At 36.5% G+C, this 72089-nt stretch overlaps 2 protein-coding genes across 2 annotated transcripts in view; both read right to left on the bottom strand.

The window, feature by feature from the left end:
* Positions 1-11215: 11215 nt before the first annotated feature.
* LOC150094897 (uncharacterized) lies at positions 11216-32531 on the bottom strand. Its single transcript, XM_090411480.1, has 3 exons — positions 32504-32531; positions 21551-21814; positions 11216-11770 (listed from the first exon to the last, which is right to left on the bottom strand). Exons 2-3 carry the CDS (start codon positions 21803-21805, stop codon positions 11513-11515), a joined length of 513 nt encoding a protein of 170 aa, XP_090267606.1. The 5' UTR covers positions 21806-21814; positions 32504-32531; the 3' UTR covers positions 11216-11512.
* A 27790-nt stretch (positions 32532-60321) lies between these two features.
* The window catches only part of LOC150094898 (diacylglycerol kinase delta), a 566581-nt gene continuing 554813 nt past the window's right edge, over positions 60322-72089 (bottom strand). The window contains exon 29 of the mRNA XM_090411584.1: positions 60322-65804. Within this exon, the coding sequence (XP_090267710.1) occupies positions 65706-65804 (99 nt within the window). The 3' untranslated portion in view covers positions 60322-65705. The remainder of the gene's footprint in view (positions 65805-72089) is intronic.

A 72089-nucleotide genomic window follows, 5' to 3' on the forward strand; every position in this document is an offset into this window, starting at 1 on the left:
TCTCGCACGCAATTAAAGGAAGCAGAATTTCCTCAGACTCAAACAATATTCAAAAATCAAGAAGATACATATCACATGAACAGAAGGTATGCCACTTTGGCATACCTTCTGTTCATGTTCCAAGAAAGGAGCATGTCAAGATCAAGCACATCCTAACCTGACACATCCTAAAATCTTGAAGCAATCATGCTTCAAGATTTTATTAAATTAAGCCCATCACTGACCTCTACAAAAATATTCCTTCAACAAACACACCATCCTAACTGCACTTAGGAATGATTAGAAATAAATTTCTTCCAAACTCGCTTTTAACTGCCGCTTGGAATGCCAAGGATCTACGGACAATCCGAAATTGAGAGGTATATCTGCTCTACAGAAATGATAGACTTGATTACAGAGGCGGTGGCACTGCCATTTTTGATACAAACTACATTAAAACGCAATTCAGTAAGTAACGAACCCACCAACCACAAATTTAGAGATTACAGGCATTGAAGTCTACACCAACAGAACTGATAATCTTAAAATCTATGCTGCTTACAACTCATCAACCAATACTTTACTATTGGCTGATTTAGACGCCATTCTAGGCATCTGGGAATCCATCATCAATGCTGGAGATCTGAATTCTAAACACCCATCTTGGAATAGCAAAACAACCAATAAAAACGGTCGCATACTATATAACTATACAGAGTCAAACTGCATTGTAGTGGTTGGTCCCACTGAGCCTACTAATCACGGTCCTCTTTTCAGTTCAGATGGTTTAGATATTGCTGTCCTAAGGAACGTCAAATACCAATACCAGTGACAAACACTGAATGAGCTCTCCTCAGATCACAACCCCATCTTACTCAAATTAGGCAATCAAGAACAATTATCTTCCACTCACTTCTTCATAGCTTGGAAAAGATTATCGAAAGTATTCCCCGAATACATTGGCCCAGTACCCAACGTAAAATCAAAGGAAGAGATTGACAAATTGACAATTGACAAATTAACAGCAGCAATCACCAACATTACAACTATTTAAGCCCAACCGTCTTCCGGAAGATATTATCAATATAATTAAAGAAAAGGACATAGCTAGGAAAAGACATAACACACGTTCTCCGCAAGATAAAAAAAACTCCTCAACAAATTGAACAGTTCGATCAGAGAAGCTCTCAAAAATCACAGAAACCAGCAATGGGAAAATAAAGTATCATCTCCTACTCCTGAATATCATTCTATCTGAAATTTTTTGAAAAAATCTCAGAACCAAACATAAATCTCTCTCTCTCTTCCTATGCAGTCAGATAAACACACACTGACGCTGAAAAAGTAGAGACTATAGTAAGTAATCTTGAAAAACAGTGCAGTCCAGCGTGCGAAAATTTAAACATCAGTCATGTTTACAAGGTGTGCCTCGTCATGTTAGACGCACACTAAAACAACCTGACAATAATTTAGATTACCCCTACTTCACCAGCAGAAATAATCAATATCATCAAGTATCTCAACAACAAAAAAGCTCCAGGCCTGGATGGCATCACAAACAAAGTCATCAAATTGCTACCGCGCAAAGCTATAGTGTATCTTGTCAACATCATGAATGAAATCCTTAGAATACAATCTTCCTCCCCCCCCCCTTTCCTGGACAATTGCTGACATTATACAAATTCATAAGCCCAACAAAGATCCTCGTTTGCCTCAAAATTATCGCCCCATCCGCTTGCTATCCAATCTAGGAAAATTTTCCTAAAAAAAATATCCTCTCCGGACTTCAAGAATTAGCAGACAGACTAAATATCATATAATATGAACAATCCCGCTTTCGTTGGAATCAACAGTACCACCCAACAAATTCATTGTTTAGTAGAGTGTAACTAAGGGATACAATTGGAAGCAAAACACCGGTGCTGTATTCCTTGACATTGCGAAGGCTTTTGACATAATTTAGAACTATGGTATCTTATACAAACGTATTAGTGCAAACATATTAATGAATATGACACGTTTAATCAAGTCATACCTTACCGATTGAAAAATGCAGGTCAAAATTAATGGAGCAAGCTCTACCCAATGTAGAATTTCGGCTGGAGTTCCACGAAGATCCTTACTGGCCCCCGCTTTTGTTTGCAATCTACATGGCAGATATCTCACAGAACCCCTTAGCGTCCATCATGGCTTTATTCCCAGATGACACGGCAGTATTAGCTATCATTCCGTCCTCAACTTGTAATCAAAAAACTTCAATTCAGCATCTCACTGTTCGAAAAATGGTTCTCAGACTGGAGACTGCAGTAAACCCTCAAAAAAGTGTAGCCATACTTTTCAGCAGAAGGCTAGCATCTCCCAAAAGTGGACGTTCTTCTGTTTGGTATCAAAATTATTTTTTGGTAAAAATATTCTTTACAGACGATTTCTGTATTTTTCATAAAATGTATGACATATGATCATTCTCATTATTATACAGTTTACTCAAATTAAAAATTATAACATGACTTGGTATCGTCCTGCCATCTATGGAGCTTCAGATAAACTGAGTAAAATATGATATTCATTTTTTATATTATAAACAAGAACTGTCTTTTACGCTCAATAGCAAGAACGTTTTGTTTTTATTTTATTTAACAGTGTTTTGGAAGAAGGAAACAAACATACTTTCTATTACACCTACAATATAAGAATGCAATACAGTAACGCTTTGATACTTGAGTACGTTGTCACAATAATGAAGGGGGGGGGCATGTAGTGATTTAGGGTTATTCTAGTGCGGATTTAATCCATCTAGTGAATGGAATTATGGTTACTTGGTTCTGCATTAATGGTCTGTACAAATGTAAATATTCTACTTTTTTTTTTGCAATGCTATGATAATGACTTTTATACTTTCCAACATGATATTTTTCATATCACAGATCAATGATTGGAAGACGTGGTTTGAAGAATATAACATGCAATGGCTAGAAAACAGAGCTCTGACGCAGAATTAGGGTATTTTAAATCTCTTGACTTCCAACCCACATATATTATGGTCTCTGTTTTTGCTTCAAGCACTCGTTTTGCTTAATTTAGCTTTTAATGCTCTTCCTTTAATTTTATATGCTTATAACATATGCAGTTGTTTCCAACCTACGTCCTTCGGGCTATATGCTGTCCATCATAATTAATTGTTCAAAAATATATCGAGAAACATCGCCATAAAGTCAGACCATCCGAAAATCGGAACATATACAAATAATAATACATAAATAAACGTCTCTTGTTTGAAATAATAAGAATATCAGATGATCATCTTAGCTGTCAATGCGTGTCAATATTGGTCATGATAATATTAGTCCGTGATGCTATTTGTGAACTTGATAAACTCATTACAAAAAAAAAAAAAAAGAGTTTATAATATATGTATATGAAATCATTAATGACGTATTGCGTACAATGAAATTTAATTGCTGTTTTGATACAAAAAACAATACTTTTTTTAGTTACCACATGAATTCTACTAACTCGACAGTTTTATTTATAAATACTTGAAAAGTAGCGCACTTATTAATTAACTCATATTAAGTAAAAGTAAGAATCAAATTCCTAGTTAATTTTAATATTTTATTCAATTTTCTAAGAATCTTTAATTATTACCTTAAATTTTTCAACTTATTTGAAATTCAATAATACACCATTTCTTATTTAATAAGTGAAATTATAAAAATGAACTTTAAACTCTGCATAAGCAAATTACTTTACAGGTGTTTAAAATAAAATGTGGCGAGGGCCACCAGACCGTAATGTATAATGTACACAAAACCAAGATCCACCCCAGCTAAATGCGCCAATTGTGGAGATTGTTCAATTGTGCAAACTACAAGGGATGCATTACACACCCAAAATTAACCGAGGGTTAGGAAAAACTACCCTTCCAACACATTTCAGCGATACTCAAGACAGCCGTGCAAGTCACACCCCAGTCCAAACTATCTCCAGCTCGACAACACAAGAAAGGAAACAAATGCCTAAAACTTATGCAGAGGCAGCACGAACAAAGGCTACTCCATCTCATGACCATACAGGCTCAAATCTAACATCAGTACTAACTGTCTCACTAGCTACCGTGTTACAAATTCAGTATGACGAATCCTTCGCCTTCCTCCACGAAAAGATTCCTACAAGGTACCCACTCAATTCTGACAGCCCTCAACAATGAATTAAAAAAAAATTCCATCCCAACTCTCTCATGATCACTGCATGGAATGCCAACAGACTCAATAACAAAATTCTAGAACTACAAGAGTTCTCTCACAGGCATAATACTGGTAAATAAAACACATCTCAGACCAGCTAATAATCCCTGATTACGGAACTATACTATGTACAAAACAAATAGACTCACCATCAGCGGAGGAGGAACAGTTATATACATTAAAAACTACCTAAACCACAATGTTCTGACCAATCCCCAAACCAAGAACCTAGAGATAACAGGCATCGAAGTTCATACAACCAATGCTGGTAATATCAAAATCTATGCCGTATATAATTCACCCAGCATTCCATTGCTGGTATCTGACTTGGACTCCATTCTCGGCTTCACAGACTCCATCATCATGGCTGGTGATTTTAATGCCAAACATACAGCCTGACATAGCTCCACAATCAACAACAAAGGTCGAACTTTAAACCATTACTCAACGCAACATTCTGTTGTTGTAACTGGACCCACAGAGCCCACCCATCACAGCTCAACTGTAAGTTCAGATGTACTTGACATAGTCGTCCTAAAAAACATCAGGTACCAATATCAACTGGAAACAATAAATGAACTTTCGTCTGATCAGAACCCTATTCTGCTTCAACTTGGTACACAAGAACAATTCTTCCCTTCCCACTCTTTTATATCTTGGGACAAACTTTCCAGAATCCTACCTGATTACATTGGCCCAGTCCCTACTATTCACACTAAAGAGGAGATAGAAATGGCTGCAAACAACTTTACCAGTCAAATCAAAAATGCAATAAAGTCAATTACCCAAACTACAGTCTTTCACCCTAGTGGTCGGATCCCCGAGGAAATCATGGATTTAATTAGACTGAAAAACAAAACCAGAAAGAGGTATCATAACACAAGAGCCCCTCAAGATAAAGCAAATTTGAATAAATTAAACAGACAAGTCCGTGAAACCCTATAAAAACATCGAAACCAAGAATGGGAATCTAAGCTAACGAAATTAAACCCAGAAGACAACTCCATATGGAAGTTTCTGAGAACCTTCCGCACTAAAAGACAACTTTTACCCCCAATTCAAACCACGAAAGGAATAGCTCATACTGACAAGGAAAAGGCTGAGGCCCTGGCCGACAATTTGGAAACTCAATGCAACCCCTCATATGAAAATTTGAACATCAATCTCATCTACAAGATTCACTGCCGAGTGAGACAGGCCATAACATAACAAAAAGAACCTCTCACACCCACTTCTCCAACAGAAGTTATGAACATTATAACCCACCTGAACAACAATAAAGCTCCAGGTTCAGATGGAATTACAAACAAAATAATTAAACTACTCCCCAGAAAAGTCATTGTACATCTAGTCAACGTAATTAGTGCCATCCTCAGACTCCAGTATTTCCCTTTAACATGGAAAATAGCAGATGTCACACCAATCAAAATAATGGGAATTTTGATTGGTGTGACGCCCAACTCCCTGAAAGCTACAGATCTATCAGTTTTCTGTCTAACCTTGGAAAGATCCCAGAAAAAGTAGTCCTTACTAGGCTTCAATCACAAACGGACCAACTACTCCCAAATGAGCAATTTGGATTCAGAAAAAAACACTCCACCGTTCAGCAGATCCACAGTCTGATCGAATACATCTCCGAAGGCTTCAACCGGAACCTTCATACAGCTGCAGTCTTTTTAAATGCTGCAAAGGCTTTTGATAAGGTGTGGCATCAGGGTCTTCTCTACAAGCTCATCACATTCAATATGCCTACTAATCTAGTTAAAATAATTCACTCTTACCTCAGAGACAGATACATGCAGGTCAAAATAAATGAAACTGTATCAACCAGATGCAAGGTTCTGGCGGGAGTGGCGCAGGGCTCACTCTTGTCCCCCTTGGTGTTTTCTATCTATATTGCTGATATCCCTCAAAACTCAAGCTCAACAATCACTGCATTATATGCTGATGACACTGCATTATTAGCAAGATCTCTCAGCCCCAAATTAGCTATCAAGAGACTCAAAAACAGTATTCAACATTAGAAAAATCGTTGATGGACTGGAGAATCCAATCCAATCCACAGAAGAGCTCAGCCATACTGTTCACTAGAAAAAAGCCTCAAATCAAGGAAGATATACATTTAATGGGTGTTAAAATCCCATGGCAGAATACAGTAAAATATCTCGGAGTAATTCTGGATAAAAACTACAATTCACCAATCATATAGAACACATAAGTTCAAAGACATTCAAAGTAATAGCGCAGCTCTACCCCATGATCAACAGAGAAAGTAAATTCGATACTCAGAACAAACTGCTCATATACAAGATGGTAATACGCCAGTCATAACTTACGCATCTCCTGCGTGGAGTTATACTTCGAAAACAAATATTCAAAAGCTGCAGAGAATACAAAACAAATGTCTGAGAATGAGTTTGGATGCTCTGTGGTTTATCAGAAGCTCCCAAATTCACAGAGACGTCAACATTCCCTCCCCCCCCCCCCCCACCCCCCCCCCCCCCCACCCCCCCCCCCCCCCACCCCCCCCCCCCCCCACCCCCCCCCCCCCCCACCCCCCCCCCCCCCCACCCCCCCCCCCCCCCACCCCCCCCCCCCCCCACCCCCCCCCCCCCCCACCCCCCCCCCCCCCCACCCCCCCCCCCCCCCACCCCCCCCCCCCCCCACCCCCCCCCCCCCCCACCCCCCCCCCCCCCCACCCCCCCCCCCCCCCACCCCCCCCCCCCCCCACCCCCCCCCCCCCCCACCCCCCCCCCCCCCCACCCCCCCCCCCCCCCACCCCCCCCCCCCCCCACCCCCCCCCCCCCCCACCCCCCCCCCCCCCCACCCCCCCCCCCCCCCACCCCCCCCCCCCCCCACCCCCCCCCCCCCCCACCCCCCCCCCCCCCCACCCCCCCCCCCCCCCACCCCCCCCCCCCCCCACCCCCCCCCCCCCCCACCCCCCCCCCCCCCCACCCCCCCCCCCCCCCACCCCATGGAATCATATCCACAGAGAGGACAGTCACAGCTGGAGTCCCTCAAGGCTCTCTGCTCCCCGCCCCCCCCCCCTAATCTTCCCCATATACATAGCAGATCTTCCCAAGTTGTCCCCATCCATCATCGCTCTCTGTGCTGATGACACAATTATCATAGCCAGATCCCTCCGTCCACGTCTAGCCTCGAACAAGCTACAGAGAGCAGGCCATGAATTAGAGAATTGGTACAAAAATGGCGTATCGCAATCAACCCAGGAAAAAGATCTGCAGTACTTTTCACCAGATGTAAAGCAGAACCGAACACAAGCAAACAAATGTTTGGAAAAGTCATCCCTTGGCACAACTCTACCAAGTATCTAGGAGTTCATCTGGATAAGCGCTTAAATTTCAAGACACATTAATAGTGTCTCCACCAAAGCAAGTCAGACTATTGCACAGCTATATCCACTTTTGAATAGGAACAGCTTTCTAAACATAAACAAAATTCTTGTCTACAAATCAGTAATAAGACCTCAGATAACTTACGCCTCACCAATTTGGGGACACACGTCTAAACAGAACATCCACAGATTGCAAACGATCCAGAACAAATGCCTAAGAATGGCATTTAATTGGCCTTGGTTCATCAGAAACCTGCAGTTACACCAAGAAGCCAACCTTCCAGATATCAAGACTTACATGATAGGCATTGCAGAAAAGTCTTCACAATCACAGATAATCACCCAAATCAACTAATTCGACAGGCAGCGGACTATAAACCCTCAGATCGTTTCAAATATAAAAATCCAAAATCCGCCATCGCAAGAGAAAGCTAATACAGCTTACAATGCTCGCAATGAGCGGGTAAATTATCCACAATAATCCCCTCATACACAAGCTAAAAACAGATGAAGAGTCAAGGACTCGGTCCATCTCCCAAAGAAGTTGCAAGTTGCAAGTGAAGCGCTATATGATTTTACTTTTCTGACTATAAATGTTCAATAATTTGTTTTTGAATAAAAACCGACAAATCAGGAACTTAATTCAACGGCTTTACATGCAGGTCGCTCATGTAGCTCAATTTATTTATTTCTAGAGATATTCGCCTCGTGATTAACATAGAACTACCAGTTGCTCTTCTGTCGGTGGACCAGAAAAGGCGTTCCACAGTGTAAAAGCAACAGTATCCAAAACAATTACAATACCCATTGCTACACACCTTTATCATTACAAACATCCCTGCCGTGTAGGATCCAATTATTTATATGAATCCGAATGATTTCTTGTGAAGTTATAGCAAACACGAGGCACATAGCATTTTCCTCCATTTCCCGCCCACGCTAGAAGGATTTGCCCTTCTTACATTGAAATACTCAATCCTAACTAACACGGCTCAAACCATACGGAAAGTATTGGCATCAAAGCACACTTCATGCATGCTAATTAAATATTTTTCTTGAATAATTCCTCTCCTATTTTTTTGGACATCACTTCCCATGCTAGTCTGCAAGGAGGTGGTGTCAGAATGGTACAATTTTACATGTAACATACTAAAAAAGACTTTTGGCGCAATGAGTTTAGGCTTACTGTGAAACAATTGTACTAAAATCTGTTTGTTTCTTTTTTTCGTTTTGAGAGGCCAGACCGGGACATGAACGAAGAGGTGCTCTTCACGAAAATCAAAATCCGACACCCGACTCCTGATAAAATTGCTGAAATTGCAATATCACTCCACGCTGTACGACCTCTTTTCGACCTGTGCCACTTCGTGTACAAAAAGTCAAACGACCGTTTTAGATGATGAGAGACTTGAACTCATACATCATATGTTATTTTTTTTTATCGTTTTGATATCACAAATCTGGATTTAACATCACGGTGATTTCCTATTCGTACTCTGATTTTGATTTTTTTTTCTTTTTAACAATTCGATTTTAGTTACTCAAATACGATAAATCAAGATTTGACAATAGCGATATGTTTTATCTATGGTGTCTTCGAATTGGTGAAACAGAGAAAAAAAAGCGAAAGGTATAAAAATAGTACTAAAGAACTTGATGTTTGAACAATCAAAATAATTTGGGTATAATATAAAGACCATTGAAAACTAAATTTTCAATGGATTCTACTCACAAAGAATAATTTACAAGAAATGATCCTACACATCATCATTAGAAAAATACCGTTATGGTGGGTCAGCAATATAATCATTACAGAAATCTTCAATGGAAGTCCATCTGAGAGTGGAATCAATAGAGGAAAGTATACATTGCATTCAAGCAGAAATTACATATGCTGGAATTGTTGTTTGAAATTATTAAATTTAATTCCGATTGATGTCCTAAAAATCAAAGCATTCCTCCATAAAAGACAAGAACTTAGGCTTAAATTAATTTGCATTCGCTAGAATGGTTGAAGCAACTCTTAAAAATTCCGTTTCCAGGAGAAAACGTCCTGTCATCTCCGCGTGAGATCAACTAATTCATCTTTACTTGTAGTCTGGTATGATGGTTCGTGCATTTTTCAAAAATGAACATTTCCTGGACTAATGGATACACCGAAGAGCAGAGTCGAGTATTCAACATTCGCCTGATTTTACTTGTGGAAATGAACTCATAAGCCAAACATTATGACTACCTATCTAGCAACACTTTGGCTCCTTTGGGTGAAGTAACCGCTAGTACCCATTTTAGCATTGAGTCCACTAGACCAGGGAAGAGGTCCTGAGATATTATGGATCAATTGAACAGCATAATATCCCGGAGGTCAGCGACCAAACGAGGCAGTGGCGGATGTTGCTTTCCATGTGATTGTCCATATGCTCTATGAGATTCCAATCAGAAGAATTCTGGAATATGCTTTTCTAACCATGCTTGAATAATACAAGTCTTTTGATAGAGGGCGTTGTTTATGTGGAAGACTCCAGATCTACAGTTCTCCGGTGAGAAGTTATGGTGGTCTTATTGTTTCGGCTTCTGAGTGTAACTGAATCATATGTATTGCGTCATTTTCACAGAATGCTTTTTTGTGGTTGCGCTGTTGGTCATCCATCGCATACAGCTTAGTAACTCGGGAAGAGAAAGAACAAGAACAGATTTAAAACAGATATATCGACCACAACACGTTCTTAAATACAAATATTTCTTAACTTGTATCTTAACGTTAACACTTACACTTATGAGTCTTATTCCTTTTAGTATTACATGCAACTAAACATGACCAATTAATCAATGATCACTTTTAACATGGATATACTAATATAACTGAAGTTGTGACTATTGCGATTTATTGATAATAATTAAAATGGTCACTGGGTACGTTTTAAAATCAATGGTAGTTTTGTGGCCAAGAGTATCAATTGCAATTGCAACTTATGTTGCTTGCTTACACTGTTAAAATGTAACAGGGTAAAATGAGTTTGCTCTTGGCCCATCATGGGGAAAAGATTTTTAATTCAAAAATGACCTGTTTCAGTCATTTTTGAACTATTTTGTTTGTTTGTTGATACTAATAATTTTTTGTTTTTTATTGATTATATTAATTAAGAAACTTACATTAATGTGAACTCGGATGGTAGTGCTTGCGAAATGATTCAGAATCAGTGACAAACGAAGCCATCCGATTAGGTTTATTTTGCGGTAGAGTAGTAATTTCTAAACCTCTATTTACTGATAAGAATGCTGATATGCGTCACGACCTTCAACCCTGGACATTAGAAAACTGGAAACGTGTGGGTCAGATGAGTCCACCCTCACGCCGTTTTCTACAGCAGGGAGAGTTTATGTTTGGAGAGCACCCAAGGAAACCTACAATCCAGACGGCGTGGTTCCAACAGTAAAGAACGGAGGCTGTTCTGTGATGGTTTGGGCAACACTATCATGGTATTATGTTGGTCCCCTTAATTACTCTTCACGGCTGAATTACTGCAAGTGATTATTAGGACATTTTGGGTAATCACTGGCATCTCTTATCTTCCAAATAACAATGGTATTGCATGAAAATGCCACCATTCACACAGCTTAGACGATACAATCGTGGTTTGAAGAGTTTGAGTTTTCATTATTTTTATTAAACATAATATTTCAACAAATACATTAATTTTTTTTGTTTTTTTAAAGTAAAAAGTTTTCTCTTAGAATGAAACAAAGTACTTTCTTCAGAAAATGGAAGTTTAGGTATCTTTGAATTTGAAATATAGATGTGATGTCTCTTTATTTCTTCTCATACTTGAAAAAAGTCTGATGAAAAGTCGACAATTTTTACCATCCACCAAAATTATAAAAAGTAATGTTTATTATTTGGAAGGCTTGTTGCTTAATTCGAAACTGTCTCGATCTACAACGGCTTTAATCTTTTAGAAACCCAATCGGGAATGTTATTTGGAGAGCACCACGCCAGACGGGGATTGAAGAATACACCGACAGTCATGCATCCAATAATTATCAAATCAATAAGCAGTTCGGATAGGCCGAGATAAAATGATAGCAATACAGCATGAGTTACGTGAACCATAAGGTCAAAGGTCGTGCCAAGAGATATATCTAATGGAAAACAGCGACCACTCTTCCATTCAAGTGAACTCCAGTCGATTACCTGTAAAGAAACAAAAAAATAAATAAATCAGTTTGTATAGCAAATACCCACAAGAAACTAGGATTTTACATTCGACAAAACAGACAAATTAGCCAGAACACAAGCAATTTACAGACCTAATCCAATGGCCTCATATTCTCAACTGTTTCGTTGAGAATATGAGAATATTTCGTTGTTGAGCCGCATTCAACAAATGTGGCTTGATAAAGATCGAAAGCGAAAACCTTGCATCATGGCCTAAATGGCAACTGTTCTTACTAGCGCCTTCCTATAACGATTTGGCCATAAGTTCTGCCTCTTCCTATATGCAGTCTTATTGCCACCTCAGTGAAAGACAAAGATGGCCGTGTGCCCCAATATTTCACTCTCAAAACCTTTTTTCATGATCTTTACTTGTATATCGAAAAGAACTGAAAATGGCTGAGAACCTATCCGTTTCCTGAAAACAAAGCAGTTCTAATCTGTTGTTATTCATTCCATTACACTCATTTTAACACTATTCAAAATAATTTAAAAATTTTCAAAGACGTTTTTGTTTGTTCATGTCTAGCAACTTTGGACAAGTAGTGTGAAAACAACAGCAAAAAACTCCTTAAGTTGTTTGCTTTGGTAATTTCAAGCTCCTAAAGAGAAAGAGATAACCCCAAAGAGAAATAAATTGGACACGTAAAGTTCAATGTAGGTGGCAGCACCAGTATAGTGAAAATATACACTGAGAATCCACTCTTCTATAGCATACTGTTTCCACGTTTATGGAGGTAACCGAAAACCACATAAAAATTCTGCACTTTTCAGTATAAGCCTAAATGTTTAAGATCAGTTTAAGATTTTAATGAGCTATTATCAGGTTTGAACCGAAGACGAAACACTAGACGGTTATGGGCGAATAAGGCCCCTTAAGAATCATGAAATAAGTTTTTAAAGGCAGTGCCCAGAGAGAGAGAGAGAGAGAGAGAGAGAGAGATGAATACGCATAAATAAAATACTCGTTTTCTTTCTTTATTTTAATCTAAAGACAAATAAGATTTTTTTTTTAATTATAAATATGAAACAATGGCGACGCGGTTCCCGAGTTAGTCGATCTCTGGCACGGGCAAGCGGGTTTTTTCTCCCGGAAACTCGGGTTTTTCGTCCTGTAAACTCAAGAAAATCGACCATAGAACCTACATTATTTTTCAGACATTAAATATATTGTGTTAGGGTTAGGGACCACGAGATGGCGGCACATTTGAGCCGTCTCTCTTCACTGCGTACCGCTTAATTAGTGATAGCCTTGGGCCATCTGTCTCTGATTGGGTACCAGTGGAGATTGAACTGCCCACTCAGTCTCCAAAAGTTAGATAGGGCTAAATGGCCTCGCCTACTCCCCGTATACGGGAATAAAAAGGCGTTAGCTGATTTTTTTTTTTTTTTTAGAACAATGGCGACCAACAAGTCAATCGCGATCTATGAGTAAATTCCGGCTTTAATGGCGGTCGATTCGCCACGGAATTCGTTAAGAAATCAACTATTCAATATTACAAATTAGTCATCTCGGTATTGGAAAAATGGACCAACTATTACTTGAAAAGGTAATTATTACAAAGCGATCTCTTCCCAAAATAAGAGTTTTGGAAATTAATTATGTCAATAAATTGATTTCTTCTTATTATTATTGTGCTATCTTCTATCGAAGGTCAGCGACCATCTTGGCGAACAAACTGCGCTCTTGTGCTAATCTGAGCAGTTGTGCACTGCTCTTTCCTATCCACGTCTTGATGTTGTCAAACTATGATATTCTTTTTCTTCCTCTAGTTCCTTTGCCATCAATTCTTCCTACCAAAATAGTTTGCAGAAGTTGGTATTTGCTGTTTCTCATGATGTGTCCAAGATATGATGTTTTTCGTTTCTTGATTATTTGTACAAGATGTTTAGCTTTGCCAATGGATTTTAAGACATCTTCATTGGTAATTTTTTCTGTCCATGATATCTTTAGCATTCTTCTGTATAGCCACATCTCAAAGGCTTCGATTTTCTTGATGGTTGTCGCCTTCAATGTCCATGTTTCAACTCCATAGAGCAGAATAGACCACACGTAACATTTCAGCATTCGGCATCTGACTTCCATGTTTAGGTCTTTATTGCAGAATAGTGTTCTCATTTTCATGAAGGACTGCCGTGCAACTTCAATCCTTGTCTTTATATCTATTTCTGGATCCCACCGTTCATTAAGCCAGCAACCAAGATATTTATATCTTGACACTTGATCAATATTTTTCCCATTGAGTGTCAGTTTCATTGATGAGGCTGGATGATCATGTATTTTTGTACTCTGTCTATGTACTCTGTCAACGAGTTTTTGGAGATCCATAATGTTATCTGCAATTAGCACGGTGTCATCTGCATATCGTAGGTTGTTAACAATCTTTCCATTTATTGTAATTCCCTCTGGACATTCTTCCAATGCTTTTTTAAAGATTACCTCTGCATATATGTTGAACAGGAGTGGTGAGAGCACACATCCTTGTCTCACTCCTCTTTTGATGTTAATATCACCGGTGGTAATGTTGTCTAATTGAACGGTAGCTGACTGATTCCAATACAGATTTGTTATTAGTCTTATGTCTTGTTCATCTAGCCTTATTTGGTGAAGGATTTCTATTAAGTTGGTGTGTCTGACTTTGTCGAATGCTTTTTCAAAATCTATGAAACACATAAAGACAGATTTCTGTTTTTCTATGCATTTTTGTATCAATATTTGGGTACAGAAAAGGGCCTCTCTAGTACCAAAACCATTCCGAAAGCCGAATTGTGTTTCACTTAGAGTTTCTTCACTTTTTCTATAAATGCGATTCTGAATTACTTTCAAAAATATTTTTAATGTTTGGCTCATTAGACTAATAAGTCTGAAGTCACCACAGGAATTCGCTTTGGGTTTCTTTGGGATAGCGATAAATGTAGATTTGAGCCAATCTGATGGAAATTCATCACTTTCATATATTTTATTAAGTAGTTTTTCAAGAAGTTTGATGTTATCTGGTTCGATTAATTTTAAAAATTCTGTTTGCACACCATCTTGTCCACTGGCTTTTCCTGTTTTACTTGTTTGTATAGCATTCTCTATTTCGCATTTCATGATTGCTGGTCCTTGAATGTTATCTTTTATATTTATAGGCTTCTGTCTAGTATCATTGAAAAGTTCTGTTACATATTTTATCCAAATCTGTGCTTTATTCTCTTCTTCTAGAACTATTTTTCCATTTTCGTCTCTTAGAGACACTATTTGCTTTTTCCTCAGTTTTCCGGAAATTTCGTTGATTTTCTTATACAGATTGAAATTATCATGTTGTTTCTGAAGCAGTTCAATTTCAGTACATAAATTTTTCATCCAATTTTCCTTGACTTCTTTTATTTTTTTCTTGATGATGTTATGTGTTTCTGTATACCTGGCTAGGTCTTTGTTTTTATACATTCTTCTTGTATCAATAAGAGAAAGAATCTCATCTGTCATCCATTCCTGTTGTTTTATATTATTCACATAACCTACTTCTTCAATACTTCTTGTTACGATGGCATTCTTTAAGCTATTCCAAAGAGATTCCACACTTTTATTTTCTTCTATGTTAATCTGTTGTAATCGCAGGTTAAGCTGTGTCTTGGCACTTTTATTTATGTTCAGGTCTTTCAGTTTTTCTACATCAATTTTCTTTTTCTTCTTTTGTGATTTTTTAGCTGATTTTAATCTAAGACGTACTTCTGCAACTATGGGATTGTGGTCTGATGAGATATCTGCTCCAGGATAAGTCTTTGCACTCTTTATACTACTGTGGAATCTTTTATTTATCAGTATATAATCAATTTGATTTCTGACAATGTTATGTTGGTTATCTTGAGGCGATTTCCAAGTGTACAGTCTTCTTGGTGGAAGTTTAAACCAGGTATTTGCTATTGTTAGATCTTCTTCCTGACACAATTGGACTAGGCGATCTCCTCAGTCATTTCTGGTGCCTAAGCCATGTTCGCCAACAATTTCTCCATCACCCCCCCCTCTTCCCACTTTTGCATTGAAGTCACCCATCACTATGTTTATATCATGTTTCTTTGTTAGGTTTTTAACCTCTTTTAGGTGTTCATAAACCTCTTCAACATCTTCTTCACTTTTGTCAGCTGTGGGTGCATAAGCTTGGATGATATTTATGTTAACGGGGTTTCCCTTAAGTTGTAACAGCATTATCCTTTCAGAGAATGGAATCCAATTTATTACTGATTTATTGATTTCTTCATCTACTATTACAGCTACGCCATGTCGATGTTTGTTCTCATCATTCCCAGAGTAATACATTGTCATATTATCTTGTTGACACTTTCCAGATCCTGGCCATCTTGTCTCGCAAATTCCCAAAATCCGGATGCCCAGCCTCTTTATTTCTCTTGTGGCATTTCTTAATTTGCCAGCTTCATACAGAGTTCTGACATTCCAAGTTGCAATTTTAAAAGTGGACACCATTTTGAGTACAAGTACAAGAAATTGATTTAAGTACAAGAAAATGGTGAGCTTTGACATTCTTGTTTTAGTTCTTTGCGACTTACGTGATTCAGCCTTTTTGTGTTTGAAATAAGGCGCCCGAAATGTTCCATTTTTTACAGATGTGCATGCAGACGATTTGTCTTCTCATCTGCCAAGCATTCCATTTTGGAAACTTGGCAGACGATAAGAAAATACAAATTTCTAATTTATTAAAAAATGAATTATTAAATAATTAATAATCATTTCTATATAAATTTAAAAGAACTATGTTAATTATATTTTATTTTTAAATTAATCAAAATATTTTGGTTCATTTTTTTTAAAATCCTGAAATCATGCATTGAATAGAAACGATAGCTTGTGGCTCACTTAAAAAAAAAAATCTGTATATCGCATGTCAAAATTAACTGACTACTTTTGGTTTTAAAGAAAATTTTTATTTTCTATTTATTATATTATTATTATAAAAACCTCCATGGAGTCAGAGACTAATCGTGGAAAGTCCACTGTTATACACACAGTTTATCATACCGCGCCTTAAATTTATTCACTATCTCCACACTCACCACACTCTCGGGTATTGCATTCCAATCACTCATCATTCTCCATGCAAAAAACCTGCTCCTCATCCCTTGTACAACTTCCAGGGATGGCCTCTTCTTCTCTACCTATCTTCACCCATTCTGTGCAAAACCCTCCCCGACATTAACCTGGTAATAACTTCTTAACAGCTTATATGTCTCGATCATATCCCCTCTCCTCCTTCTATCCACCAATTTCTGCAAATTGCATTTTGTCAATCTGTCTTTATACTCAACATTCCAGAGACCAGAAGCCATCTTAGTCAATCGTCTCTGAACCTTTTCCAAATACATCTTCATCTTTTTGAAAACTAGGTGACCAAATCTGTGCACAGTAATCCATATGCGATCAAAGCCTTATACAAAGGAACAATGACATCTTTACTTCTACAAGTCAGTGCAGTGCCATCAGCATTATTCCCATTATCCGCTATGTTGTTCTCACAATTTTAGTAACATGTCCCCGAAATTTTAGGTCCTTACCTACAATCACTCCCATATCTCTCATCTCCTCTACCTCTTCCAAGATATTTCCACCGATTGTGTACTTTACATCCCATCACTGCTTCCCAAATTTCAAAACCTTACACTTTGCAACATTGAATTTATATCCCACTCATTTACCCATTGAACTAGTGTATTCGAGCCCTCTTGCAAAACCACAGCATCCGCTCCACTCCTGATCTCTCCCCAACTTTGGATCATCTACAAACAACTACATATCACCATTCAGACCTATACAAATATCATTAATCAAATATCATTCGTGTTTTATCTTCAAATATCATTTGTGATTGTCTGTGAAAATAATAGCGATGTTGGAGGGCGGTATAGATGGCGTTGGTGTAGATGATGATTGTAGTTACAGTGTTCGTTGTAGTTGGAGAATTGGGTGCAGACGGAAAGTTGTAGGGTAGGTGCCCTACATGGTTGAGTCTTTGTACTCCCTGGAGGTGTCACGCAATAATAATAATAATAATAATAATAATAATAATAATAATAATAATAATAATAATAATAATAATAATAACAACAACAACAACAACAGACCCTTGCGGTACACCACTGGTAACTTTCCTCTTCTGGGATATCGCTCCTCCATAGACAACTCGCTGATACCTATCAAACAGCCAATCTCCGATCCAGCGAACTAATCTACTGTTTAGCCTCATCCGTTGGGATTTAATTACCACCTTTTCATGTGGCAATTTATCACATGCCTTTGCGAAATCTAAATATACCACTCTATATGCAACGCCCTTATCCAATGCAATTGTCACTATATTAAAGTAGATTGCTAACGCACGATCTTCCTTTAACAAACCCATACTGGCCACCAAAGAGTATCTTCCTGGTGTCAACCCAATGCTGAATCTTGGTCCTAACTAAGCTCTCTAACACCTTAGCCACAACGCCAAACACACAAAATGGTCTATAATCAAAGCCCTACCCTTATCACCTCCCTTATGAATTGGAACAATTTTATCCTCCTTCCACTCCTTTGGAACTTGACCAAGTGAAAGACTCATGTTGAAAAGATATACAAAAGCTGTTGTTAACTCTCTGGAACACTCCCTCAAAAGACGTGCTGAAATAGCATCAAGTCCCACAGCCTTATTTGCATCTGGTCTATTCACTTCCTCACATACCTCCTGCTTACTTACTAACAGTTCCTCCTCCTTCTCCTTCATTCCCACTGCTTTCAAGTTCTGCATGATGTCGCATTTACAAGAATGAAATACCTTTACATATTTCTCATTAAATATCTGAACTATATACGACTGTTTGGTGAAATTTTCTTATGTAAATGTCCTCTTAGTTCTCCTTTGTAAGCAGCATTAGTAATCTGAAATCATGTTGACATTTTAGCATCCAGGGTATACCCCCCCCCCTTTCAATTATCTTTTGTTAGCGGCATCAACAAGCCGGTGATTCCTCTGCAGGTGATTTTCGTGCATCTGAACTACGAAACAAACTTCTTTTTAACTTGGCATCGGAAAGATTTGGAAATTGATAGCAAAGATATTTAACCCTTGTGACATTAACCCTAATTTTATACGAAGTACTGGCTGGATAGCTTTATTTCGATTCACTAAAGTTACAGAGAAGATTTTTTGAGCTGGAACCGTTTATGGAGGCATTATTCTCCCATCTGATTCACAAAGAAATTGTAGCATTTTCGTGTAACCCGGATTTCAGGTCTAGAATTATACATTATAGAATAATGAGCAACCTGTATTGCGCAGGTCATATACCTCAGCACTTAAACTACTTAAAAATCCACATCCATAACAACGATAACAATACTCTAGTGAATCTTCTATTATCACAACTTCGGTATCGAAAAAAGTAAAGGTCCCCAAATCCAGCGCATTTATAGCTTTGAGAATCAACGTAGAATCCTTTTGGCATATCTAAATCTCTCACCACATCATTTCATTGGCGTTCTGTGTACGTCTATGATTTACTCTTATACGATGAGTCACCTTTTCGTGACCTACATCACATTCTGGATCGGATGAAATTGCTTTTGGTGATTCCGTGCTTCAAAACTTGATGGCAGAGTGAAGATTTAGGTGTTTCTCTCCGGTCCGAATAGTTACATGCTAATTAAGCAAAAACAGAAGTCTTATTTTATTCAAGACATTTCATTAATTGTATAAATGCATGTCTAGCAAACTTGATATGACGTTCACAGTTTATCTTGAAACTGGACTCAATTAAATCACAACAAAATGTATCTAGTCTATACACACAAGCTCATAACTGAATATTCCTTCTTTTCTTTCTGTTTTCCGCTAACGTATAGACACCCACTCATACCATGAAGCCTCTAGAAACCAGATCCAATGATGTAGGGTGATTAATGCTTTTTTCCCGTATGTCTTATAAAAGCATATATTCTTCTGGATAGTTGGCCTGGTTTGTGAGATGAGGAAAAAAAAAAAAAACGATTTTTCTAAAGAAAAACTGCACCACCACCGTATGACGCCGGCTAACTCACCTTCAGACGAAAAGTCTAATAAAGGTTCTTCGAGTTCTACATGGCATTGGAAACCCAGATCTTTCCAACCAAAGGGCATCGTCAAAACCAACTGGATTGCGTAGGCTCAAATGATATTAAATATACAAAATAAAACAAAGATGGCGTACTCACACAGAAAGACGACATGGGCATTGCTCCACTAAACTGGTCATTACCATTTCTACGCTTCCTTCTCATGTAAGAATAGCAGTCATTGGTCAATACCCATAAACTATTCGACTCAAACATACCCATTGATGTTTTCATTTTCTTTCATTCCATTCATCGATGTTCTTTGAACAATCTTCTCCACTACTGTTTTTCCTCAAGGAATACAACTCCAACATTTTAGGAAAAATATGAATAGATTACTTCTCTCTCCGTAATCTTTTGCTCACACATGACACTGTTGGGTAATAGATCTTGTGACCTTTCATGTGTGTGTGTGGGGGGGGCCCAATACGGGAAAAAAAACATAACTGGTCACGCCACCTTCGTTAAATCTATAGAGCTCTATCGCAGTCATTCCAGATAACACTCCCATCACAATACACGGTTCTCAGAAGCTGTTATTTTTGTACGCGGTGTACATTTCACGTTTAAGTCTTCAATTTCCCTAAACTATCCAGATCTATATAAAGATAGTCAAACTATTTTTCCACTAAACGGCAAATCGCTTAAAATCACACTGGCAGTCAGGAGTGTTTTAAGGATAACATAGCAGAGCGTATTTTTCTCAAGGATAAGAACATAAATTTTTTACCTCTTTCCTCATCTGGAAAGAGGTAAAAAATTACTTAACACCTTCCTTGAGTATAAATTTAAGGTTCTTTCCAGGAAGAAAAGTGGCATCTTGCTAGGAATAAATAAAAAACTGATGGCTGAAAAAATACCACACAAATCCCTTGGCCATTCTAACCACGCTGTTGGCCATTGCAATGTCTCGATGTTATTTCGTAAAACTGCTTGTTTAATAATTTCATTGAACCTAGAGTATTGTCACGTCGGAAGGAGTAAGGGCCTATAAAATTGACAGGGTTGTCGGACGTGCACAATTGTCCATGATATCAATGTAGTTGTAGCAATTCCGATTCCCTGCGCTACTATGAACCCACAGGAAGCAACTTCATATTAATATATTTCCATTCCCTAAAGTTCATAACTGGAACCACACACTCAGATAAAAACTGTTCTTATCTAGTCATTCTCCATATCCACCATCGAACAACCCAAGTTTCAAATGGCTTAACCCATGTCAATCGACAATGTGTGTCCGTCCTTAACAAAGGCTTTTAGCTTGCTGCCCTTTTGTGAAAATTCATGACATGCAACTCTGTAAATGACGTGAACACAATAATTAGTCGGACCATAAGATCAAAATGACTTTCTAGAGCTGCTTTTCATTCCACGCTGTAATATTTGCATATTGTATAGATGTATTCATTTAGTTAATTAAATATCTTTCTTGTGTTTACGCGCTTATATTATTCAGATGTATTCATTTTTCTGCGATCTGAGGTTTGTGACAGCTTTTGGGATAGTATATACTAATACCAGAAAATCAGACACTGCATATTCAACAATTTATCGCTTGAATGACAGAAAAATAAATTAAAAATAAAATCTCAGTTAATTTCCACATTATATTTTAACACGGTAAAACCTACCTGTTTAGCATAAGAGTGAGTATCCCACTGGAAAATGAAAAAACTGTGTTGTAAGGCTTGCAGTACTGCTATCCATTGCAACCTTTGTAGAAGACAGAAGGACGTTATGATCACGGTAGCCATGTCCAAAAGAAAATAATGTTTCATCTCAACAAGGTCTTTGCGTGGAAGTTTCCTCCATCCACTTAGAATCAAGAAATGACCGATGGAATGGTAACACTCCAGGATAAAGAAAACTGAATAAACAAAACTCATGGCGAGAACCTAAAAGAAAGTTTTTTTTTTTTTTTTAATATTTAAAATAATTGGACTTACTTTAGATTTTAACATACTGTACATCTTTACTGGCTATATAAACATTAGATTTTATTTAGTTTAAGAAATTGACATTATTGTGTTTGTGGTGCCCTCTCTTGAGAATAATGATAATAATAATTTATTTCTTTAGTTTGTTATCTTTTTTCGGGTTAGCAGGCGTATATACATATTAAATGATCTATTGAATTAATATTACCAAGATTTCTTCTATGGTGTCATTTCTTGTTAATCAACTAAAATATTTTTAGGAGAACTGGGTGATGATGGTAGCTTAAAATGCAGTGTATAATGTTTTTTTTTTTCTTCTAAATATCTTCGGCGGCCTTCCAATTTAGTAGTTAATTACGACATTTTTAGGATATATTGCTTTAAGAATATAAGATCTTATATATATGGCAATTTGGGATTTAGCCGACCAAATTGTATTCTTATTGGTTAAACCAAAATAAAAAAATGATGGTACAACATGACAAAATTTCATGCCGGCTGGGGCGTCGCCCGGTTAAACAAGGCCCCCGTTGTTTTCGCCAGGGAACCAGGGCGAACAGCGAAAAGTCAGCTACTGGAACAAATCTGAAAACAAACCCCAACTCAACATCACCAGAGTTAAAGATCGGTACTATCAACGTAAGAAGCCTGAATGGCAAAGAAATGGAGCTAGCTGAGGAATTAGATAAGTACCAGATCGACATAATAGGGGTGACTGAAACAAAAAAGACCAAAACTGGTGAGAACTTTCTGAGCAATAAATACAAAATGTTATATTCAGGCAATGACAGTCAAGGAAAGAAGGAGTAGCCATAGTATTCAAAACTAAATACAACACTAATCTTGAATGACAGCAGTCTCAAGTAGTGATGTGGACAAATATCAGAATGGGGAACTGGAGACAATGAGACTTATTTGTGCCTACAGTCCCACAAAAGGTTCTACTAAGGTAGAAGTGGAGGAATTTTTTGAGGCTTTAGAGAAAGCAACTGACAAAATGAAAAAGGGAAAGTTGGTCCTTGTTGGGGATCTAAAGAGCAGAGTAGGAAATGATTATCAGACATAGAAAAATATTTTGGGAAAATCTGGAGAAAAGAGCAAAGCTAATAATAATGGCAAATAACTGTTGGATTTCTGCTCAGGACATGGACTGGTTATTACTAACACCATGTTCCAACATAAAAATGTGCACAAATTCACATGGAGAGAAGAGGCTAGGAATAAGAAAAGTCTCATTGACTATGTTATTGTTGATAGTGATGTTTTCTCCTTGGTGCAGGACACCAGAGTGTACAGAGGATTTGAAATTGGAAGTGATCACTATTTAGTCTTGAGCAGGATAAAATTGAATTTCATATTGAAAAGAATAACATGTAAGAAAGTTTTAAAGCGAATAAAAGTTGAGCAGCTCTCAGATGTGAACTGTAGACTAAAATACAGAAATATTATTGAAAAGAAAATGAAAGAGTTTGAGAACAGGAATCAAACCTTGGAGATTCAGTGGCAAACTCTGAAGGAAACATTGATTGATTCTGCCAGAGAGGCATGTGGTGAGGTTGTGTGCAAGGATAAAAAAATCAGAACTCCCTGGTGAACACAGGAAGTTAAAGAGGCAGTGAAGGAAAAGAAGAAAGCATATCAAAAGTTCCTGGCAAATAAGTCAGCTTTTACTCTTACAGAATACAGAGACAAATGTAAGAAAGCTAAACAGTGTGTAAAACTTGCCAAACAAAAGTCATGGGAGGATTTGGCAAGAATATAGAAAATAAATATCAAGAAGGTGGCAAAATATTCTGGAGGTTGTTGAAGAAGCTTAGGAATGGAGGAAAGAGTGCTGTAAAAGGAATTAGAGATGATAAAGGTGAAATGAAAACAGGAGAAAAAGATATCCTTGAAGTATGGAGTAATTACTTTGAAAATCTGCTAAATGAAACAAGCAGTGATGACAGCACAGTGATAAAAAACACTGACCAGGCATGCAGTCAGGAATACATATCCATACTTGAAGTAGAAAAAGCCATCAAAGGCTTGAAATGTGGAAAGGCAGCAGGAGTAGATGATATTCGACCAGAAATGCTGAAGTATGGTGGTATAAGAGTCTTACAGTGGCTGCACTGCATAGTTCAGAAAGCCTGGACAGAGGGACGAATTCCCGATGATTGGAGTAGAGCTCTCATAGTACCCATATATAAAAAGGGAAATAAAACTGAATGTGAGAATTACAGAGGTATTTCCCTACTGAGTGTTCCTGGCAAGCAAGTATACTTGAGAAACGGTTGAGAAGAATTGTGGAAGAAAAGCTTGGTGAAGAACAAGCTGGATTCAGGCCAAATAGAGGCTGTCAGGATCAGATCTTCACTTTACGACAAATAGTCGAGAAAGTATGGGAATATAACAAAGATCTGTATTTAAGTTTTGTCGATTTGGAAAAGGCATATGACAAGGTGCCAAGAGAGAAGCTATTCAATATGCTGCAGTTATATGGTGTCAATGGGGCATTATATCAAGCAATACTTAGTCTTTATTTGAGTTGTGAGTCAGCAGTTAGAATTGAAGGAAGTACAGGAAGATGGTTTAATGTTAAATCTGGTGTGAGACAAGGATGTACATTATCCCCTCTGTTATTCATTATCTATATGGATCACATTATGAAGGAATGTGGTATTAAACCTGATATCAAAATTGGAGATGTTAATGTCAACTCTTTGCTTTATGCGGATGATGTTATACTTCTAAATAAATCCGCTACAAGTCTGCAAGATTCTCTGACTAAATTGAATAGCTGTTGTAATAGATATGGTATGAAGGTCAGCAATAAAAAGACAAAGACAATGTAAATAGGCAGAATCATTGAAACTGTCAACTGTGTTGTGAATGGAGAACCTGTGGAACAAGTAAAACATTTCAGCTACTTAGGCACAATTTTTACTGAAGATGGTAAACTAAATATAGAAATAGACAACAGAATCAGCAAAGCTGGTATGGTGGGAAATCAATTGAATAAATTCATATGGAATAAGAAAGAAATTAGTCGGAACACTAAATTAGCTGTATACAAGACAGTGTTCAAACCAATTTTAACTTATGGATCTGAGAGCTGGGTCAGAAGTAAAACACTTGACCAAAGACTAGAGACTGCAGATATGAGAGTCCTGAGAAAGATTAGAGGCGTGAACAGATGGCATCAATGGCAATATCATATTAAAAATGAGGATATTAGGAAAGAACTTGACATTGTCAGCATCCAGGAATGCGTTAGCAGAGCTAATCTCAGATGGTATGGTCACTTAAATAGAATGGGAGAGGAAAGATTAGCAAAACAAGTGTTCTCTGCCAGGTTGGCAGGAAAACGACCCAGAGGAAGACCAAGATATAGGTGGATTGATACGGTACAAAGTGCTTTAGACGATAGAAATATTAGATCTGATAATGTTGGAGTCTTGACAAGTAACAGACTGATTTGGAGGAAAATTGTAGATAGGAAGTTAGTAATGATATAATTTTTTCATGTAGTACTGTCATATCCTGTACACCCCTTGAGGGTACATGGCAGGAATTTGATGATGATGATGATGATGATGATGATCTTATATATATATATATATATATATATATATATAAAATCTGATGAGCTGCTAAAGCACAGTAGTCACGATGGGTTGATAAAAACCCATCTTGACGACTGTGAGCTGATCTGGGCACCAGGGTTTCTTAGTGATTAGGTGAAGAGGATCCAGAGGCGAGTGACCAAGATGGTAGCAGGTCTATGGAATGAACCTTATGAGAACAGGTTGAAGATCTGTGGGTTACAGAAATTGGTTAACAGGCGGAAAAGGGATGATATGATCGAGAGACATACAAATTACTGGGGGAGTTTTTACAAAATTCATTCAGAGGAATTTTTTCAGAACAGGTCTGGTGGTGGAAGAACTAGGGGCCTTCCATGGAAATTGAGTGTAGTTAGCAAGGGTGTTTGAACGAGGTTTTTTGCTTGGAGAGTAGTGAATGAGTGGAATAAGCTGCCAGAGTCTGTTGTGGCGGCCATGATTGTGAATGAGTTCAAAGCAAAGTAAGTGAGATACTGCACAAATGTTGGATAGTTCTTGCCATGATGTTTAGGGCCTCCCTCAATGATTCTAAGGACTCCTTGGAGTAGCCCCTAATAATAATAATAATAATAATAATAATAATAATAATAATAATAATAATAATAATCTGTTACATTTCATGCTAAGATCAAAATTGTTAAATTTAGTGATGATGGCTTATCGAACACTGAGATAGTCCTGTGACACGTTAGGTCTGAAACCAAACGTGTCACATGACCAGGAATAAGCGTATATTCTTATCTGGACAACTGCAGAATTTGCGACAATTAGATTTTGAATGGCAATCATATTTCATGATTGAAAATCCGTCGGCTATTTGAATTTGAATACAAATTAATAAAAATACAAAAAAATAAGTTTGAACCCCCCCCCCGAAAGTACACTGGTGTCCAAAACCTAAGGATGATCACTATTTCTGAACATTACGACCGCAAATTCCGACGAATCAACTTGTGACAATTTGTATAATTTCGTAGCAGGATTTCGAGTAGAAATGGGGTTCACGTTCAGATTTTCGAATTGCACGCAAAGGGGTCACGTGGTAGCACTCAACAGGATAAAAGGCTAAAGGCTGTGATGAGCGAATCGTGTTTGACGAAACCTCTTTTGATGAAAAAATAAAGTTACAAACTTAGCTGTCTTGTAATGTCTCAAAGACATCATCTACATGGTTTTCACACGAGGAAAAATTATTGGAAAGCTTGAAATGGCAGCAGAATTACTGATATTGCCAGAGAGTTTACATAGCGGTGTATCCATACTCTGGGCGGCGTTTCAAACCAATGGAATGTGTTCTGTACACATTCCTTAAATAAAATACTCATTTACGTCAGATACTCAAATTGTATTGATAAACAAAGCCTTATCCTTGATAAGAGGTCGCCTTCGCTCTACCACGGAGCATGAAGACAGATTTTTGATTATAACAGCAAAACGCAATCGACGTGCCACGTCAGGTCAGCTTGCAAGTCAACTCCATTGAAGCAGAGTTATGCGGATATCTCGACAAACTGTGGCAAGACAAGACTCCTGCAACAAGTAGGCCTATATGCTTGAAGGCCTGTAGTCTGCATCCCTTTATCTACAGCTCATCGTAGAGTACGTTTTCAATGGTGTTATTTCCATAGATTTGGACAAGACATCAATGGGCTAATGTACTCTTTACAGTCGAGAGTCGTTTTAGTCTTTCCTCCAATTCTAGACTACACTTGATCTGGCGTGAAAGTGCCACTGCTTACCATCGTGAGAATGTTCTTGAAAGAGATAGATCGGTTGGAGTCATGGTGTGGAGAGGGATTATGCTTAATAGACGCACTGAGCTACAAGTGCTGGTAAAAGGGACTATGACCGGTGAACGATATTGTAACGAAGTTCTTCAATGTCATACTCGACAGACCTCTACAACAAAGAATTCATTTTTATAGATAACAATTCCACATCACATCGTACACAAGCAGTGGCGATACTTCTGGAGACCAAGGATATTAATCGAATCGAGTGGCCAGCACGCTCTCCAGATCTCAACCCCATAGAACAGAAAACAAACAAGGCATTTTCCTTGCTTTGAAGGAGGAGTGGACCAGTTTTCCTCAAGAACTCCTGAATCACTTGGTGCTAAGCATGGTACGATCCAAAATTTTGCCTCCTCTAAGGTAGTTTGCTTAATAATATCCTCTTTTATGTAGTTTTAGCTTATATCACGAAACCTATTTTCTGTAAAGATATGGATTTTATCTCTTCCCTCTTTCTCTTTGTTATTTTCTTTCTTTAACCAGAGTCTACAATCCAGATGTCTGTTTTCATTATATAAATCGCATAATCCGGATATAATATCTTTGTAACTCTTCTTTTCCCCCTTTCCACAGCTTCTTTATTCTCTTGGAACCGAGGAGACCAAGTCTGCGCACAATAATCCAGGTGTGGCCTTATCAAAGCCTTATAAAGAGGCAAAATTACTTCGTTATCCTTACATGTCAAGGTTCACTTCAACATCGCAATTATCTTCTGAGTTGTATTTGCAACTTTTGCTATGTGATCTCTGAACTTCAAATTTCTATCAAGATCCCTAGTCTCATCAGTTTCTCGTATCATAATCCTGCTAATATAATATGCTGCTGGAAATCTCATCACGCCAAAGTGCATAATTTTACAGTTATTAACATTAAACTGATAGCCATTTTCGTTTGCCCGAATTTCCAGCCTATTCAAATCATTTTGTAATTGCTGAATATCAGTAGCATCCCTGATTGCCCTGCCTATCTTCACATTCTGCAAACAATTGCACATCTCCTGTTAGACCCTTCCTAATGTCATTAATGTATAGAATGAACAACAATTGTCCAACGACTGAACCCTGAGATACACCACTGGTCACTTTAAATCTGACGGATTCACACCAACCGTCGAGTATACCACTTTTTTATATCTGTCTGTTAACCATCCACTGATCCAAGTCAAGAGTTTATATTCCAATCCCATATTCTCCAGCTCATGCAACAGCCTTTGGTGTGTTTGGACGTGGCTAAAGCTTTTGACAAGGTTCAACATGGAAGGCTGTTGCATAAGTTGGGGGAAAGTGGAACTGAATTATAACCAATAGTTTAGAAGTTTGGATAAGACTGACTGACATATCAAAAATTGGTGTATGGAGAATTTGTGTGCAAGATGGCAAGTAGTGTATGTACCTTCGGTATCAGTCCTTGGCCTATTGTTATTCAATCGATACATTAATGATATTGGAAAGGATTAGGCATGTGACATACAGCTATTCGCTGATGCCAAAAATAGGCAGTGTAATCAGGAATGCGGATGACATGCAGTACCAGAAAAATGATTTCGATAAGTTAGAAGTATAGGCATAGGTAAAAGGCTATATATTTAACACCAATGACTGTGGAATATTAATTTGTAATCATTACTTATTTTACAGGTTTGTGTAGCCTTCTGGCAGTGAATCTACAGTACTAGGCTGCACAAAGAAAGCCGTTCTGAGTTTGAATCTGGTCTCTGACTAAAGGAACATTTTGTAAGCCTTTTTTCGACTGGTTCTCGAGAGTTAGTCGATCTCAGGCACACGAAAGCGTGAAAGATTTGATTGGCGTTTGGTATAGTAGTTCATATTTTTAAGAAAGAAAACCTTCACAAAGGCTTTTCAACGAAAGGTGAGTTAGCCAGTCAGACGGAAAAGTGGAATTTTTTCCCTTTCAGACCTAATACATCGGTCTCATGTCCATTGTCACTTCGACTGTGAATCGGAATGACATCTACCTATAACACTTGCTTGATTACTGTATAATTTTTGAATAATGTTAATATCCTTGCTATCGCAGAGGGCTTCAACGAGTTTTCATGATGTACTTTATCGAATGATTTCTTGTAATCAATGAGACATACACAGAAATCTTTCTTCATTAAAAATGTGTCATTCAGTTACACATGTTATGCAAAACATTTTCTCTTACTTTTGTTCCTTTTCGGAACCAATGTGAAATTGTTCCAATGACGCATCTGCAGGAAGTTCTATTCTGAATTACTTCTCGCAAGAACCCCAAATGGTTTTGAATTTTAATCTAATCTTCTCCAGTGGTTTTTCTGTTTTTTTCGTACTTTCTATTGCGTATCAAATTAGAGATTGAAGCAGACTTGAAATATATTAATAAGATGTCTTTGTTTTCCACTACTTTGTCATCTTCCTTTATTTCCACATCTTTTTGTCTTTTATATTTTTTGCTGATTGATCTTTATAATTTTATGCAAACTTTTGAAATTGTGCTTTGCCTATAAGTTCCATTTCTTCGCATTTAACTTTCAGTCATTTTCCCTTAGCAATTCTAATTTTCCTTGTATCAGTTTACAATTTAATGCATTCGGTGATGTCCTTGAAAACCAAGGACATTACCAAGTTTTTTTTCTTATTTCTTTCCTCCATTACGTTATTGCAGGATTTCTTTAATTCCCCAATTTTTACTCTCCATTTGCAATCTCGTCATTCATTTATAGTTCTTAATTTCTTTTTATATCTTCTTTCATAACAGTTTATGGTATCTTGTCATCTTTTCGTTCTTATACCAAGAGATTTTAATCACCCCATAATCATCTCGGTAACGAGATGATTATGGGGTGATTAAAATCTTTCTAAAAAAAAAACAGGAGTTTTAATATCCTCTGTTTAAAAGAAAACAGTCTGATTTCTTGCCACCCTGTTTTCCACTCTCCTGTGGGCTGATCGAGGATCGAGGTATAAAAGTCTTCTTGTAGTAGCTTGAACAAAATGTTCATTATTGACAAATGGCTCTCTAAGCAAAATTCCTGCAACCTAGACAACAAACAAAAAATCGTGCTAACTTCTTTCACTAAATTTGTGATTAAAATTGCTACTTATAAGCCAATAATTTAAATTAGCATTCTTTATTCGTCTTACTCAAGGACCCACTCCACCCACTATTGCATTCAAGGGCATATCACTCCACTACAACACCAATCACACAATGACAAAGAAAACTAGCCACCGTTCACCAACCTCCATCAGTATTCTTGTCTGCAAACTGCATGTGTGGTTTATTATTCGTTTCAAACGGAGTAATTTTAGGCAAAATTTGCTAGACAATTCTCGTTGATATTAAGCAATTCTGCATCATCTAAATGGAATTTATAGATCCAGCCATATTTTATAGCGAAATATAAAAAGATGCCAAACTGAAGCCTTTTGGTTCTATACTTTAGGAAAGAATTTAGTGAATTTCGTATCCTGGATCTGTATTAAAATTTGTTGGGTTGTTTCAGGTTGTTTGATTCCATTTACATGACTGGAGTACATAAGAGCTAAAATCGGGTTGATGTTGGTTGTTTTCACAAATACGGAAAAAAAAAAGGGGGGAGGGGTATCGGCAATTCAACTTTGAACCCATTCCAATTATATTTATGTAAACGTATATTTTCCGTTTTTAAACCTGTCTTTAATTCAAGATTAGTTAGAAGAACGATTTTTTCGATATATAATCCATTTTATTGGCATACAATCTGTACCGTCGACAGGGTGTAGCATAGCGGCAGCTTGCCTCACGCGCCGCTTAATAAGGACGCTAGTTCAGCCATACAGTATTGCATTAGGCGCGGTATTACGGCAACAACATTTTTTACAAATATACGGCGTTTAGTTTAGTTTACGTGCTTATTATATTTTAATAATAAAAAAAATTATAGTCATACATACTAAAACTAAACATTTTAGAACCCACTTATTAGATTAGTGTTTCTCAAAGTTGCAAAGTGTAAATTTAAATATTAGCCATGCCTTAGAGAAGTTTGACACCTCTTCGAATCCGATTATAGAAAAAACGGATTTCAACAAATGAAAACAACTGAACTGAAATTGCAGAAAAACTTGATGTACCACTGGAATTTCCTCGTAAGAATAATAAGGAAAAGAGAAATGTTTCCTACAAGCGCCATGATGAACCGCAAGCGTTACAGCTGAGATCACACGATGATCTATTCGGATTTTTTTATAATATAAATAATTTACATAACTGGAGTTCCGACGAAATATAGTATTAAAATTTGACAGGTGTAAAATATTGTGAAGACCTAGAAATTGCGTTGAGCAGTGGCAAAACATCTGATGTAGATGCAATCAATTTATTTGAAGAATTAAAAATTCTCTCAAAAATAATACAAGAGAAAAGTGGTCCTCACCAAATTTATCCCAACATAACCATCGCCCTAAGGATATTGTTAACAATTCCTGTTAGCATAGCAAGTGCGGAAAGAAGTTTTTCCTAGCTTAAACTGATTAAAAATTATTTGGGAACAGCAATGACCCAAGATAGATTGGTTGGTCCAGCAGCTATATCGATAGAGGCGGACATAGCTTATAATTTAAATTTAAATTTAAAACTTATAAACAGTTTTATTGTGCAATATCCCAGTAGAGCAAACATTTAATTAATATTATTATGTAATCGCTTTGCATTAATGTTTCTCTTGAAATAAAAACAAAACAGCAATTGGAGATTTTCTTATATTTTTGTCTTATAATCCATCAAGGGCGATATTTAATTGTTTGTCTCAGGGTGCGTAATTCTTTGTAATTTGGCGACGACCCTGCATACGATTGAAATGCTAATGATATTTTCTATTTCCCCCTGCTATAACTGGCCCGTTTCAATGGCAAAAATAAATGAAATTTAATTAATTTATATAACAAATGAATTATATTAATACATACATAAAAGTGGATTAAATCAAAAATTATCTATACTAAACATGTCTAAAAATAAGTCTAGGTATAACTGTATTGATAACAAAAGGTACCACTCACTACAAGGATGTTAGTGAGAAATGTTTTACGCATGTTTGCAATCATTTCCTTATGTTTATTATAAATTTAAAAAAAAATCGGTTGCTTAAACTTAATATATATTCCATATATATTAAGTTTAAGCAATTTTTGAGCTATGTCACTGCGAAAAATATTTTTACGCGGAAAGGCTTATTTTAACCCTTTCTAGCTCTCAACAGCAATCAGAAGCTTACTTACCTCTTCAAGTTGCTTCTTATCTCAATAGAACGCAGACTGCCACAAGGTTAACTATTTACGGCTGTATGTTTTAGCAGACTAAACCATTCTTTCAGAGGGAGAGAGGAAATGTGCACGTAAGAGCAACAAAACATAAACATAATACAGTTGACAGGATTCTGAAATCTGAAGGTTAATATAACCAGATAAAACTAATCTAATTAAACCAAAGTTGTTGGTGAATGACTCAACATCTTAAACAACGACTGTCATGGACAGAAGTTGTTTATCATCTGAATTAGAATAATTGCAGTATGTATCATTACATACAGATTTCCATATATCCATAGATTTCAATTGTATCAAAATTAAAGGAAGTGCGTGTTTTTGAAAAAAAAAACAACAACTTTTCTTGTGGACTTATGGTCTGCTATACTGTCGATGTTAGTGTATGATGAAAACCAATATTGAATGAACTGAGAAGCTCCATGGCCAGGCATCAATAGCCATTAAGGCTCGTGTGGAAACAGTCTTTATATCTTATGTAAGGTTACCCATGGATCTATGCTGTTTGAGCTTTGTAAGTCTTTATAGATGGATATCACAAGACCAACGAGAGAAGACTAATTATGGGGGGGGGGGGCTCTCAGGATGTCTAATGAAAATTTGTTTCGATGGAAAGGTTACTTAGTTACACAATTGAAAACTGGCATTGGTTAGGCATAAATTATGCCAAAAGCAACTAAAGCCACACCAGTATATTAAGTGGGTGTTAACTACGTGTGTTCGAAAATGGGAGTTACTTTGTAATAGTCCTTAAAATCTCAGTATTGTCATATGGTTCTGGAGCTTGTCATCTTTAATGAAAAAGTGGTATAACTTCAATAATTATTATTATTATTATTATTCACGAAGTTCATATTGCGCTCTTGGAAGTCTAACCTGAAGTCTGTTAATTCTTGAAGAACACTGCATACTCATTTTAAATCTAATATACACTTTGCGGTTGTAATTTTTTTCTATAATCTGCTATATGCGCATCTCTCTTTTATTGTCTCATGTTCACTCATAGTTTGCCTATCGAAACTGATTAATTCGCTTAAGGCGTCAATGTTACTCCAAACAGTTAGACACTCACATGCTAAAATTTTGGGAATTTTCAATAGTTCGGTGTTCAGAGACTTTGTACACACGCTAATGAATGTTTCAGTGGCGGCTTGTACATAAGCACTGCGACACTGCAGCACCCCGAAGGAAAAAAATGAAAAAAATAAATTTTGTTTGTGTTTATAAATAATAACAATGCTTACAACATATAAATGCAATACAACATGTTAAAAGTTACAGCTTATGTTTCGACATTGATTGAATAGTTAATAATTGGAATTGTTCGATTAACGCTTTAGATTACAAAACAAATGCACTGCGATCTAACGCCGATATTCGTTTGCGCTTGTCATTGCACGTTACATCATTAGATACACTGCCACTTGGGCAGTGTATTATATGCTTGCGCGCGTTATTTCTGTGAGATATGAAACGTTTATTATTCGTGCCTGTTCGTGGACTATTTTTTGTCAATCTTATTTTATTTTGTTAAAATAACATATAATTATTTATTTATTATAGATACAAGGCTGAATTATGACGAGTGTCACTGTTGAAAATATGAAAAGAATTATATTTTTTCATTTATCGTTACACGAAACAAATGCACTGCGATCTAACGCCGATGTTCGTTTGCGCTTGTCATTGCTATTGATACGAAATTTTTATTATTGGTGTTTGTTCGTGGTGAGGATGAAATATTTTTAATAAAGCAATTTTTTAATATGAAAATCTATTTATTAATAAATTAATTACTGATTAGGAAAAAATAAGTTTTTTTTTTTTTTTTTGTATATGCAGCACCCCGACTTAAAATTCTCTCTATCAAAAATTCATAGCTCTAATCTGTGAGTGGGCAGCGTGATACAAATAAAGAGAAATTTTTCCTTTGTTAGTTTGGTTAACTAAACTTGACTATTCTGGCTGCATCATCACATACTATGCAAATTTACTTTTTTATATATATTTTTATAGTAGACCCTTTATTCCGTTTAATTGAAAATGAGAATGAAAAATGCCTTTTGCACTCTTTCCGGTTTAAGTCCAAAGAGAGAGAGAGAGGAAAAAAAAAAAAAAAATTTCAGTGTTGCTAAAGGAAAATGACTAAAAACAGCTAAAACTTCAAAAAAAAAAAAAAAAGCTAGAAAAGAGCTAAAAAGGAGTTGAAAACAAAAATTTGAAGCGAAAATTTTAAATTTTAGAAGTAGTAGCTGATACTTTTCAGTTACTTTACTCAAAAAGTAGTACTTACATTTAGACTAAAGACTTGGAAGATGTTGTCAGCGCATTTTTACTTAGATTTTCAGCTTTATTATACGTGGCCATCATTCCAATATTACTCCGTGTAGATGCTGGTAAATGGTAGTCTGTACAGCACTTGTTGTTGTTACGCCTGAGGCCATACTTGATTGACAAAATAGCTGTCAGCATTAGCAATTCCATCTTGTTTCTTAATTTAGTTTTTAACTACATTCATGGAACTAAAAATTCGTTCAATTTCGGCATTAGAATTTGAACAATATTAATAAATTTATTGCACACTGAGCAATTTCTTTAAATTGATTCATTTCAGATGCATCTTTGTATTCTCGTACTTCAGTCCAGAATAGCTCAGTGTTTTCTGTATTTGTCCATCTATTTAAGTGGATAGGTATTGTACTGGTATTCAGCAGCAGCAACATCTTATTCTGTTTTCAGCATTATTTCTAAGATGGGAGTAGCAGGATCTTTTATGTTTTAGGGTATTGTCAACAGAAAAAGAAGAGATCATTCTTAAAATATTCAAGTTTTCAGACACCCTTTGTTTAAGCTGTTTGGAGAGACCAAGAAGAAGCTTTCTTGCTCTATTTCTAAGATTGTGTCATCATTTTGTGTTATTTTCTTTTGTATCATCAACTGTGAATTTTTTCTTTCAAATCTGTAACCAAGATTTGGTTTGGGATCCAAATAGTCATCGATCTCCGACAATAGAGGGTCGACTGGATGATCAAACGAGAAAATTCTTCAATAATATCTTCTTATCCGCACTGTTAGATTCGAAAATTTTGTTAACTTGCTGAACTTGAATTAAAACAGGATGCAAAAATAAAAGGTACAACAGATTCCTTTCATCTTTGTACATCACCCACAAAATTTGAGCTTTGTAATATTTCTCAGTGACACTCACGACTTCGAAGTGAGTTTTTAATTCCGACCAATGGCTGAGAATTCCGTCAACTGCAGGTTCAATGGAGAGCAACCTAGTTGCACAGTTGCTTACAGGGGAGCATCATTTTCGTTGATAGTTTGATACACCTCTTTGTACGCTGCTTGTCTTGAAGAAGAATGTGAAAAACCACTTATCCGTTTCGGCAACTAAAAATTCTAATTTTCTTGGATAGATTCTGCACAACTGTGAGAATTGCCAGCTGCAATGAATGGCATACGCATCTAATTAAGATTGGGAGGAAATATATGCCTCCCGGTATTCATAAACGCCGTTTATTGACACCAATCATAACTCTGGCGCTGTCTGTTCCAATTGCAATGAGATTTTGTCCAGTTTCTTGGTCAAGAGTTTTTTTTTTTTTTTTTTCCCAGTGCAGCCACAATATCACTAGCAACACACTTTCCTGGGACCAGCATGCTCAGAAATATGCATTTTGTCGAATTTCTTGCTATAATAAATGATGGAAATTCCTAAAATCGTATTCACTGTGATATCATTCGATTCATCTTAGCAAGCTGAAATTTCCATCTCCAATTAGATCATCCTAACTGACATGATAAACTTATAAACGACATTATGGCATAGTAACATGTCAGCCTAAGCTATTGTGTTTCTATGGTTCGGGAGGAAAATTCATCGCGGAAAAAATTCGCCAAAAACGTTATTCGCTAGAAAATTGAAATCATATTGCATTGATACCGATATATAAATATCGGTAAATGCAATACATGATAAATTTCACAAAATATAGTTTTTTATGTATTTATGTATTATTCATTTAGATTTCAAGTAGATTTTCATATTTTTATTCTTATGCAATAAAATAAATATATGTATTGATCGGCGAGTTTCCTAATTTCGGTTCGTTGTAATTTTTATTCATTTCAACCTGTTTCGGAAATCCTATATATATATACCGGGTGATCCAAAAGTAACAGAAAAAGTAAAAATTCAATAATTCGAAAAGTATAGACAGTAGAAGGATGCGGTTTTCACAGAAATGCACAGAAAGACATGGAATTTTTTTTAATAACGAAAATTTTATTACCAGAATAGTTACGTTTTCCACCGACAGGTGGCGCTTCACTTGTGTCAGTAGTTTGTGCAGTGGCGCAGCACAGTTCGCAACGTGCCTAGGATTACAAATGTTCAATGTGACGGCCGTCATTCATGAGATTGGACGTCAGACGTGGCACGACACCCTGCACAGCCTCGAAGAGGGTTCCAGCTGTAATTTCTGTCACATGATGGCAAATAGCTTCTTTCAACATGGCCAATGACGTCGGCCGACCTCTGTACACCTGTGACTGCAAGTAACCCCATAACCAAAAGTCACAAGGTGTAAGGTCTGGAGATCTTGGTGGACATTCGTGCGGGAAAGAGCGACTGAGGACACGTCATCGCCAAATGTCGATCGCAGCAGGTGCTGGACAGGATCTGTGATGTGCGGAGGTGCTCCATCCTGCATGAATGTTACACTATGGAGCGCTTGCCTCTCTTGCAAGGAGGGAATGATGCTGTCTCTTAAAAGAGTTGCATAATGCTCGCCTGTGACAGAAACAGTTCGAAATGTACCGCTGTGGACTTTCTCAAAGAAAAAGGGGCTTATAATTAATGAAGCAGTAAACCCACACCATGCTGTCACCTTTGGCTGATGCAAAGGGTTTTTTCACAATCACGTTTGGGTTCTCTCTTGCCCAGATGTGGCAGTTGTGCGCATTTACACTTCCATTAAGCGAAAAGTGTGCCTCGTCAGTCCACAGGACATTTGACAGCCAGCCCGCATTGTTTTCCATCTGCTGAAAAGCCCAATTTGCAAATTCATGAAGTCTCTCGAAATCGGTTGGTTTCAGTTCCTGTATGCGTTGGATTTTGTAAGGATACCTCTTAAGGATGATCCTGAGTGATCGCCACACAGTCCTGTACGTAATGCCAGTCCATCTTGAAATTTCGCGCGCACTGCATTCCCCATCTGCGAAAGCTGCCGATTGTGTGTCGGTCTCGTGCACAACTGCAATAGTTTTTTTGGGTCTCCCGCTTCTTGCACGTGCTTCCAAACTGCCAGTGTCCTCAAACCTTTTCATCATAGCTATCAGTGAGGAACAAGACATCGTTCCCTTTCGACTTCTAATACTCCGCATCGAACGATAGGTGCGCAAAGCCACACTTGCACATTCGGAGTTCTGATAATACAGCTTAACTAAAAGTGCTTTATCTCGTAACGATAACATGCCTCACCTTGGCAGAACATTTAACTTCAGTAATAAACGTTAAATGCTGAAAGTTTAATTTTAGTATTGACTACATCTGAAATTTACGTACCTCACGGTTTAAATAGTGACAGATAGCAGCTCCGGGACCGCTACAGCGCCACCTGTTGGTGACAAATGTAACTATTCTGGCAATAGTTAATGAGGCTATGGCGAATGTGACCCCGGCCATAGGCGATAATTTTACATAGGCGCAAAAATTGAGATTTTTAAATAAAAAGTATAAAAATACCTGAATTTTTTTTTTTAGAAAGAATAAATATTCTTCAATATTGTGCCCTTTCTCCTTCACTATTCTTAAATATTTTATTAACTAATAACTATTAATAGTTAGAATAGTTAATAGGAATATGTAAATAGTTAACTATAAATATTAGTTGGATATTACTATTATCCGTAAATATTCTTAAATATGGTGTTCTTTTTCCCTAACCATCCAGTTCCTGTTCTATAACAATTAATATTCCATCTACAGAGCTTGTAGTAAGAAAGAATATTAATAACTTTATACGGAATAAAAATTTTCCGAGAGCTAAATATAATCGAAATATTAAATAATATATAAAATATTTCTAAAGTTTTTTAAAAATATTTTTAAAAGATATATTTTTTTAAAATATTTCTTACATGGAAAATATTTGTTTCTTTTTTTTTTTTTTTTTTTTCACATATATCCGCGAAGACTTTTCGTGCGGTTAATTTTCGCCACGTTAACTTTGCCGCGATGAATTGTCCTGACTCGGTTTCTTTGTTTTAGTAAATTTTGTAGTTTGTCGCTAGTGGTGAAAACAATTCTATAATTTGAATATTTGGTTTTATAGCTTTAAAGAGAGCTGAAGATCTCTTGCAGACCAATGACTTGGTTTAAAGCTGTAACAGAAAGTATTTGCAGGCGTTAATGAATTGTGTGAATATGACAGATTTCTTGATACTGTATATTATAAGGGTGATAGGAGGTGAAATTCAAATAATTTCCAAATATGCAAATCTGATGATCGAATCTGATGAGGGTCAAATTTAAGAAGTTTCTCCTTCCTCAGAAAGGAGGTTCAAGATATTAAGAGTGAGTTAAATGTGATGAGTGGAGAAATTAGGACTATTGAGATTACTTTAGTTGAGGTAACTAAAACAGGTTTAAGTATGGGTGAGAATTTGGTAAATGATGGAGTAACTAGAATGGAAGTGATTGGGAGTCAACATAATGAATGCACAAGAGTTCGAGAGGAAATGAGATATGAAAGTGAGGGTAAGTAATGAAATTGGGAGAGTGATGCAGAAGAGTGTTGAAAATGAGGGAGTGAGTGAAGCTTGTTTGGGTGTGAATGGAGTTATGAGTGGTATAATCTATGGTGATTCAATGATTAAGGGTATGGAGAGTAGTATGCCTAAGGAGTGCTTGTCTGGCAGAACAATAGAGAGAGTGACTTTAGCAATAAAGAGAGGGCAAGCTGCAGGAAAGATAATAGTTATGGTGGGCATAAATGACCTGAGTGGTAGAATTAATTGGGTAGGAAAAGATTTAAGAGCACTGTTAGATATCGTGAAGAAGAAAAGTGTCAATGGGAGGATAGTGTGTGTGTGTGTGTGTGTGTGTGTGTGCTGCCTCGTTTTGACAATTATGAGCTAAGTAGACGAGCGATGATAATGAATGCTATGATTGCAAGAATGTGCAAAAAAGAGAGGTCTGGAATTTGTTGATGTCTGGAGTGTGTTTGAAGGCAAAAGACAGCTGTGCGAAAGAGATGGGTTACATCTGAACGTGGAGGGTCATAAGCGTTTGAGGAAGTTACTGTTTTCTGAGCAAGTAGAAGCAATTGGGTAGAGAAACTAAATTTGAAGAGGTTGAGTGTAAGACGGGGAAACTTATGCAGTGAATGTGTGTTTGTTGATCCTTTTTTTCATGGAATAATTTTAAAAATAGAGTGGATAAAAATCAGCATGGGATTACTTTGAATACTAAAATTAGTAGAATGAATATCAGTTCTAAAGCTGGTACAAGAAGCAAATGGAATCTCCAGTTTTTGTACACTAATTCAGGATGCATACGAAATAAGAGGGAGTTTTTGACATTAGTCAGTGCAATTGCACCAAAAGTTGTAGGCATTAGTGAAACTTGGCTGTCAGCAGAAGATGTGGTTACTGGAATCGAATGTGATGGGTATAGCATTTTCAGGGAGGATAGAGAAGATAGAACTGGGGAAGGAGTATTGTTGATGATAGCTGATCAGTTGCAGCCAAAAAAAGTAGTATATCAAGATGATAGACGTGTGAATGATAGTTCATTTGAGGCGGTCTGGTGTGAAATAGTGACCAACGCAACCAAATATACAGTTGGTTGCTGCTATAGGCCAGGGGGTGCAAGGGGTGATGTTCAATTCATGCATCAGCAAATTAGTGTAATGAGTGGAGGGAAATTAGTGATTATTATGGGGGATTTTAATTATGGTGATATCAATTGGAAGGAGGAATTATCACGTGGCAAAAAAGAATTGGAATTCATACACCTTCTAAGAGATAATTACTTGAAACAGCAATAACTGAAGGGACTCGTGGTGTGAGGGTGTTGGATCTGGTCATAGGTGCAGAGGGCATATGCATAAGAAAGGTGTCCTCGTTACCTCCAATTTGTGAGAGTGATCATGTAGTATTGACTTGGGAGGTTGCAAAATTTGTGGATTTCTCTCTTAAGAAGGGGTATATTCGGAACTACAGGTTAGGTAACTATAATAAGCTTCAGAGTGAGCTTACAGCCATCCCATAGCAGAAAATATTGCAGGGGAAAAATGTTAGCAGTGCATGGGATATATTTAGCAGGTATCTTAGGGAGGCAATATCAGAATGTATTCCCATGGTTAGGAAGATTAACAAGGTAGGCATTAGATGGATGAGTAGTAGTATCAGACTTGATCTATAAAAAAAGAAAACGTTATGGAGAATTTACAAGGAGAAAAGTGATCAATACGCTCATGAGCAGTACAAAGCTCAGGTTAGAAAGGTTACCAGCATAGTAAGAAAAGCAAAATCCGATTATGAGAAGACCTTAGCTAAGGGGTCAGGGGTAATTCCAAAGAGTTCTTTCGCTACGTGGCAAGTAAAAGGACGAATGACTTTGGAAAGATAACCTTAGTGGGTGCCAATGGTATAGAGGTGACCAAATCAGATGTAATAGTAGAGTTACTGAGTGAGCACTTTTCAAAAGTCTATCACCAAGTGAGGATATCTCTGTACCTGTAGCAATAACTGATGTGAGAATTCAAGTTAATGAAACAGAGGTACTTAGAATATTGCAGAATTTAAATGCAAACACTGCTCTTAGTCTAGATGGAATATCGGCTCTGGGTGTTACGTGAATGTGCAAGGGAATTGTCAGCTCCTCTTACTTGGTTATTTAACTTGAGTGTGAACTTTGGTATGGTCCCTAGGGAGTGGAAGGAAGGCAAAATAATTCATTCGCATAAAGGAGGCTCCAAGACAGCTGTTGAAAATTAAAGATCAATTACCATCTCGGGAATTGTGGTAAAAGTACTGAAAAAATTGGTTAAGGTCAAAATGGTCAAAGTTCAGGATTGGATGGATCAAAATATGATACTCTATAAGGGCCAACATGGTTTTGTTAAAGGTCGGTCCTGCCTTAGCAATTTATTAACTTTTTATAATAGAGTGACATCTGAGTTGGACAAGGGGAATGGATACAGAGTGATACTTCTGGATTTTGCAAAGGCTTTTGACAGGATACCCCATGGAATACTGTTGAACAAATTAGAACAAATGGGGATGAATACTAAACTGGTTATGGATAAGAGATTGATAAGAGATACCAGAAAGAAGTGTATGGAGGATCAGAGTTCGGGATGAAGCAGGTGACCAGTGGTGTGCCTCAGGGCTCTGTGTTTGGGCCGCTATTGTTTAATTTGTACATAAATGATATAGGAAATGGCTTGAAGGGAGATGTTCGGTTGTTTGCTGACAACGCAAAGTTGGGAAGCACAATAAGATATGAAGCTGATGTTGAGAGTTTGCAGGATGATTTAAATAAGCTGGCAAAATGGGCAAAAGGTAATGGATGTCAGTTCAATCTGGAAAAGTGCAAAGTTATGCATTTTGGGGTTAAAAAATTTCCAGCTGTCTACCACATTGATGGAGCGGTACTCCAAGAGATTGATGACTTAGAGGTATTAGTGGATAGGGAACTGAAGTTCAGAGGACACATTGCTAAGGTGTCCAAGATTGCACATAGGCTTACTTGGTTATTGAAGAAAACATCCAGAGATAAAGTGGTTATTATTCCTCTTTATAAGGCGTTGATATTTCCACATTTGGATTACTGTGCTGAAGTCTGGTCGCCTGGATTCCTTGGAGATGAGGAATTCGTGGAGAGGGCTCAGAGGAGAGTGACGAAGTTGGTGAGTGGTGTAAAAAATGGTCCCTACATTGATAGATTGAGAGCTTGTGGATTACAGAGGTTGGTTGATAGGCGGAGAAGATGATATATGATAGAAACATTTATATTACTTAAAGGTTTTTATAAGATTGATGCAAGGGAAATATTTCAACTGTGTGATAGTGATGGAAGAACAAGGTCATTCCTGGAAATTAAGGGAAAGCGCAGTTAACAAAGGTGTGAGAACTAGATTTTTTGCTTGGAGAGTGATGAATGAATGGAGTTCATTGCCTGACTCGGTTGTGAGTGCTTCGTCTGTAAATGAGCTCAAGAAGAGCAGTGGCGCACACAGGGAGGGGGGCCAAGGGGCCATCGCTGCAGATGCTGAGTCATAGGTCGTATGCAATGCGTAGTGTGTATTCGTAAATCGTCTACCCAACTCTCCCCCCCCCCAAGATTAAATCTTGAGTGCTCGGGCCCCCTCCAAGATTAAATCCTGTATGTGCCACCGAAGAAGTATGATAGATATTGTTTTGATAGCTTAGATCTCCCGCGATGAGTCTTCTGCCTCTATGGAGATACTCATATATATTAATAATATAATATAATAATAATATCTTCGTATTCAATGGAAAAATTGTAATCTGTGGCTATAAAAAAGTATTGATTGTTGAATGACATTCGCGTTACCGATGCATAGAATATTGTCTACGTATCTGTCGAAACAAGACAGCCCACGGGAAGACCAAAAATGTGGTTGTAAAATTGGTCATTGCATTTTAAAGTAGTGTGTTGAGATTATTGGTCTTATTAGAGAGAAGATCCCTAGGAGATAATTTTGTAAGTTCCAATAGGGCCTGGTCATCTATAAGCAAAGTGTGAATGATGATTTTGGACACATCAACGTGAGTATATAGAGAAGCATCTAAAGAAAAATACAGAATATTACTGGGCTATATGGTGGCTTGCTCGATATTATTATTATTACGTGCACCTCCAAGGAGTCCAAAGACACTCATATGTTGGAAGTATTGATCAATCTTTTTTTTTATCATAATTTTTAATATTTTAACAATGGTTTTAGTTGTAACACGATGAATTTGGATTAGGGAGCTGTTAGTAAGCTTGTATGAATTTATGGAGTAGCCTGTTTAAGTATCTCACGAGTAGCTTGTTCGAAAATAGTGGGAAAATTGTTTGTAATAATATCCGGATTATTTATTTTTAAAGCATGTAATTGGTCAGTTGATAAAGTGTCTCCGAAGTGCAAAATTGGAAGAACGGAATAACGATCCCTTCGATTTGAAAAGACCTGGGTTCGATCTCGTCGCGATGAGAAGAATCATTATATGCTTTTTTCAACACCTGGAACAAAAATGATATTAAAGCAACTGATATCACTACAAGAAAGAACATAAGTTCTTACAGTCTTTGGACTCCCTGAAGGTGTCAAATAATAATAATCTTTATAGTCTTTTGTCCTTGTTCCTGTCCTACTAATTCCATATTAAAAATATCTCCAGTATCCATACTGAGTCCGCTCGGTTAGCCGAGTGGCTATGCACTCCGCAACCATATGCCTTGGGAAGGAGTGTCCTAGGTTCAGTTCTTGTCGACGACATGAGGAGCTCAAGGATCTTCCTCAGCTATGGCTGAGGAAGATCCTTGAGCTCCTTCCACAAAAACCACAAGATCCTTGTGGAAGGGTTTCCCCCCTTCCACAAGGATCAAGGTTGATCCTGAGGAAGGGTTTCCCCCCGTTTATCTGGGGTTTTTCATCCTGCAAGCAGGCAAACCGGCCCCGTGAACACACAGGCTACTTTCAGGAATAAGGAGTAACCAACCTACTCCGTAGGATTTCAGTTCCGAATGCCTACAAGGTAAAAAGTGTAGGTCTATGCGAGCATAAACCAAAGGCTGCGGGTTCGAGTCCTGCCGTGGGCATGGATGTTTGTGATTTTACTGTGAAAGTATTAGTGGTGGTTGTTGGCGGGAGATGATGAAGGTGGTTGCGGTTGGTGGAGACGGAGAGTTGTAGATGCCCTCCCTCGATGAGTCTTTGGACTCCCTGGAGGTGTGACTCAATAATAATAAAGTTACCTTCATAACTCTGCTACTAGTATGTTCTTCTTGTGGTGATATCAGTTGCTTTAATTTCATTTTTGTTCTAGGTATTTATCAGAACTTTCCAGACTCTCCCCCCCCCCCCTTGGGTGTGGAGTAAGTGACAGTGGAGGAGGAAGGTGAAATGTGTTTGTGTTAAGGTATTAGTAAGATTTTTCCATTTTTTATTACAACGCTCTTCTGTTATGTGAGAATTAATGCTAATTATTAATTGCAGTTTATTGGAGAATTTTTTCCATTCCTTGGGACCTAGAAGATATTTTTCCTGTGGATATAGTTATATGTTTGTGTTTTTATGCTAAAGTTAAGTGTTAGTTTTATGAGAAATTTAGAGGGGTAGTAGCAGATTTTATTATTACCAGGAATGGATTTATATCCTTGTACTTTTGCTAATTTTGGTAGGACATGATGTGCAAGGCATTTCTTTAAACATTGTTTCTGCTTGTAACATGTTATAAGCATGTTAGTATAATGCTGTTTGCATTAATTTTATCCAATTTGGAATAATTTTAGGAGCATCATGATTTTTCAGCAATGTTTATTGTGATTGTCAATCTCGACCCCCCCAATTTCTTCAAGTTATGTGATTCACCAAGCGTGAGGGAATAAACTGTTAATTTAATGATACTCCTTGTATCAGGACCATTGTTAGGGTATACACCACCACTAAATTCAAGAACATATTTAAAATCATAATAAAGAAAACAATGTTTTTGTGGTTGCGATACAATTTGTCACTCTCCAAACTTGTCATCCATAGAGCACTGTCTTAGTTGTTTAATGGGTTACAACGGCCCTTGTATAACAATTAATGTCAGATTCAAAACTGACATTAATTGTTATTAATGTCATTATAAAATGTGTAATATAATACACACATTTTATAATGTGTGTATTATATTACACACATTATAACCAGAATTTTTTTTTTTGAACAACATATATTATATTACACACATTATATTATATTATATTATATTATATTATATTATATTATATTATATTATATTATATTATTATATACATTATAACCAGATTTTTTTTTTTTCAAACAACACATACGTGTTACAAAAGAAAATCAGTCATAAGTAATGACTGATTTTCTTTTGTAACACGTATATGTTGTTCGAAAAAAAAAAAAATCTGGTTATAATGTTTTTACTTTTTAGAGGGATTCGTTAACATTTTCTGCAAATAATTTATATAGCAGCTTTATGTTGATGTTCCAGTCTGCCATCATCATAGGTTACTTCGCTTAAAAAAAAAAATAAATAAATACAAAAAAAAAAAAAAACATTTTATGTGACTTAATGTTGACTCACAAAAGTTTGTAAATGGACAGCACCTTAGTATTATGATGGGCTAATTTTTTATTATTATTTTGGATCTTTTTTATTACCGAAAACCAGAAACCTAATAAGCTTCATTTCGGCAATGAAAACATTACTTAAATTAATGTCGCCGATACTTTATAGTTTACTATAATTGGCAAGAAACTCTCTGATTCCGATCTTTGAGTTTCTTATTTAAGTAAAAATTTAAGTAAAACATGAAACTTTTTCAAGTTACTGTCTCTAGAAATAAAGTGACTTGAAATGGCAAGGAATCTGCATAAGAAGGTGGCCTCACAAAGAGCATTAAAATTCACCTAAAGACAATCGCAAACATCCATGCAATAATGAGACTCGAACCAAGTGGATAGTGTACCCACTTGATAATTTATATAGCAGCTTTATGTTGATGTTCCATCATTCTCCTAGACTCCACTCCACCATATACTACTCTCTGGTGTCTATCTGTCAGCCACCCCCCTATCTATATGAAAATGGATATGAGGCTAGTAGCCTCATATCCATTTTCATTCTCTCCAGTTTTTGTAATAGTTTTCCATGTGGTATTTTGTCAAATGCTTTGGAAAAGTCAAGCAGTGTCATGGTGTAGCCATTACCTTTATCTAATTCTGCTGTCACTTTATTATATAAACCAGGTAGGGAAATGCTTCTGACCATTTCTGAGAAATCTTCATTCCCTTCTTCTTCCCCCCCCCCCCTCTGATAGTACAATTTCTTGACATGTATAAAATCAAGTTTCTTATTTCAAATATTTAACAATCATACTTCACACAAAAATCATTTTGATCAGCAGTCAAACTATGGCATGATGAATCACAGGCAGTGCTTCATCATGCTTCACGTAACTCACTAACCTTCACCCTATCCTCATGAGTAGTCCACAAACATGTTGCCATCTTGGTCACTCGTCTCTGAATCTTTTTGACCACCTCCTGGTCCCTAAGAAACCCAAGTGACCAAATTTGTGTACAGCAGTCAAGATGTGGCCAAATTGTAGTCGCCTTATAAAGAGGGATAATAACTTACTTATCTTTACTTGTTAGCATGTTTTTCAACATCTAAGTAATTCATTGAGCTAATTTACCAACTTTTACAATATGCCCTCTGAACTTTAACTCTTTGTCCACCATTATCCCCAAGTCTCTACCCTCATCAATTTCCTGCAATCCAAAACCATCAATATGATACACCATATTCAACCTTTTCAACCCAAAGTGCATAACCTTACATTTTGCAACATTAAAATTGATAATCATTATCCTTTGCCCACAATGCTGATTTATTTAAATCATCCTGCAGGATATCTAGATCACCTTTATCAACTATTGGTCTCCCTAGTTTTGCATCATCAGCAAAAATCTGACTATCCCCTCTTAAAACTTTCCTTGTGCCATTGATATACAAATTAAATAGTGGCCCTAGTACCGAACCCTGAGGTACTCCACTAGTCACCTTCATTCTCCTGGACTCCACTCCACCATATACTATTCTCTGGTGTCTGTCTGTCAGCCACCCCCCTATCCATGCTACTAGCCTCATATCCATTTTCATTCTCTCCAGTTTTTGTAATAGTTTTCCATGTGGTATTTTGTCAAATGCTTTGGAAAAGTCAAGCAGTGTCATGGTGTAGCCATTACTTTATCTAATTCTGCTGTCACTTTATTATAAAATGCGAACAAGGCAACTAAGACAGGACCTACCCTTTATAAAGTCATGCTGCTCACTATAGAGTAGTACATCTTTATCCACCTACTGTTGGATTTTACCTTTAACCAACTTTTCCAATACTTTAACAACAAATCCTGATATATTAACTGGTCTGTAGTTTTCTACCTCTGTCTTGAAGCCACTTTTATGCAACGGAACTATCTTACTCTTCTTCCATTCCCCCTGGAACCTTGCCAGAGCTAAGACTTAGATTGAACAACTTCAGAGGCAATGCCAATTCTCTTGCATTCTCGTAGAATATGGTCTGATATGCCATCCAGTCCCACTGCCATTCATATTTTTTAATATGCTGAACATCTCCTGTTCATCTACTTCAATGTTGAGAGGCATCTCTTTAACATCTGCAACTGTAAAATCTCCATCTGGATGATACACCTTTGCAAAATGATCACTCAGCAATTCAGCTATTTCTTTTGGTTGAGTCACCTTCCTGCCATGAGCATTGCTTAAAGTCATTCTACCATAGTAATTTTTCCTCTTACTTGCTACATAATGAAAAAACTCTTTTGGATTTACTTTGGCCTGCTTGGCTAATTCTCTGTCATAGTCTGATTTGGCCTTCCTTACCATATTAGTCACCCTCCTTGCACTTTGTACAGCTCATGAATATGCTGATCACTTTTTTCTTTATATTTTCTCCATAATGTTTTTTTTTTTATTCAGCTCTTGCTTTATATCCCTACTTATTCACTTAATTCCAACTTGGTTTATCCTCCTGACCTTGGGTATGCAGTGGTCAGAGATTGCTACCCTCGAGCAATCTCTGACCATTCGCCATGCACTACTGATATTCTTTACTTGTACCTTTCCAAGCCATGGCACTGTTCCAAGATGACTCCTAAGTCTCTTATAATTAAACATAAACCCCCTTCTTAACAGAGAATTCCATATGTTTGGCAGCTTTTCAGAACAAGACTACATGGTCACCTCCCCAATTGGAGGCAGAATGTCTACCTTGGTTATGGATACATCTTCTGATGCAATTATCAGATCCAATACCCTCAAACCCCTTGTCTCCTCTATAACATGTAGCAAATATATAAATCCCACTTCCATCTTGCTATGCTCCTTTTCTCCCCTCCAGTCGATGTCCCCCATAGGTAAAGTCTCCCATAATAATTGTTTGGCCTATGCCAAACAATTGTGCTGATTTGCCAATACGTGACATTCACATCTTCCTGTGTATCCTCTGGTCTATAGCAGTATCCCACAATGTATTTTGTCCTATTTGCCTCTATCTCACACCAGACAGCCTCAAATGAACCATCTCCCTCAGGCCTAATATCTACTTTAACTTCTAATTTTGTTGCTTGTAATTCTGCAGCTATCATCAGCAATACCCCACCTCCTATCATGTTCCTTCTATCATCCCTGAAAATACAATACCCTGTACATTCTATCCCTGTAACTATCATTTTCAGTCAACCAGGTCTCGGTGATGCCTATAATTTCTGGTCAAGGAGCTTACCAATGCCAAAAATTCCTCACCCTTATTCCCGATACTTCTTGCATTTGTGTACATGCATTTCAACATCCCTTTGTACCAATAGTTACTCTTGTGTAATGTCATTACCAGTGGCAGCTAGAGCAAAAGCTGTAGCTTTTGCTGCCTGGGGCGATCGCTGAGTTTTCCGCCCCTCTCACTACACACCAAAAATAATACAAAAAGTCAAAACGACGTATCAGGAAATAAATTAAAACACTATGTTTAATTTTTGAAGTAAAACTTTAATTCCAACATTCTAAAATGTTATTTTTCTTGCTTTTCTATTAGAAAAATCATCAATGACATTGGCGAAGTCTATTTCATAGTAACGTAGGTAATTCATAATCCGTTTTAATTTAGAAAAACTCCTTTTACAACTATCAACACTTAGCAATTGTGAGGAAAATTCAAATATTTGGAACTGAATTCTCGAGACTGTATTTTAGAATTAACTGCAAAAGTTCTAAGTGCTGCCCGGGGCTGACTGTCCCCCTCTGCCCTCCCCTAGCTACGCCTCTGGTCATTACCAACCCATTTGAATTGGAGACCTGTGAAATCCTGTTCAGCATTGCGTAATTATTATTGTACACAGGCTCATTTATCACAGGGGTGGCCAGACACATGCTAGATTTCATCCTCCCTAATATCTCTAGTTTTCCTAGTTTTGCACTTCCACACTCTCACTAAACAACACTTTCTCCAAACATCTAACTCCAGAACCATTCAAATGCAGTCCATCAGGCATATACAAGTCCTTGCATCCATCAAACTCACTCCATACATCAATAAACTGCACATCATTCCTCCTGCACAATCTTTTCATTGCCCTTCTCATACCAAAGCAGCAGGCTCACAATCTTTACTTTCTTGCTCTTCATTTTTGCTTCCACTATCAACTCTTTCATATCCTCTCTCATTGCATATTTCTCACTTTTCAAATCATTTGTGCTAGCCAATACAATAAACTCATTTGCTCCATTCTTCATCACTAACATCCTTCATCTTTGCACCTGGAAAACATGCTTTTATCACTTTCTCATTAAGTACACCTCTTATCATCAAATCTCAATACAATACTATCTCTTTTCTCCCAGTTTCTCATACTTTTACTTTTTCCTTCACTCTTTCTTTCATGCTCCATCCTTCCTTACCACTTGCCAATCATTTCTCCAGTCACTCAAGCTCACATTTTGTCCCATTAAGGAGTCCACATAAGCATGCCTTAATCGACTTGGCCACCCAACTAAACAACTGGCATCACTGCATTCCTCTTTAAAATAATGGAGAAAGTCATCAACAGTCTACGTCTCCACTACTTAGAGATCGTACCAGTTAATCAGTGACCACCATTATGGATTCTGCCAATCTACAAGTAGATTCATGGGTGGTCTCTTAGCCTACATCACCCACCAATAGATACTTTCCATAGAAAGGTTTTGAGAAACATGCTATCCCTTTTAATACTTCAAGGGCTTTTGATCATGTTTGGCATTGAGGTTTACTAAGCAAGTTGTGATCCTTCAGTCTACCTACCACCCTTTGTAATTGGTAACCAGCTTTCTATGGTTGTTCACTGTATGTCACAATGGATGGATACCCCTCTTTGAACTTTGTCACCAATGCAAGAGTCCCTCAGAACTCTTATCACCTACCCATAAATGAACTACTCTCATTCAATGATCTTATGCAACCATGCAGTGCTCAGATTTCTCAAGTTTTAAGATCATCTGCAATAAGTGCCTTAAACACTGATCTCTATATTATCCTTCAAAAGGGATCTCAGCTCACCTCCCCTCAGTAATGCACAAATTATCAGACAGGATCAGATCTTTCTCCTTGAATGGGCATTTACCTCCAGCCCTTCCTGCCATAAATACATCATATCAGTAGCTTTCTCATGCTCTGAAGAAACAGGACATTATTTTTCCATTTATTAACTCTATACTTGCTCATCTGTTAACTCTATACAAATCTTAAATCTGTCTATCCTTAGAATACTATTCACATGTTTGGGGTACTGCATCAACCTCCATAAAATTCTTGATGCTGTCCAGAGGAAAGCCATATGGCTCAAAGATGATATATCCATCACAGATGCACTTCATCCTTTATCTCAGAAACATACTGTTTCAGCTATCTTTTCTACAGGTACATCCATGGTTACTGCTCCACTGAACTGGCAATCATTATTTCTCCACAGAACATCTCTTTTCAGTATAACTCCATACACAATGAACTCATCATCATCATCATCAAATTCCTGCCATGTACCCTCAAGGGGTGTACAGGATATGAGAGTACTACATGAAAAAAGATTACATCATTATTAATTTCCTATCTACAATTTTCCTCCAAATCAGTCTGTTACTTGTCAAGACTCCAACATTGTCAGATCTTATATTTCTATCGTCTAAAGCACTTTGTACTGTATCAATCCATCTATATCTTGGTCTTCCTCTGGGTCGTTTTGCTGCCAACCTGGCAGAGAACACTTGTTTTGCTAATCTTTCCTCGCCCATTCTGTTTAAGTGACCATACCACCTGAGATTAGCTCTGCTAATGCATTCCTGGATGCTGACAATGTCAAGTTCTTTCCTAATATACTCGTTTTTAATATGATATTGCCATTGATGCCATCTGTTCACGCCTATAATCTTTCTCAGGACTCTCATATCTGTGGTCTCTAGTCTTTGGTCAAGTGTTTTACTTCTGACCCAGCTCTCAGATCCATAAGTTAAAACTGGTTTGAACACTGTCTTGTATACAGCTAATTTAGTGTTCCGACTAATTTCTCTCTTATTCCATATGAATTTATTCAATTGACTTCCCACCATACCAGCTTTGCTGATTCTGTTGTCTATTTCTATATTTAATTTACCATCTTCAGTAAAAATCGTGCCTAAATAGCTGAAATGTTTTACTTGTTCCACAGGTTCTCCATTCACAACACAGTTGATATTTTCAATGATTCTGCCTATTTTCATTGTCTTTGTCTTTTTATTGCTGACCTTCATACCATATCTATTACAACAGCTATTCAATTTAGTCAGAGAATCTTGCAGACTTGTAGCAGATTTATTTGGAAGTATAACATCATCCGCATAAAGCAAAGAGCTGACATTAACATCTCCAATTTTGATATCATGTTTACTACCACTTTCCTTCATAATGTGATCCATATAGATAATGAATAAAAGAGGGGATAATGTACATCCTTGTCTCACACCAGATTTAACATTAAACCATCTTCCTGTACTTCCTTCAATTCTAACTGCTGACTTACAACTCAAATAAAGACTAAGTATTGCTTGATATAATGCTCCATTCACACCATATAACTGCAGCATATTGAATAGCTTCTCTCTTGGCACCTTGTCATATGCCTTTTCCAGATTAACAAAACTTAAATACAGATCTTTGTTATATTCTCATGCTTTCTCGACTATTTGTCGTAAAGTGAAGATCTGATCCTGACAGCCTCTATTTCGCCTGAATCCAGTTTGTTCTTCACCAAGCTTTTCTTCCACAATTCTTCTCAACCGTTTCTCAAGTATACTTGCATCGATCTTGCCAGGAACACTCAGTAGGGAAATACCTCTGTAATTCTCACATTCAGTTTTATTTCCCTTTTTATATATGGGTACTATGAGAGCTCTACTCCCAATCATCGGGAATTCGTCCCTCTGTCCAGGCTTTCTGAACTATGCAGTGCAGCCACTGTAAGACTCTTATACCACCATACTTCAGCATTTCTGGTCAAATATCATCTACTCCTGCTGCCTTTCTACATTTCAAGCCTTTGATGGCTTTTTCTACTTCAAGTATGGATATGTATTCCTGACTGCATGCCTGGTCAGTGTTTTTTACCACTGTGCTGTCATCACTGCATGTTTCATTTAGCAGTTTTTCAAAGTAATTACTCCATACTTCAAGGATATCTTTTTCCCCAGTTTTCATGTCACCTTTATCATCTCTAATTCCTTTTACAGCACTCTTTCCTCCATTCTTAAGCTTCAACAACCTCCAGAATATTTTGCCACCTTCTTGATATTTATTTTCTATATTCTTGCCAAAGTCCTCCCATGACTTTTGTTTAGCTAGTTTTACACAGTGTTTAGCATTCTTGCATTTGTCTCTATATTCTCTAAGAGCACAAGCTGACTTATTTGACAGGAACTTTTGGTATGCTTTCTTCTTTTCCTTCACTGTCTCTTTAACTTCCTGTGTCCACCAGGGAGTTCTGATTTTTTTATCCTTACATACAACCTCACCACATGCCTCTTTGGCAGAATCAATCAATGTTTTTTTCAGAGTTTGCCACTGAATCTCCAAGGTTTGATTCCTGTTCTCAAACTCTTTCATTTTTTCTTCAATAATCTTTGTGTATTTTAGTCTACAGTTCACATCTGAGAGCTGCTCAACTTTTATTCGCTTTAAAACTTCCTTACATGTTATTCTTTTCAATATGAAATTCAATTTTATCACAATTTTAACACAATGAACTTTCTTCTCTTATTTCTTTGTTCAATCCATTTCATTCTCTCTCTCTCTCGTAACAGCCTTTCTCATGAAGTGTTCCCAAACAACTACAACATTAATTCTTCAAGAAAAATATCAATAAATTTCTATCCCAACCTTTACTTGTTGTACTCCACACACATCACTGATGTGCTATAGATTCTTCTATCTCTTGTGGATACAATCAGTATAAAACAGATAATAATAAAAGATCTGTATTCAAGTTTTGTAAATGTGGAAAAGGCATATGGCAAGGTGCCAAGAGAAATGCTGTTCAAAACGCCACCATATATGGTGTAAACAGGACATTATATCAAGCAATACACAGTCTACCTATGTTGTAAGTCAGCTGTTAGAAGTGAAGCTATAGGAAGATGGTTTGATGTAAAATCAGGTGTAAGACTATCTGACTAGACTGCACACTATCTACACTGTTTTTCATCATGTATATATTATCAATAAACAAAAAAAGCAAAGGTATTTTTGATTTTCAGAATTTAAAGTATATGGATCACATTATGAAAGAAAATAGCAATAAACCAGATATCAGCACTGGTTATGTTAATCTCAGCTTTTTACCTTATGCACACGATATAGTTCTTGTAGTTCTATATATACTCATTCTTGACAGAATATTCCTCATGTTGTATCTCTCAAATCAAGCCCGTATGGTCATTTGCACTAATAGGAGGCAATGTGGTCACCTTGGTTATGGATAGCTCTTCTGATCCTATCACCAGGTCCAATACTCTCACACCCATAGTAGTCCCCCTCCATCCCATGTGCCTTAAGTAATTATCTCTTAGCAGGTGTATAAATTTCATTTCCTTTCTGCCATGTGATCTTTCTTCCTTCAATTTTATATCTCTATAGTTGAAGTTCTCCATAATAATCACTTGACCTGTACTCATACTAATTTGCCAATGTATGTTTTCTAGATAATCCATGGAATTCCCTTGCCTATAGCAACAACCAATTGTATATTTTCTCTTACTGACCTTAATCTCACACCAGACTGCTTCAAATGAACAGCCACCCTTCGCCTATCTCATATTCTTTTTGGCTGCAATTTGCTATCATCAGCAGCACATTTCCCTCCATCCTACCTTCTCTATCTTCCCTGAAAATACTAAACTCTTCACATTATATCCCTGTAAATACATAATCTGCTGTTAGCCAAGTCTCGCTATGCCTATAACTTTTGGCAGAGTTGCACTAACCATTCTGGCATTAGTATATAGAAACTGCAGCATCCCTTTAGGTCCCATTTACATTTATTGCCTGAACTGCTTCCATCTTAATTGCTTAAGTTTTTCTGAATTTGCACTTCACCATGCTCAGTGAACAAAGCTCTCTCTCTCTCTCTCTCTCTAGGCATCTAACACCAAAACCATTTAGATGCATTCCATCAGCACTGTATAAATGCTTCTTTCCTTCAAACACAGACCACAGATCCACAAATCCTACATCATTCCTTCTGCACAATATACAGGGTGTTCGGGATAAATTTGACAGTTTCGTAAGGAAAAAGAAAATCTTCTTTGTATCTATTAAATTTAATGAATTGACAAAAAAACATTACAGGCAGAGTTAATTACAATACTATCAACAAGATTTACTCAAAATAACCACCATTAGCATCGATCACAGCTTCAATTCTGCTTCGGAACCTCGAACAAGCTGATGCTACAGTCTCCCTGGGAAGGGCCGCAAAAACTGTTTTAATTTTATCCATTAACTGGGCTTTTGTATTACTGGAAGTGCGATTGGTGTCTTTTTCAACTGCGCCCCATACAAAATAATCCATGGGGTTAAGGTCTGGGGAGTTTGGAGGCCAAACATTTGGACTGGTGAAGTCGTAGAAATTTTCAGACAACCATTTTTGACTTTTCCCAGAGGTGTGGCAAGGGGCCGAATCCTGCTGCCATACATACGGCCTACCATTGGCTACCCTTGTTATCCAGGGCTTGACTACAGTTAGCAACTCCACGAACAAAGCCCGAATTCCAATGCCAGGGTTCTTCAACACCTGTTCCTGCAGATTTGCGAGGAATTCTGCTGTACGAACGCAATCAGATCGTCTGCTAGGGATCTTTCTTCTTGCTACATCCTCGTAGTCACCATTGCAAGTCTCTAGTTCATGCCTGATTGTTTTTACTGTATTCAGGGAGCATTGGGCAGCAGTCGTAATATCCTTATTTTGATGGCGGGCACGAATCATCATGATACAAGTTATTCTCTTCCATGATTCAGGTGGGTTCCAGCTATCCATCCTTTCTGACATCTTGTATATGAATGAAGAAGGGTCCAAACTTTTAAATGAAGAGAAGTGTGTGTTAATACATGTAACTTACGGAAAAATATAATTAATTATAAATATGTCAAATTTATCCCGAACACCCTGTATGTATAGACTCATTAGTTTGCAATGTCCTCCTCAGTCTGCAATGCCCTCCTAATCCTTCTCAGTTTGCCTCTATCATAGTGTGGTAGGAGACTTACAATCTTCACCTTCTCGGTCTTTAGTTTTGCCCCTTCTAACAACTCCTTTACATCCTCCCTCAGAATACCTCTCGCCTCTCAAATCATTTGTGCCAACCAAGACAGTCATTTCCTTCAACTTACCTTTTTTCATCCTAATGGCGTGACTAATATTGTGAATTTTTGATCCAGAGAAACACAATTTTGTTACACTTTCATTAAGTACTCCCCTAATGATTGAGTCTCCATATATAATTTTCTCCTTAACTTGTTTTTCTTGTTTGCTCACTCGGTCTTTATAATTACTTCGGACCATGTGCTTCTTTCTCTTTTCAGCCCTGCTAATCTCTTGCTACTTCTACAATTTTTCAGTTTTGCACTTTATCCTGTAAAGGATAACATTCAAGCACATTATTTCTTTATTCACATCCATTTCATTCTCCTCTGTTTTCACAGCTACACATTCGACATTAATAACATAATTTTTATCCTACTGTCCACTCCACTAACATTTACTGTGCTCTTGTTACCTAACAGGCAATCACTTTTGAAACATTTAATACTCTCTCTCTCTCTCTCTTTCTCTCTCTCCAATTTCAATTTCCATCCACATATCCTTTAATTTTCTCGACAAATACATTTCTCACATACTGCACTGCACAAAATCCTGCAAATTCAAATCACCCGACAACATGGTCTTTGCTACCCTTGCTCTACCATGCATTGGTGTCATACTAAATATTATTATTATTATGTGACACCTTCAAGGAATCTGAACCACCATTATCATCATTATCTAAGCCATCGGTTCCCAACTGGTGGTACGCATACCCAAGGGTACGTGCTGGGCCATTCAGGGGTACACGAAAAATATTCAGTAATAGCGGAAAAACAAGTAAAGTAAACAAAATGCAAATGTTAGTTATGGAACAATAAATGTTAAGTTTGAATCACCGCTAATGGAGACACTTCAAAACTAGCTCACATTGGCAAACGATGATTGGTGAGGATGTGGCTATGAATCCCTCCCCCAAACCACTCTTCTACCATTCATTACACACAGTTCATGCATCACTTTTGTCACCCATCCTCCTTTCCAGAACAATCACGTGTTACTAAGAAATGACCTTTGCGATAACTAACCTTCCACTGACTTCCATTTATGACATTTCTAGACCTCCAAAAATATAAATACATCCATAGCCAGACTGTTTGATCAGTTCAGTTATCGACTGAGTATAAGTAAGTGCGTTGTCTTTAATTGTGATTCTTTTCAAGTAGTTTTTTTTATTTAATGTAGTTTCAGTTATTATTGTCAGTGATTTTTAAGCGTGTCAGTTATGGATCAGTAGTTGAAAAGAGGAATGGTTAAAAAACCAAAACTTGATGTGGATTATAACCCATAGCCAAGTGCTTCTTAACACTTGTCCGCAGTTATGAGTACACCCACACCGGGAGATAGTAAAAAGGCGCATGCCTTAGGTACTACACAGAACAAAAGGAAACACTGTGAAAAGTATATTAAATGTGAGTTTTCATTTGTAGGAGATGATGACATCAAGATTACATTAAGATAGGCACTGAACAAAAGTGTCAGTATTTAAAAAGAGCTATTTTAAAAACAAGGGGTACAATTTATAGAAATGGGTTTAAAAGGGGATACACAAGTGGAAAAAGTTGGGAACCACTGATCTAAGCCAATGCCACCGAATGTCGTATTTAAAAAAAAAAAAAAAAAAAAAACACGATTTAATTACAAACTAAGCAGCTTATTCGGTCACATACTCGTTTAAAACTAAGACTACAATAAGTTAATATTTTCAACTAAAATTCAAGAAAGTTACTTATCCTTCAGGAGCAATAAATCCACTCTACACAATACAGCAATTGTGTGTTTAGAGTGTTCTCTATTTTTATTTATTCTTCTCAGTTCTTCTTCATTCTTCAACTTTTCTGTTCATGGGATCTTGAGCATCCTTCTAAATATCCACATTTCAAAGGCTTCCAGCTTTTTTATTGTATTTGCTTTTAACATCCATGTTTCAACTGAGTTATGGATCTTGACCATATATTGCACTACATCATTCATAATGGAATTTCAATGTTTAAACATTGTTGGGTTTCATAAAATTTAATAAAATGGGTTTCATGTTGATAAAGGACTGACTGTCTTACAGTTTCAATTCTTGATCTTATCTCTATTTCACAGTCTAAACTTTCATTTAGCCAGGATCCTAGGTATTTGAATTTGTTAAATTTTATTTCCATTTAGAATTAAGTTAGCTTTTATCTAAGAGTTGTTAATTATTATCCTAAGTTTCAGTTTTGTTTTTTGTGTGTGTTAATTTTTAGGCCCATTTCTGTGCTTTCTTTGTTGACACATTCTAGCAGTAGTTGAAGATCTTGAATGTTTGTTGTAATTAAAGCAGTATCATCTGCATAGCATAAGTTATTAGTTGGCTGTTCATGATTACACTTTCCTTTCTTCTTTCTAAGGCCTTGAGAAATAAGACTTGTCTCACTTCTCTTTCAACTTTGATATTGCTTATTTTATTCTGATGTTGTCTGTTAGGACAGATGCAGTCTGGTCCCAGTAATAGTTTTTAATGATTCTAACTTCCTTATCATCTAGGTCTAGTTGTTCTGAGATGTTTGTGATTTTATTATGTTGGACCTTCTCAAAATAAATTAAAGATGGCAAGAAATTATATTCTTGATTTCATCCTTTATCCAGGTGTAAGCAAACAAAGTTTGATTGTGCTTAGTATCTCATAATAGGATACTAAGGCAACTGATGCAAAGTCATTAGCCTCTGTATACAAGTAGCCCAGTCTCGTGCTACTTGTATACAGAGGCTAATGACTTCGCAATGACAGTGAAGTGACTTCATGCAGTCTTTGTCTGCTTACACTTGGATGGAGGATGAAACCAAGAATATAATTTCTGCTAGCAAAGGTTGGTTGATTGGTAGAGCCTCTGATACTCATGGCTCAAGCAAAAAGTTAAGTAAGTTTGAGCGTGGTTAGTGTTTGGAAGGGGTCAATCGTTTGATGCTGTTGACATGCTCTCCCTCAATAAGTCTTTGGACTCCCTGGAGGTGTCACATAATAATAATAATAATAATATTTACACTCTTAAATAGATTCAGTTTAAGTCTGCAGGATTCCTTAACTAAACTGAACAAATTGGGAAATCAAAAGACAAAATACTATGAAAATTGGCAGGAACATTGAAAACATCAGCTGTATCCTGAATGGAGAACCTATAAACAAATAAACTGTGGCATATGTGTTACTTTATAGTTATGGATACCCCACAGGTTTCAGAACTATATATGAAATTCTTGCTTGCACACTCCTAACAATACATAAATCACAACTCCACCTGATCGTAGAATACTGTTCTCATATATGGGGTGGTGTATCAAAAACTAAACTAATGATGCTATTCAGATAAGGGCTATCTGATTAAATGGTGACCTCCACATCCCTCAGATTCACTCCAACTTTCTCACAAATGTTTTGTTTCTATCTCATGCCTGTTTTACAGGTATTTTCACTGGCACCGTTTAACAAACTGAACTGCTATTATTTCTCCAACTTTCCCTTAAGCTTGTAAGCACAAATACACAACCTACTGGTAGTCATCATTCATTTACAGAATAATTGCAAACACATTAAACCAACTTTTCTACTGCCCTTTTCATTCCAGCCACCTGTGAGCTTTGAAACTGTCTTCAGTTTTCTTCAAGCCTACATATATCCAATTGTGAACAAAGCATATCAACAGGTTCCTTCTTTCTTCCTGCCTACTTATGCACACACACACACAGCGCTGATGTGCTATAGGTTTTGCAACCTTTGTAGGAATTGATATATATTTTAAAAAAATGTAAAAAAAAAAAGATTATTATTTTTTTTTTTATCACCCAGTGTGAGACCATCATCTGCTTATTATAAGCCTAAAGTAGCTTGAAAAAGTGTTCTATTTTGCTTTTTTTTAGAAGAATTTCTGGAATAGATTATCTTTTGAATTTTCTGTTCCTTAGTATACTCCAGTAGTAAAACATGACGAGTTTACTACCTTTTGTGGGTAGAATTCACAGTGAAAAGTTTTTGCACCCTGTTATCCCTTCTGTAAGAATATTCAAATATGACTGTAAAGTAAAGAAAAATAGAAACTATTTTCAGAATGTAAACATTATTTTAATAAACAAAGTACAGGTGAGTTACAAATATCACATTATCATTTCCCAAACATTTCGTGTGTGCAAAAAATGTACACATTAAGAGTGGGAAAAAAAAATAGGCAAAAGTCATGTTGTGCCAAAGTGCACAAGGTTATTTTAATTGTTCATTCGTATCTTGCTCAGTTATTATATTATTTGGCAAGAATCAGCATTCCAGTTCATACCAAACTATTTTTCAGTACCAAATGGATTTTTTTTTCTTTCATAAATGGATTTTTTTAAATTCTATTTTACTGTTGAGTTACATGTCGAACTGCAAAGAGCACAATTCAAAGAACACAAAAATTATATCTGAACATCTCCAATCTAACAGACATCAACCTGAGATCTGTATCTTTCATGAAATAGAAGGCTGTACATTATGTGACCTGAATTTGGCATTGGCACAGTGTGAAGGATATTGCAATGCCAGGCACATTCAAGGCAAAGCTGTAAGGTTTAATATTCTATGCCCTAAGATGAATAAGGCAAAGTATGGTTAAGGCACACCTGTGTCCCTAGCCAGCAGTGCACAAGGAAATGGTATGGTAATCCTTTTTCCCCCCTCGAGTTTAACTTTTTCTTCCTTGGCAAGCAGGCACCCTCTTAGGGTTTGTTTAAGACGCAGGAGACACCTCTCTGAAATGCTCATTACTGTACTGAATGATAAGCTTCATTATATAAAGGTTTGCCAAATGCAGATATAGCTACTTAACTTAAATCTAGTAGTCAAATAGTCATATATGCTTTCACCAAATCTTTACACAAGGAGAATCACTACAATGTAATGAGAATCTAAGATAAGGATAAGAAGACATCACTTCTCAGACATAATCTAAAACCTTGTTCTTCAACCTGTGGTCTGCGGACCGGCACTGGTCTGTGGAAATTTCCTGGTGGTCTGCCAAATATTTCCAAAAATTTCTTCGTCTCTCAGAAACAATGCTCCAGCCACGTATATCAAATTTTCTAACCTCTAAGCAGCAGGAGATGTTGCACTACCTAAAAATCGTAATTTTATACCATTGGATTTAATAAATAAAATACTATCTACATTGATTTATATTTCTATCTTAGCCGTCAGCCGGTCTGCGAAATATTTCTCCTATTTTCCCCGGTCCGCAGGTGAAAAAAGGTTGAAGAACGCTGATCTAAAACACAGTTTTAAGATGTGATTTCTTGGTGTCAACATCCAATGTTTTGGCTGTTGCATTTCGAAATGATGAAAAAAAAAAAAAAAAGCTGATGCCTGCTAGATTTTATACCATAATACACATATATATTTTTTAATTCAGTTCTTTTAATGTGTTTGATACTATATCAATGATAGCACCTTGATAATTTATTAAAAAACAATCACATGAAAATAACAACAATGTTGTTCTGTCCAATTTCTAGCTATTAAAAAGTATTAAACTTCATGTTAGCTTTCTTTCTTTTTCTTTTTTAAATACTAAAGTTAAGAATAAAGTGATCCACCAAGGCCATAATGTGTTTAGTGAAAAATTCACTGTACAATAACAGCACAACTGTCATCTGAAACCTAGCATATTTCCTGGCCAGCAGGATACGTTTATCATTTTTTCCCCAACTAGATGCTAATATAGTATTGTTACCACTCAATGATGATTGAATTAACATAAGTGATATGAAATTAGCAGTGAATATGTTTTCAACAATTGCATATTACTTACTACTTATAACACTGTGTATGTACAAGCATGCAGTTTTCTGGAATAACATAAACTAGGTAACATAATCCTACTCAATGAAAACTGAAATCTGGGTTATATATAGTATATGCACATCATTATTATTTTTTAACAATCAGATGCCTGTTAACTATTGCTGTTACTATCCAAATGTGAGCTAGTCTTATATGATCCAAAAGTTATTTTAATAAATAAAGTTTTAATTATTACATGAAATCTAGTAGCACCAAAATGCAATTTACAGGAAAACTATCTGTTGAAACGAATTTGCATAATAGCTAGTTATAGAAAAATGCATAAAAGTAAAGAAAGAAATTAGAATTCCTTAGTTAAATTTATGTCATGAAAATGATGATAATAATAAGCTATTATTTTCCTTAAATTGTAGAATTAAATTAATACATAAAAATGATTATATGAAACCAAGATGGATCACTCTATGGCACATTTACACATTTTCAATTCTTGCCAAATGTTTATTAAAAATTCATAAGTATCAAAATATGACAAGAATAACTTGTAAGAAATACAGTTCAGTGACCATCTGATATGTTTTACTGCCTGTTGCAATAGCAACAGCTTGTACATTTCAAAAAAGTACTGTTAAGTTTAACTGATACAAATCAATAATTCTCCTACTTCTTAGTATTTCTCTATAAATATGCACATGCGTGTGTGCACGCACACACACACACACACACACACACACACACACACACACACACACACACACACACACATGCATGCGCACGCACACACACACACATACAGTGAAATAAAATTTGTACAGGCAATGGTTAAAGAAGTAAAACTATATATTACAGAGAAAGAGAGAGACAAATGAGCATCAAATGTGCTAGTGTGCATAACTATGTCTTAAATACTAATTACTAGTGCTATATTATAACACACATTTTCGTGTGCACTGAATAAATCATAAAGTAAATTTCATCCCAGCATAAAAAAATGCCAGACAACTGCTAGCAACAGGCTAAAATTCTTCTCGCAGAGAAATACAGTAATTTGTACAAAATGACATCATGATGATCTACTTAAATTAATTACACACTGAAATGCAATGATGTACACATAAATTTATTAAATTATGGAACATATATATATATATATATATCTTAAAATGCTTGGTCAATAAGGAATCTATTGGAAGGAGCACAAAATGAAGGATAATAACATTGTATAGTACAGTTTTTATCAAGTGCATCCTAAGAAAAATGCAAAGCATGAAAATCTAGCTCATAATTTACTATGACACAAAATAACAATAATTTCAACAAGAACAAAGAAAGAATTAATGCCTACACGGCATAAAGTTAACAAGATATGGATAGATATTCTACATCTACATTTTTTGCCAAACACTTCCATACAACCTAACATATAAACATAAGAAAACATTCCAGGAATGTCATATATATCCATAGATATATACGGTATGAATATTTCCATGGGCTCTATAGATGTGTCTGTTCATACTTATAAACATGTAAATGATTCATTGTTTTTCAATTAATTAAGACTTGTCATATATAACTATGAACTTATACAAGACAACCACATATAAAGTGCAGCGATTATGTGGTATTTTTATAGTACTATATAACATAATCAAACAAAAAAGACTTGCTATATTTACAACCAACCATATGCACGAATATGCCAACGATATTAACAAGATGTAAAATGCATTCATGTATGATTGTCTGCTGAGTTATATAAATATTAAATAAAACAGGATAATAAAAAAAGAAACAAAAACGATTATGGATACTCTTGATGGAAACAGTATATACTTGATCTGTTCAACTGGCTGCTGAACACACTATATTTAATACAAAAAAGAAGTGAGAAATTTAAACATATGCAAGTTTTTTTGCGGCAACAGCACATCACAGCACAGAATAGCATATTAGTCAATGTTGAAACAGAAGTGTTTGTATGTCTGTATGAGAGAGAGAGAGTATATTTGCATGGTTGTAAAAAGAAAATTTACAGGATGAACACTCATTTCAGACTTGTGTAGACAAGCAGCCAAAAATATAAGTGAACAAGACAAATTAGACAATTCACACAGTTACCAACAGTGATATCTAAGAACAACTTCGGCACAGTAATACTCCTGTAAAATATCCACCTACCAGGAATACTAATCTTAAAATGACCAGAAGAAATGGAGATCAAGTGCTCATATAAAGTGCAATACACAAACACTTCACAAGTTTCAGATGAAAATAGTAAATTAACTGTAAGAATGAGTACAGAAGTATTCATGCTTCGGTAAACTGCCATTTTTCACTATTTTTTTTAAAATAGATTTCTAATATATTAATTTACAAATATAAGATAAATACCCTGAAGAGTTTTTGCTTATTTTTTTAAAAAAATAATAGAAATTCTGGAGCTTTGCATATACAACATATGGTATAAAATTTTGTCTGGTAAATCTGAAGAATTATTATTTATTCCCATAGAGAAACTGGTACTGTTACTGTAGAAATTAATGGTGACTTCTAACAAACTGACTACATAGAACACTAAAAGCATGAAACTTTGTAAAAATGTGACAAATATTTATAAAGACTGATGCAAAGGCAGAAACAGTAATATGAAAAAAGCACCGCAGTGTGTGTGTGAGAGAGAAAGGGAGAGAGAGAAAAAACAGGAAAAGATATGGATTAGAGAAGTGGAAGAGAATGAGGATGATGAAAACAGATGTTGCATAGAGAATAGTTAGAATCTGATGTTTGGTCAGCACCCTGCTGTAATATCGGTACAGCCATCCTACTTAGCGGTTGGACCCTGAATTTATACTGTCACAGTGTGTGAAACTACACATTTCTTTGATAGGCACGCTATATTACATTACAAGTATAATCTGAGAGTGTGCAGTTACTACACACATGTGCTTTCACATGTACAAAATGCATATGTATTCCTATTATACATGTTTTGAAATATTACAGTTGAAGAAAAAAATTCATTTTAAAAAATCTGCTTTTTGAAGCAACTATCTTAAGTACACACTAAAATTACAACCCTTTTAAAGGATCCTTGCATTTTACATTTTTCTCCTCTCAAAAAAAAAAGCTTCAATATATATTAAAAATTACTATAATTAACACAAGTTAATATATGGCATGATCTGTACTAAATAACAATTAACTTGTTTGTACTCATACCTTTAAAATTTCATTTACAGAACAAAATCATTTCATATATTTAACAAAATCATATAATAAATTTCAATCACATGCCTTATATATAATATATAAGTATATATATGTGTGTGTGACACACACATAAAACTGCTTATGCTCATTGTTTCTTCATATCTACTTGACTGACTAATACTTGCGATTGTCACCTAGCGATTGTTCTTCTAAAACTTTTAAATCACTCTTAACAAATTTTGCATACTGTTTATGGAATGTTGATTGGCTCAAATTCATTAGTGAACCAGAAAAAAATAAGGAACATAGATGGTGAGAGGGAAGGAAAAACTGAAATCTTCACATTCTTGCTTCTTTAATTGGGTGAATGTTCTATGTAGGCATGTATCAAATGGCAGTTTTTGGCACTTGTTTCTGGGCTAAGAGAGTGGCACAGTTATTATAAGGAAGCCAATTTCTTACCAACCGAGTGGGAAGAGATTTCTTTAATAGCCTGTAGGATTCTTTTGATATGACCAACTTTAGAAATCCCAAGTTCCTGAAACCATAACAAAGTATATTAAAAGAAATGAATTCATTAATTTTTATCTACTTAATTACAATGATTTTTTTCTTATCATTACTTGCTAACCAGAAACAGACCAAAAATGTGAACTTGTTTTAATGCACGAAATCTTTATTTTGAATTCTTATTCCAACAGCATAAAAAGCAGATTTTCATTCATATCATTAGACATTTTTGGGGGGGCAGGGGATAATTAAATTTTTGTGTTCTCATTTTTTTTTCTATATATTACCGACCGATTTCTAACTGAATAAAATTTATTTCAAGTTTAGAACGTTTTTCTGCTTGATTATCAAGTAAATTATAATTTATCAAGAAATTATATTCTTGTTTTAATTCATTATCCAAGCTTAAGCATATGAAGTAGTTTCACAATTAGTATACTTGTATGTGTGTGTGTGTGTGTGTGTATATATATATATATATATATATATATATAGAGAGAGAGAGAGAGAGAGAGAGAGAGAGACTGTTGACTTCACATTAATTGCATCAGTAGCTCATAATGCATAGTACACTTCTTTTCAGGCATGTTTATTAGTGACCCTTTCTATGCATTATAGAAAGGGTGACTATCCAAACAAGTTTGACCTTTATTGAGGTTTCATTCAGTGAGAGTTACACCAGTCCACGCGGTTAGCCTAGTGGCTGTGCGCTTCACAAACATATGCTGGGGAAGGAGTGTCCTAGGTTTGATTCCCGTCGGTGATGTGAGGAGCTGAAGGATCTTCCCCAGCCATAGCCAAGTTAGCCAGTCTTGGGTGTGGACAGTAGGTTTTTACCCCAGGTTATCCTGGAGTTTTTCATCCCGTAAAGCAGGCAAACAGCCATGAGAACTCAACGCTACAGACATAGGATACACAGAGGGGGGGGGGGCATAGGGCTGACCACCTTATCCTGTGAACAGTTTGAGGTCTGATGATTAATAAACCCTCGACACTGCAAGGTAAAAGAGGGAAAGGAAGATGAGATGAGACGACGAGAGTTACACCCTAGAAGATATGGAGGTTAAATCAATGCAGAAGACATATATTCTCCATATACAAATAGTAAAATGGTGTACCACCATATTATTAAAATAGGTGGGAACAGTTGTCGAAAGTTCCAATTGATTACTAAATAAATTATAATAGAGAAGAAATTATATTCTTATCTTAATCCTTTACCTTTACTCTACTAGTTGAACAAAGTTTGTTCAACTGGTCTACTTGTATATAGAGGCTGCTGACTTCATCCTTCCCAAGACACCAAGGCAATCAGATCTGCAGTATTAGTCTAGATGTAGTTGTATCAAAGCCTTACAAAGAGGAATAATAAATATGTACTCTAAACTTCGATTCTCCATCCACCATCAATCCCAAATCCCTACACTCATCAATTCTGCATTCCAGTTCATCAATGTAACACACAGCATGTAATCTTTTCATCTCACCTTGCATTTTGCTACATTAAACTGAAAACTATTATCCTTTGCCCACACTGCTTTACATCACCAGCAAACAACTGGATCTTCTACTTCTTTAGCCTCTTTCCATTTCACTGCTGGATATAGACCTCTCCCCAGGGCCGTCACCAGATTAGATTGCACCCTGAGGCAAACAATTAAATATTGCCTTTGATGGATTATAAGACAAAAATATAAGAAAATCTCCAATTGCTGTTGTGCTTTTATTTCAAGAGAAACATTAATGCAAAACGATTACATAGTAATCTTAATTAAATGTTCACTCTACAGAGATATCGCACAATAAAACTGTTTATAAGCTCTTCAAAATTTAAATTATAAGCTATGTCCGCCTCTATCGATATAGTTGCTAGACCAACCAATCTTTCTGGTCATTGCTGTTCGCAAATAATTTTTAATCAATTTAAGCTTGGAAAAACTTCTTTCCGCACTTGCTGAGCTAACAGGACTACACTAACAGGAATTGTTAGTGTAGCGACGGTGCCTACTGCAATATGACTGAATGAGCGTCCTTATTAAGCCATGCCATGAGGTAGGCTGCCTCTATGCTATGCCTTGTCGATGGTACTGCCTCTCCCTTAACTTTCTAATTCTGTCTGTCTCATGTCCAGCCTTTGTAGATCATCCCTACATTTTGTTCTTTGGCAACCTTTGCTTCTCTTTCCTTCTCTTGGTATCCACTCAGTGCCTTTCATGTGGCAATCTATTAATATGACCAGCCCATCTCCATTTGCCTTTGCATGCGTGTGCGCAAGCCTGCAACATGTGCTACAAGTGTTAGTTTTTCTTCCTGAAGATGTTTCTGTGACAGACAAAATCTTGGAAGAATTAAAAATAGTTTTTTTTTATCCTTTCTGAGTGCTGTTTCTTATAGTCCATTAAATCTCCAACATGATGCCCTCCCAGCACTTAAGTCTTAGCACACATAGTACAGAGCCCTGTGGCACTTCACTGGTAGCCTACATTCTTCTCGGTTCTACCCCACCAGATTTCCATGCAAGTGTCATGTCAGATAACTCTATAAAGTCCAGCAGTATTATGATGTAGCCATTTTATTTATCCAATTCAACAACCATTTTGTTATAAAAAGTGGGTAAATTATCATGGTAAGCCCTAACCTTCACAGTAATGCTGTCCCATTCCCATAAATTATCATGTCCATTAATTCTTGAATTCTACTCGTAACCAACTTTTCCAATACCTTAACCACCACTCCTGAGATAGTAATAATCCTGTATTGGCTTTTTCTGTCTTGGAGGCTTCCTTTTTCAGGATCATGCCAGAGTTGTCATCTAAATTAAGCAGCTTGGTCAGAGGCACAATTTCATAACACACAGGTGAAATAGACCCATTTAATCCTATGGCCATATTTACACAGATATTTTGTAATATCCTAAATGGATCTTTTATTCTCATATCAGTCCCTGCAGTATGTCCACCTGGATGATAAATTTTTCACAAAATGATCATTCAGTACATCAACAATTTCTTTAGTTTTTATCGTTGGCATTCATTGAAATTATCCTTTCATAATCATTCTTCCTCCTTATTCATTACATAACCAAAAAACTGGAATCTCAGAAAATTTTCTCTCACAATCTGATTTTGCCCTACTTACCATGTTAGTTACCTGTCTTGCCTGTGCTTTGTATTATTCATGAGTATATTGGTCACTTTTTTTTCTTTATATGCCCTTCACGTTTTTTTTTTTCTTTTTTTTTTTTTTTTTGTGTTACTGCTGCTTTCCTTAAACCGTCCTATTTCCCATGCACTACTAACATTCCTCCCTTGTAGTCTCTTATGCCACGGCAATGCTCCAAGCTACCTCCTAAGCATGGTTATAATTACTGGCTCTTTAGTTTCACAAATAGTCTTTCTTAACTGAAAATTCTGCATGTTTAGCAACCTCCCAGGTTAAGATTGCATGATACTTTTTCTCCAATTGGAGCTAGAGAGGCTACTTAGGTTATGCATACATCTTCTGATTACTAGATCCAGCTCTGTCTTCTATTACCAGATCCAGCATTTTAAATCCAATGTCCACTCCATCATATGTTGTTCAAGGTAAGCATTTCTTAGTAGCTATATAAATTCTATTTCTATCCAACCATGTGCCCTTTCCAATCTATGTTCCTATAGTTGGAGGCCCCTAAATGTGATAACCTGATGATGCATGGCATCCACATCTTTCTGTACACTTCTATGGCTTATAGCTGCAATCAAGTACTTATATATTTTGTTTTGTTTACCTTTATCTCACACTAGACAGCCTCTGTAGAATAAAAGTTGGGAATATTAACTGAGACCTAAGCTGGAGAGATAGAGAATCTTATCAGACAGATACAAAGCAAACTTTCCACAGCATAGATTTCACTTTTAGTAAAAAACAGAGTCTTTGTACAGAGAGGGATAGGGTGAGTAAAGTGATGGTGAACACATAAAAAATGACATCAATAACAACAATGGTGCAAGCAACTGAAGACCAGTTGATGATCCTTCATCAGACTTGCAATGATTCGTTTTTATGACTGTCTTTTTTGTGTTCTATTCTTAAGACAGGTATGCTTTAGGAACACACATGAAATCTTGCATATCAGATTTAACTGATTTTAAGGACCTGAAAACAGAATGTAACTGAAAACAAAACCAGAGGAGACAGAAAGAAGCAAACAGACTTTCAACACATTGTAACTACTTATTTAAAATAATTTTAACTTATTCATTTCGATTATTGGATGACTGAATTTTAAATTTTTTTAATGATAATTCCACTCATGAAAGATGGTAAACTTATAATGAAATATTTCTGACACTGAATGATTTTTGTGCTATTTAACTATTGCAAATTTGGGTCTCTATTTATAACCAGTATAACAAGTCAAAATTTTACCAACAGAATTTTTAGCATTTAAACCACCTGATTATAATAATCTGAATCCAGCAGAAATCTACTAGAAGCCATATGCATTACTCTCCCATCTGGAAACAAATGTGGTGATTTAATTTTTTGACTGTCACATATTTCTGGTATTAAAAAAAAAGTACTTCATTTGGTTTTTCATTTTACTGTTATTCCTTTTATTATGCTTTTACTAGATTTTCTGATTATACTTTATATATCAACTCTGCACACCATGGGCAAGTGATTAAAGAGAAGAAAGTAGTCCGGTAATGTGTTTTTTGAAGAGATGGAGGTGGTAGGCATTGAGGAAAATGGTACAGGGAAAACTGTTCCAAAGGATAAAGGTATATAGAATGAAAGAAGAGGAAAAGAAGTTAGATTGGTGAGTCTACGTACAGCTGAATGGTATATGGATGTTGACCAGTAGCTGCCTGTATATGATTAGAGGGAAGTGGAGAACAGTGGTGGGCAGTTTAGTGGAGCAGCATCCATGGAAATACCTATACAAAAGATGTAATGTAAAAACAGAGCATCTATGGGAAAGAAAACTGAGGGAGTCAGTGAGAGAAGGAGCATCTATTAAGCAAACAGCTCTCTTTTAGATACAATTCAGCATTCTGAGGGAGGTTTATGGTGCACCATCTTAGTTGTGAAAGAATAATCTAAGGTTGGTCAGATTTGGGATTTATAAAGTGTTAGGAGTTAAGAAGAAGAAGAGAAGTAATGTTAAGAACAAAAAACAATACCATGATATTATTATTATTCTCCTCTTCTTCTTCAACCTACTAGTTCTGTCCACTGCTGGACGAAGTGGCCTGAAGTGGCTTGAAAAAGTCCTATGTTTGGTCTTTTAAGTAGGATTTCCAGATTATTAAAAAAATACAATTTTAAAAATAAATAAAAATTAAACAATAATAAAATTAAAAAATCCTTATTTCATAGGTGAGAGTGATATTAAAAGTTTTACAGTTTAAGAAAGATATGAAAAACTCTTCAGCGTAGGTTAATTTCTCTTACACTATTTTTATTTTTGATTTTCACTCTTTGATTCCATGTCCCAAAGTGCTAATTTTTTCCCCTAATCATTGGTATTATGTTCTCACAATTTAAAAATTAGTTGCCCAAATCTGTGGCAACTGTAGCTTATATAGTAAGCAGTTTAAAGTTTCACTGTTTTATTATATGGTACTATGAGCAACATGAACCTCTGGTTCAGAATTTCTTAAATGGCAGGATATCAGAATAGTGCTGAAGGAATGTCCTTACGAGTCTCAACATGAGCAGGACTCGATTCCTAATGAATGGAACAAGGAATGATGCAGCCAACTGTAGACCAATTTGTATCTCTGGAATAGTTATTAAGGTTACTGGAGAGAATAGTCAGCTGCATCCAGAGGTGGATAGATAGCACTTTAATTCTTTACAGAGAATAGCAGGGTGGCTTTGTTAACGATATTTGCTGCTTGTCATCTCACAATAGAGTGACAACAGAGTTAGATAATGGGGATGAATATCCCAGGATATTGCAAGACTCTGCTAAGGTATTTGACTGGATTCCACACTGGAAACTGTTATACAAAACTCAAAGGGATGGGTATGCAAAATAAACTTATGACATGGATTAGAGAGTGGCTGACTGATAGATATAAGAAAGTGATGTGTGAAAGTGCCAAGTCTAAGATAAGGAGGATGACAAGTGAGATACTACAGCGGTCTGTGGTTGTATCTTGTATACTATCCACATTGTCGTGGAAAGGCTTAGACGTTGGTTATGCATTTTCACTATATAATTTAAGGAAATTACAACGTACTAGGATATACATTAAAATAAATTTTAATATATTTCTATATTTTGGCAACGTCACATTGCCATTTTCAAGAACTTAAGTGC

The sequence above is a fragment of the Typopeltis vanoorti genome, chromosome 21 (genome assembly GCF_054136105.1).
Source record: "Typopeltis vanoorti isolate ZY-2024b chromosome 21, IOZ_Tvanoo_1.0, whole genome shotgun sequence".
In the NCBI taxonomy this organism is placed as follows: domain Eukaryota; kingdom Metazoa; phylum Arthropoda; class Arachnida; order Uropygi; family Thelyphonidae; genus Typopeltis; species Typopeltis vanoorti.

Coding starts and splice junctions, on each gene's coding strand:
- LOC150094897 (XM_090411480.1), bottom strand. CDS start 21,805: ATGAGTTTTGTTTATTCAGTTTTCTTTATCCTGGAGTGTTACCATTCC. Junction 11,771..21,550: donor CTCACTCTTATGCTAAACAG/GTAGGTTTTACC, acceptor GTTTCTTTACAG/GTAATCGACTGGAGTTCACT.